At 34.8% G+C, this 55958-nt stretch overlaps 1 protein-coding gene across 2 annotated transcripts; it reads left to right on the forward strand.

Moving 5' to 3' along the window:
- The first annotated feature begins 7916 nt into the window (after positions 1–7916).
- LOC110032438 (vacuolar protein sorting-associated protein 28 homolog 1-like) lies at positions 7917–31588 on the forward strand. Of its 2 annotated transcripts, none has more exons than XM_020736077.1 (2): positions 7917–8793; positions 31479–31588. In XM_020736077.1, the coding sequence occupies exon 1, from the start codon at positions 8145–8147 to the stop codon at positions 8784–8786; it is 642 nt and encodes a 213-aa protein (XP_020591736.1). In that variant the 5' UTR covers positions 7917–8144; the 3' UTR covers positions 8787–8793; positions 31479–31588. The 2 variants fall into 2 exon arrangements, with proteins under 2 accessions (XP_020591736.1, XP_020591735.1); XM_020736076.1 differs by lacking the exon at positions 31479–31588 and adding an exon at positions 30551–30999.
- The last annotated feature ends 24370 nt before the right edge of the window (positions 31589–55958 follow it).

The raw sequence follows: 55958 nt of genomic DNA on the forward strand, positions 1-55958 counted from the left end.
TTTATTTCTCTAATCCTCATTTAGTCAATTTTTTATTTAGCTTAAGTCACCACTAAGCCCTTAAGACCTAGGTGAGTGTCTTAATTAGTTTTGAAAAGGGTTAAACTTTAGGTGTTCATGATTCATGATTTGGATTTTATTTGAAAATCAAAATAGGGGTATTAAATTGATTAGTTATTGACTTCAAAATTCATACCCCTAAGTCCAGGATCATTTAATCTTAATAAACTTTCAAACTTTAATAATTTAAAAATTTATTAATCTTAATTAAGAAAGGGAGATTGATTTCTACCAATTAACCCCTTTGTGTTTCAAACATCAAATAAATTGATTAGGATTAGAGGTTACCCATTCCCCTCCTTGAATTAAGCCTAAATGTTAATTAAGACAAAATTTCCAAAATTACACATTTGCCCCTAAGGATTTAACACCTCATAATTTGTCAAATTCAATTCAGGCTAAAGAGCTGTTCATTTGAGAGTTGGGAGAGGGTCAAATCAACTTTTGGTTGGATCATTGAGTGTGTAATGGGGAGAGGCTTGCCCGCACTACCCCAATCCTAACTATCATAGTCAGGTTAAAGAATATTGGTTAGAGGAACAGTGGAACTGCAGATTTCTAAACACTGTACTATCTAGGGAGCAGGTAAGGTTGGTGAAGGACACTAATTTTTCTCCTAATCAGAAAGATAAACTTATTACCAAACAAGCACCAAAACACAAACTCGCTGCATACATTTACCATAAATTTTTCCATTGGAATCAGGTGGCTTGGGGCAAAGTCATATGAGGAAAACTTCTAACACTTTTCATGTACTTTTTCTGTTGGAGACTTTAGTACTTTTATTCTATTTAAACCATTTTAGCTCCTTTTTGATGTATTTTTTGCTCATTTTTACTCTTGAACTCTTTTTCTTGCACCTGCAACCAAAAAGATAAAAATACCCTTCATTAAAGCATAATATCCTAAAAAATTGAGCATAGAATGTACATAAAAAAATAAGTAATTTTAAGGTGGACCAGCCACCAACACAACCCACAACAACCGCCCCTACCCAAAACCCATTACCATCATTGCCTTTAACCCACAAGTCCCACACAACCCACTGCACAAGCCAGAGCCACTACACAACCATAGCACCCCAACCCACATCACAACACAACAACATATGCACAGATAACCATCAAAACCCAAGGTCATCATACCACATTCACATATGCACTGAATTCACACAATCACAACAACCAACGACAAAGGCACCACACAAATACCACAACACACCCAACCACAAAAACCTAGAGCCACATCACAACACAACACCCCAACCCACATCACAACACTCCAACCCACATCACCCACATCAAACACAATACATAGCAACCACCCAACCCACATCAACCACCCCAACCCACGACCCACTAAGCACTACCACCATTGCCTTTAATCCACATGTACCACACAAACCACATCACAAGCCAGAGCCACCACACAACCCCATCACCCCAACCCACATCACACAACCACGTATGCACAGCTAACCACCAAAAACCAGGGACCACACCACAACCACGTATGCACTGAATTCAAACAAACCACCACAACCAATGATACACAACTACCACAACACAGCAAACCGCCAAAACTCAGAGTCACATTACATTTAAACGCCCCGACCCACATCATAACACTCCAAACCACATCACAGCACTCCAACCCAGACCACAACATAAGTTATAGCCACCACCCTAATACACATCAACCACCCCAACCAAAGCCCACCCCTGCCCACAAGTACCACACAACCCACAACACAAGACAGGGCCATCACACAACCATAACACCCTAAGCCACATAACAACACAATCACATATGGAAAGTCAATCATTAAAGCCTAAGGCCACCACACCACAACCACATATGGACTAAATTCACACAATCAGTGCAACCCATTGTAGAGGCGCCACACAACTACAACAACACACTAACCACCAAAACCCAAAGCTACATCATAGCAAAATACCACAAACCCACATCATAACACTCCAACCCACACCACATCACAAGTCATAGTCACCACTCGAATCTACAGTCCACTACCACCATCCCTACCCATTAGTACCACACAACCCACATCATAAGTCATAGCAACCATGCAACCATAACACCCTAAACTACATGAAAGCACAATGACATATGCACAAACAACCACCAAAACACAGGGTCACCAAACCATAACCACATATGCGCTAAATTTACACAACCCCCACAACCCATGATAGAAACATGATACCCTCTCGGTCCGGATGAACTTTCACTTTGAGGTCTCAAGAAAGTACACATATCGTATTAGTAATATCAAATTTTTAAGTCTAGAATATTAATCCCATGGGGAGTGAGGGGTTAATATCTTAAGACAAGTTCTAGTCTTCTAAAAATAGTTTTTAACTTGAAACTTAGATTAGGTTGAAGACCTACAAACTAATACTATAAAGTTGAAATCAATTGTAAATGTTAAATCCTACATAAGTCCTACTTAGCTTAATTAGATTGGTGATTATCAAGATAAAGAGTTACCCCCCTTGCAAAGAGATAAGTGGTGTGTAAGAATATAATACTTAGAATTGTAATTGTCGTAAGTGAAAAATAGAAGCAATTCTCTTCTTTACCCTCTCCCTAGTGCATAAAGAAGCTTGGTTAAATTGGTTTTAATTCCTTAAAACCCAATTTGAACCCATCAAAGATTATTTCCCTATCTATTTGCATTGCCCTATGGACTACTTTTCCTTCCCCCACTAGTTCAATGTGAATACCATAATTGTTCCTCTATAGCTCTCCCGAGTCATTATGGATCACATGTTTTAACTAACCATTTGACCATAATGAAAAGTAAATTAGGCATGAAAAAATATTTATCACATTAAAGATTTAAAACAAATTATAAAAGCATCCTACAATCATACACCACCTACTTATTCATCACAAGATAAAGGTAAAAAGGAAGTACATACAATGCATGAAGGAAACAATACAAGTCATCCTTTTAAACAAAGCAGATCCACTCGAATTGTGTTTACAAATAATACAAGATGAAATTGAACAAAATACTTAACTTTTCCCCTGCAAAATTGATGAAACTCCTTGACAAAGGATCTCCAAATACCTCCTGCAATGCTAAGTTTTTCCCTTACAATGACACACAAGTTCCTCACCAACTCTCAAGACAAGTAAAGAGAAACTGGCCTACTATAGCAAAATCCCTACCCTAGGCTTCACAAGAACTTCTCCCCAATATTCTAAAGAGTTTAACCCTTCCAAAGTCACCAACAATGCTCCATGGAAATGTCTATATGCGCCAAATAACTCTTCGAATCATGTGGAGAAAACTACAGGAACTTCCGTAGGCCGTGCTGGCGCCTAGGCACCACAAGGGTGGGGCCTAGGCGCCAAGCTCTCTGTCTGGTCAGATGGATTCTGGCGCCTAGGAGCACAAAGGCTGGTGCTTATGTGTCAGTTCTTTAATTTTTCCTTTAGCTGCTTTTCACCTTCACTTTGCTCCAATTATTCTCCAATTCGTTCTAGTTCCCTATGTGTTGTATGTGTAAGAAAAACATAAAAATACTCTTGTTTAAAGTGTAATTTTATCCATATACAAGTGCAAAAGAGAAAATAAATTAATCATGCTAGATTTTGACAATATGTGCATGCTTCATGTGTAATTACTTCAATTTCAATTCCAAACAATAATGCTAAAAAACTTGTCTCCTACTGCCTGTGTGTGCCTACACCCTTAATTCCCGACTGAGTACTATTTAACAAATAATTCTCTTTTTTCTCCATAATTCAATTTTACACACTAGGGATACAATGCAAGTACACGTATCTTTCAAGTAATATAGAGCTTTCTTTCAAAAACCCTGAGTATTTATCCCACAGGAAAGATGTTAATTCGTATTGAATTCAGTAAAAGTTTTAGTCTTCAATGACTCATCTTAGCCTGAAATTTCCAAAAGGTTTGATTTTCCTAAATTCACCACTTTACTCTAAAATTAAAGTTAACTAAATTAAATAAAAACATAAACTACGGAGGTTGGTTAAATTTTGGGAAGCTCTTATATAATCAAAATCATTTTCTTCTTGCAATGAAGATAATGACATAAACAGTAGAAGAATTTATAGAATTATGTATTAACTTTTGTGCTAACAAGGAACATATGTCTACCTACCATCTTCCGAGTGTATATATAAGCTTAATATTTTATTAGGTTTACACAACTTATAGAAATGCAAAGGTGGTTAAAAAGCTCTACAACTCATGGTCAGGAACCCATTCGCTTTCACAAATTGTCACCTAGAAGCTCCTAATAGAAACATATCATGAAATATCTTTACTTTAAAAGTTGCATCACCACCTCACAACTTCATCATAGCCAACCAGACAATGTGAGTGCACTCAAATTGTGAGCTTGATGGCTGCTAATTTAAATCTCTTGACTTGAGGAACATCCTCATGCTTAAAATTTGCTCAACTAACTATAGCCACTCGATCCACTCATTTGTTTCATGTGACTGTCAAAATTTGATAAATCTACCTTTACTCGTAGATCTTGGTTTCTCTGATATTTCAAGTCGAATCATCGAGGTATTAATTTTTCATCATTAACAATTGCCTAGTGAAAATGATTTACTTCCTTTTCTTGATTTGATGAGTCACTGTTGTGGATGTGGGTGATCTCACCAGTTTGTGTCTTCTCAAATGTGACAAATCTTTGTTGTAGTTGAAATTTTCATTGTGTATCCTTCATAGTAAGATCCTAGACACCTCATTGTAGACTTCTCCTAAGCGGCATTATGTCCTTTTCTCTCGATAAGGTTTTAGGCGGGTGTAGAATTGTAGATTTAAAATTGGTTAAAGTTTAATATTTTAGTGTTAGTGTTTAATATTTTAGTGTTAGTGTTATAGTGGAATTATAGTGAATGTAGAAAGTTGGATTTTGAAGATTTAGGGTTATGGCTATAAATTGAAGTATGAATGATATGAATTTTGGATTTAAGGAAAAAAAGATAAATCCCAATTTTTTTTTATTATTGGGCTTTTATACTAGATGATATCTTCTTAGAACTCCTAGAAGGTATTTTGGAATGATGTTTTACGAGATATAATTATGGACTAGTGAGATAATAAAAATATGTGAGATTGACGATGTTTGGAAAGGGATAGGCATTTGATAGTTGTCCTGATTAAAAATATGAGTCCAATATTGAATCAGTGAGATATAGGCGTCAAGACGGTTCCACCATAACATCCGCACAAGGATAAAGACAACACTCCGGAGAAAAAAATTCTGAGAAACATCTCTCAAATTCATAAACCAACAAAACTGAAATCTAAACAACCAATACACATAAAAATCCCCTAATAGAGTATACTGAATTAGGAACTAGAGAAATAAGAAAGAACTTGAAGAAAAGAACAAACTAGAAACTAGAGAAATAAGAAATAACTTGAGTGAAAAGAATATGGAAACAGTAAATTGTGAAATTTGGAACCCGGGAAAACTTCATGATAGGATTTGTTGAAAACCTAGGATTGGATTATAACATGTTCGTGGGATGCTCTCGCATCAATATCATTTGCCTTATATTTTGGACGTAGAAAATAACATAGTTTGAAAATACTTTTAAGTTTTTGGAAAACTTCATTGAACAAAATTATAGTTATAAAATAATTTTAAGACACTGTTACTTCTTGAAGTAAATGTCGACCTTCCCTTAATATCGTGAATTAAGTAAATCGTTCTAAATTATAATTTTATGCTTCTATTAAGTTGGTTTTTAATATAACAAAAATTCTTAACAAAATTTGACTACATGCTCCTTTTATTTGCTAAAAATTGGTTGTAGAAACTTTGTGGAGATCCAAAAATATCAAAATTGAAACTTGAATGTCAAACAAGTGCCAAGCTGCACATAACAATGTGCCTCTAGTAATTTTAATTATTAAGCAATTTTTATTTTCTTATTTTAGTTTTAACATTTAAAAAAATAAATTTTAGATTGTTAAATACATTTAATTTACCAAAAAATGTCATTTTTTACCAAAAAAACTTTAAATAATTCAAAAAATTTGTAAGCGTGATGTTGATTTAAACTACATATTGCTCTAAATGAACGAATATGGTGTTTATCTAAGATTAAATATGTTCACAATGTGTAAGAACATATATAGAATGCGAAGATAAAGAAGATAAGTCAAACCATCATCGATGATGATTTTTCTTTCTTTATGTTCCAAAGAAGTCAACAATACTTGATATGAATTGATAGAAGCACAAGCTAAATTTTGCTATGAGGTAAATAATTTAGGAAGCTCTTGAAGGAGAAAATAGGATACTACAAACTTGATTGTCTGAGAACATAATGACCTTATTAGAATTTGAAGTTAGAGCAAAGAATTTTAAAAACTTTGATTTGTAAGAGCTTGGAATTAGATGATATAAAGCTGGTGATCTTATAATTTTAAGGAAGTAAACAAATTAAAATTTTAATGCTTGAGGCAGGGTTGAACCGAAGCTTTTTAAGGAAACTTCGTTTGGTCCTTCATAAGGTTGTAGTCAATATTGAAGGCATTTCTCCAAGTGATGTATCTAACAATTTCAATTTTGTTTGAGTATACGTGTGATGATGAAAAAAAGCGATCCAACATCTAGTGCTAATTGCAATGGAGATATCGAAGTTAAAAGCATGAATTATGTATATATAACAATCATTATTTTTTGATTGATATTATGCCATGACAATACAAGCTTTATATTTCTAATAGTTTTGACCTTTATCTTTATTCTTATTGAGGAGTGTTATAAGAAAAAAAATTATATTTTAAAACTTTGGTCATCTTAAATTGTGATTATGAGATGTTGCATTAAATCAAAGCTTATAACAAATACATTAAAAGAAATTTACCTATAAATTTTAACTTATCTAATGTTATTTGTTATTGTTCATTGGTGACATTATCATGTGATAATAGTAGATGAAAAAAATTCCTTAGAAGTTGATTGTATTTAATTGAAATATATAAATGCCATCAAATTGAGATTGACTTGAAATCAACCAATTTTTTTGAAGCTATACAATTATACATACATATACACGTACACATTGAATGACATTTTATATTAATCAAATTAATTGTTATGAATCTTTAATGCGCATGAAATATGAAATAAAAGTTAGGAAAATCAACATACATACCATACAATTTTTTTTATTTACATATCTAACATATAAATGTTGATATTTATATTTATAACATTTTAGTGTCACAAACTACTCTTGAAAATGTGTATTTATCTTTTAAGAAGTCCACAATAATAGTATTTTCTTATGTGTTGAGGAATTTGAAATATCAATGTGTAAATATATAAGATGTGGTTGGCATGTGTAAATGACCATTTTAAGTTATACTAAAATGAGTTGATTAATTTTGCATTGATTTACCTACTTACCAATCAACTTTCTAGGTATTTACATATCTAAAACCTAAAATTATATATATAAAATTTAGGGATGCATATAGATATAGATATAATATATATATATATATATATATTTATATGGGTTTCCTCCCATGAAACACTTGGTTTAACATCGTCAGCCCGACCTACCATTTGTTTAGTTGGGTTGACTTAACATTAAAACTTCTTTAAATTGTGGTATTTGCCCTCCATAATAATGTTTCAATCGATGCCCATTAACTTTAAATATCTTTTCAGTGTTAGGATCTTTAATAACAATAGTTCCATATTGATGGACTTTAATTACTTTAAATGGTCTTAACCGTCTAGATTTTAATTTTTCTGGAAATAATATATATATATATATATATGTATGTTTGTGTGTGTATGTAAAAAATGAATTGTTGCTTCTAGATAAGTAAATAGATAACAATCGGGTGGTATGCAAGTAGATGCTTTTTTCGTTCCCTGCCCCCTTGCCACCTGTTGATCCGATCGGAGAAGTTCCAGCCCCCTTGCCCCAGTCGGAGAAGGTCCAGTCCCCTTGCCGTCCAGCCCCCTTGCTCCTGTTGATCCGATTGGAGAAGGTCCAGATCTTATCGGTATCGATCGTAGCCATCTATCGCAGCCATGGAAGTGAAAGTGAATTTGTGGAACGACAAAAGGGAGCGGGAGATGTACGAATCCTTCGCGGATCTCTACGGTATCATCAAGACGACGGAGAAACTCGAGAAGGCTTATGTTCGTGACCTAGTCTCCTCCTCCGACTATGAATCGGAATGCCTCAAGCTCATTGCTCAGTTCAAGACCCTCTCCTCATCCCTCCGCGACGCCGTTCCTTCCATCGAGCGCTTTGCAGAAGCCTACCGGATGGACTGCCCCGCCGCTCTCAACCGTCTCCTTGTCTCCGGTGTTCCGGCCACTGTCGAGCACCGCTCGTTCTCCTCTACAGCTAACGCCACCTCTGCTGCTGCAGTGGCCGAGTGCGTTCAGCACTTTATTACTGCGATGGATTCGCTCAAGCTGAATATGGTTGCGGTGGACCAGGTGCATCCTCTACTTGTTGATCTCTCCTCCTCGCTTGCGAAGCTTGGAACAGGAATTCTGCCCTCGGATTTTGAGGGGAAGGCAAAGATGAGGGAGTGGATAGCGAGACTAGCGAAAATGGGAGCGGCTGATGAGCTAACGGAGCAGCAGGCGAGACAGCTGCTCTTTGATCTGGAGTCATCTTACAGTGCATTCATGGCGGCACTTCCCAATGGCGGCTCGTGATTTTATCGTATGTTCTCTGTGCTCTTTGTGTTTGTTGAAGGTTTTTGGGATTATGTTTGATCCTTTTAGATGTGATCATGTCTCTCTTATGTATAAAGTATTATTGAACACCAGGTGTTTCACAATTAAAGAAAGTAGATTATTGGGTCATCTTGTGCTTTAAGTCTATATACTTGCTTGAACGTCTTGATCGAAGCGCTATATTTGCCTTCCAGGATATACCGATAAAAAAAAATAAGATAGATTACTTAGACAATTGAGCATATCTTGCTTTGCTTTCTAATATATTTTCTTCTTAATTTTAGTTATTTCAGTTGACTCTCCTTTACTCAGTAGATTGTACGACTTGAGTTTTAACAAGAAGTTTTTGAATCTGCTTGAAGTTAGTCTAATGAATATGCAAAATTAACATATAGCATGGTACCATGGACATCCACTGTTTAATTTTATTTGACTAATACTGTATTTATGCCGATAATCTCTGTTAGATAAAATAAATTGGTGAAACATATTGTCAAGGATACACATGGCTTGATGTAAAATCTAGTGACTCTTTTGTTTTAAAATGTTTTCTTATATTTTATGCTTTAAAGAAGAATTGTATAGCACATTTCTTAGGAAGCATTATCACCTGAAAGGACAATGTCTTTGAGAGGGATGTACTTACATACCACCAAAAACTACATATTTTACGAACATAATACCCCAAATTATAATGTAACAAAGCTATCACCCAAACTATAATATAACAAAACTAACATCTAAACTTCTCCGCTCATCAAATATACCACTCTGTAACTCTCTGGCTTGATTGGCCTTCTCCATGGCCATCACATGCAGTTCTCCCATTTCTTTCTTGCTTTCTGCCTTTTCCACCGAATTTGTAGAGCTCTAGAGTCTCGCCCCACTTCCTTCTTCACAACTCTGTTTTTTTCGCCTAGAGAAAGAACATTGCAACTCCTTGGGCAATGTTGTCTTTATTTGGAAGCCTGCCGTTCTTCCTCTGGCTGGCACACTTTGTGTCCCTTCTTTGCCTGGTTCTTTCGGTCAGTGTGCAACTTGGTAGAGCGGCATGACTTTCTTTGACTACTGAACTCTGTATTTTTCATTTATCTGTTTCTTTTTTTTTTCCTTGCAATTCCACTGTAACTCTTTTCTTAATTCGGGTCTCTCTTTTTTTTTTTTTTCTTGGCTCTCCTTTAGATTTGTAAATGGACAGGAATTGGGTGGTATGTATGTAAACCTTCCTTATAATTTAATTTGGTGATTTGGTTTCCAAAATAAAGTTCATGTCAGATGACAAACAAGCATGAAGGAGGATGGGCTGAAATGCTGCATAGAAGCAGCTCAAGATCCAAGTTGTCGTATTTGCTTTCAGCCAGGTGCTGATAACTTTTCTTGGATGCTAGAGATTGGAAAATTAACTCTTCTCCAAGGACTAGATGAGTTTTCAGCTAAGAATGAAACTTTTCAGAATTAGGGAGCTGGACCATATTAATGATTTTTGCCAATAATAAAAAAAAACTTATTGAAAATGTGAAAAATGCTGAGGAGGTATGCTGTGCCAAATTATGAAATAAGAGGAATCTCGTGGATTTGTTCTTTTAATAAGGTAATTTTAGTGTCTATCTCAATTGTATCATTCTCTGAGAAAGATTATTACGGAACTATCATAAATTTTAATGTTCTTTATTGTTGCAAGTCTAGCTATTTCATTCGCCGGAGGAAGAGATTTGATGTTTGGAGAGAAAATAACCTATAATATTCTAGGGTAAATTGATTTCGAAAGGCTGAAACAGTTATTAATGCCTTGTATCCAGTTCGAAACTTTCCATCCTTTGTGATCTCTAATTTATTCAGCATGGAAACAGGCAAACTACAAGCAACAATAATATGCTGCATGAAAACAATTCATCAAAATTTCCAATTTCTCAAATGCATGACTGTTGAGGAGCTCTAAACAATTATCCTCCTCCAGCCGTTGAATTTCAATGTTTCTTTTTAATATCCTTTGCAATCATTCATCCAACAAAATCTATACAAGTTGTTAGTAAAATCTTACTTTCAAAACTTCCATAAGCTAGTGGGGTGTGCCCTATTCCTCTTAAATGTTATCCAGAACAAGTAAGAACTTTTTGGGCAGCACGCTAAACTTTAGACTTCCATTAAGTGCTTCAAATGATTTCATATCAGGCTTCTCCATTTTAAGATATTCCAACATGTCTGCAATTACTTTTTTCACATTTAAGCTGTTGGGAATGCATTTTTTTTAATTTTATAAATTTTTTTAGCACTCTTGGATTTGTAGCTTCAACAAATACATGTCAAATAATTTTAGGAATTTTAAAAGCTAACTTTTTATCCCCCCACCAAATTAAAGCAGTCTTGTGCAAAAATAGATTGTGCTAATTCATGTGATAAATCATGCATTGTATACCCGAAAATTTAATTCGCCTCAAAGAATTTCTTTACCAAAATACCGAAGTAACTTGACTCCAGTATCTTCCATTGTCTCACCCGGGAGAGAATGTGACTGAATAAAACCTAATGCAATCCACATTTGGACTAAATCATCATTACTAAAGTTATGATCTTGAGGGAATATGCTATAAAACGCAAAACATATTTATAGAAGTTTCAGGAGCTCAATCTTAGGATGGGCATGATATTACCCAGCTCTTCACTTCCTATTTCAATATTTAGAACTCTAATCCATTGTCTCTCATTCAAGCTAGAATTCAGTACACTACCAATGGCATTTGCTGCCAATGAAAATCTTGAAAGCTTTTATAACTATCAAACAACCAATGCATGTTAATTGTTTACGATCATCAATGTTGTCTACATTAGCAAATGCTGATTGAGCTTCAGATAATATGCATAGAAAACCTGCTGATTAAAGCAGATTTCAGATTGATGACTGCTTAAAGATATATTCTCATGACCATCACTAAATGATAATATTTAGAACTTCCATGAGAACAGAAGCAATTTCAAGTACATTTTGGACTTCTTCCTGCGTAAATAAGGATAATAGGGGCATTTAGATATGTAAATACATAAGAATTGTGTGGTATGTATGTAAATTTACCTAACTAATATCATGAGAGGGTGAGGAAGGACATCAAAGGAATGATGAGGAGGAAATTTTCATAGGGCTTGGATATGTAGTTAAATATTTCTTGTGCAATCATCTGCTTCACATAATTGCCTTTTTAGTTGAGCATGTATTGCGAGTATGAGGACAAATTTATTTTGTTAACGTAGCTTCTCTTTCCATTTTCCTTTATTCATTATGTTCTTGCAATGACATGTCCACTTTTGCCATGTGGTGCTTAATTCCATGCTTTTCATATTTTTACAATTTCTTTAATGTTCAAAGCCATTAATAATTGTTAGAAGTTATTAGTATTTATTTATTTTCTTTTCGGATATTTTCTAGTTTATGTATTTCCTTGTTTATGACTTTTCTTTTATATCTGGGTAATTATTAGGAATTAATTTAATACTAGAGATTTGTATGTTATGCCTTCCCTATTTTATAACTCCTGTATTCTGTATTTATCCCCATTCTGATATCAATAAAATTATTTCACTGAATTCCTGGATGGTATTAGAGTGACGACATCTTACCCCAGCTGTTGGGACCTTACCTTAGCTGTCGAAACTTTCCCTGTTGACTCCTTTCTAAGGTCATCGAAACTATTTCCAGCAGCAGAATCACTCCCATGCAGGCCTTCCCGTAGCTGGTTTTTCACTCCCGCCGGCTGGACCTACCTCCTACCGGCTGGACTCCTTTCTAAGGCCACCGAAACTATTTCCAGCAGCAGAATCACTCCCATGCAGGCCTTCCTGTAGCTGGTTTTTCACTCCCGCCGACTGGAATCTCACAGGTCTTCTTGCCGTTGGACCTCCCTCATGCCGATCGAAGCTCCTTCTAGAACCGCCGGATCTCCCTTCTGCTAGCTAGAATCAAACCCTACGGGCCCTTTGTGTTGACAAATAAGTAAGGGATCACTTCCTTCTATCTTTGCATTCAAATCTCATCTTTGGCATAGTTGGAGCCATGAAAGATTCCTGCACCACCGAGTTTCCATTTGACGCCGTCCTCGAGTCCGCTGGAGGATCAACACTTACCTTAACCTCTTTGCAGGCCGGAGGACATGAAAACCAGGGGAATTTTCTGATTACCGCTTGCAAACTCAATGTCTCTAATTTCCTCTAATGGTCTCAAGCTGTTTCGCTGTTTGTCAAAGGTCGAGGTAAATTCAACCATCTCACATGTATGATTTGTGAACCTTTGAAGACAATGTAGCGTGGGAAGTGAAAAACTCCATGGTCATGTTATGTCTGATTAATTCCATAGAAATCTCGATTGGTTATTTGTATCTGTGTCTTTTATCTGCATGTGCCCTCTGGATTGCGTTCGCGACACCTACTCAGACGTAGGTAATTCTGGCCGAGAGTTCTCATTTTTTCTTAATTCAGGTGCCACAGATCATATGACCGAGAGTTTTCATTTTTTCTTGACGTATTCTATTTTCTCCGGGCATGATACAATTAAAATTGCCGATGACTCTTTTAATTTCATTGCTGGTAAAGGGTTTGTTGTACTTGCAGCCGAGTTGACTTTGGAATCTGTGTTACACATTTTCTTACTTAAGTGCAATCTCTTGTCAGCAGTAAGTTGACATATGATTTTGATTGCGTTGCTCATTTTTTTCCCTGATGTTTGAGTCCTTTAGGATCGTAGTTCGGGGAGGATGATTAGAACTGCTGAGCTGGTAGTCTGGCTCTATTTTTTTTTTAAATGGCATTGATGACACCAACACTCAGTCTCGTAGTTGTAGTTTCTATTTCTACTGCATGTCCTACGATGTTTTTACATTGTCGTTTAGTTCAGCCCAATTTTCATTATTTAAAACATTTGTACTATTTCATGTTTACTCATAAAAATCCATCTTTTTTTAACTGCGAAATTTGTCAGTTAGCTAAATATCAAGATGTGTTATATCCATCTCACTCGTACACTCCTCCTACTCCTTTTTTACTTATTTATAGTGATTTATGGGTATCCTCTCGAACTACGAGCTATAGCAATAAAAGATAGTTTTTTACTTTAATTGATGACCACACTCGGATGTCATGGGTTTATATTTTGAAAAAATAAATAAAGCTTCACTCATTTTTAAAAATTTTTCACTCCATTTTAACTTAATTCAAACAAATATTCAAGTCCTTCAGACGGACAATGGCCTTGAATAATTTAATTCTATATTGAAAGAATTTTTAGTGAGTAAGGGCATCCTCAATTATAGTTATTGTATAGATACCCCTCAACCAAACAGGGTAGCCGAGCGGAAAAATAGTCATCTTCTTGAAGTTGCTCGTTTAATTATGTTTCAAACCAATGCCCCTGAATGATTTTAGACTTATGCCATCCTCACTGCCACCTATCTCATCAATATAGTTCCCACAAAAGCCCATAACTTTTGGATCTCATTATCCATCTTGGTGTCATATTTTTCTACCAACCAGTCCTTCTCCACTTTAGACCCCAAAATATTTGGGTGCACAATTTTTGTTTAGAATATAGACCCAACTCGTAGTAAACTTGATGTGTCTTCCATGTCTATTTTGCCACCCAAAAAGGCTATTAGTGTTTGAATCCAACCACTAATAAAATCTATGTTCGTGTCAACGTCTTCTTTTTTGAAGTGTCCCCTTCTCTCCTAATGCTACCTCAAGTGAGGGGGAGCTTGATTTGTTGGACACTGTTCCTTTTCTAACCCACGACATCTGATGCACTTTCAACATTGATGGATTTGCCACCAGCTAGGCCAATAGCATCACCACCCTCTATCTGGGTATATACCCGTCATCCAAAATACGCTGTTAAAACTCGTCCCAATGCCTCTTTTGTCAAGTCCGTTGCTCTGCTTCAGGTCTTGGAATTCGCTCTGCCCGACATCCCTGAAAATATGCATTCTCTGCCTACTGGGGTCATGTTGACCTCAATTTCGAGGTCTTCCTTTCCCTTTCCTTAGATACCCTAGGATCTAACCTTAGGATGTTCTATTTTGACTCTCCTAAAGGACTAGATAGTGACCCGCATTATTTAGAAATTCAAGCCATTTATTGGCTCCCTGAAGTTTCATATGGACGGTTCTAAATTCTCAGCACTTGGTTGAGTTGATCAAAGCCAACGTATTGAAGCTCGTGTTGAGTTCCTAAAGGAATTTGAAAGATATTGGTGGACCCCATGACATGTTTGACGTTTGACTTGCCGCCACGGGCAATTTGCTTGACTTTGGTTATTGCTTAGGAAGGACAGATCATCATTTTGCTCGTTAATGACTCTAATCGGACCGAAATAACTTCATTTCTCATGTCGCGCGCGAGTTGGAGTTAAATTGGTGCAATCATTGGCGAACTTGTCCGGGTGACCCCGGATGACGAAATGGACCGCGTCGGTGCGTCTGGGACGGTAATTTTAACTGGGAAAGACATATATCTTGATAGAGTTCCAAGTTGGATTAAGTTGTGCATAAATTGATAAATTTTGAATACAATAATTTTTTTTTTCAGTAAATTTATTAAATCAAGAAGGAAGAAGTATAAACTCACGTTCACGGTTCATTTTCCCTAACTCATGCCTCTTTCACCCTCAAACCTTAACCGGCACCCTTTTCTCTGAAGCTTCTCCCCGGTCACCTTTCTCCTTTCCGAATATTCGCCGCCGGTTGTCTCACTGGCAGGATTTTCCCGCCTAAATGTATAAAATCACCTTCCTATTTCAAATCCCTAGCTGATTTTTTCGTTTTTAAATGTGTCTCCTCACCGTCGGTGAGTTGCTTAGTAAGGACCACTTCCCCTTTTCGACTATAAATACCCCCCTCTGCAGAGATTTAGGGCGCGAAAAAACTGCTGTGTGGATTTTGTCTTGCTCTGGAATTTGGGCCACGATCTCTTTATTGCTTTCGGCTGTCTAAGGTTTTGGACATTTGGAGGTAAGGATCTTTTCCCAAGCTCTTTTTTGGTTGATGGAATATGTTATTTTAGAAAGCTTTTCATTGCGATTAAGCTTTCTTTTTCTCCTCCTCTATTTTCACTGTTTTTTCTATGATGATTTATAAGAGAAACAAAATCTTGTCATGGGTTGAAAGACCTAATATGTTTCTATCCATATTATACGTGGTTCTCGAATATTAAAAATAGTTTTGTTTTTTTAAGAGAAAGTAAGATTCATGTGTATGTGATGAATGGCTGTCAAGATTGATTTGGTTTTCTTTTTATCTTGGTATATGGAATAAAGTAGGTTAAAGATCAATTCATATAGCCAGGTGATCTGAGTTTTATGTGCTTGTTTGATACACCTTTGCTTAGAAAATTAAACTTCAGATTTCTTCTTGTGGTTTTGTTATAAAGAAATTGAAAAAAAAAAGAGGAGAATAGAGAAGGATGAACCGAATAATTAAGTTTTCTTTATTCAGTCTATTTGAGTTTGGAAGTTGATATTCTTTATATTGGATTGGTTATTGCTGTATTTGGGAACTCTTAATGGTTTAACATGAAGAAATGGTTGAGATGGATCTTTTGATGCTCTTTATAATATCCTAAATATATGCTATAGGAAATAGATGGTTAGACTTCTGCAGTGTGCGGCTCGACTCTCCTTCCTTCTCTAGTTAGATTAGATGGTTCTTATATATTTAGACTTGGTTTCCCTTCAATACTCTATAACAAGTCAGGAATAAAAGAGAATTATAGGCTATAGGAGAGGTAGAGGGCTCGATCCTATTGCTTTATTATAGGATATTATGGTGCAGCCTTACGACCCTATGTTAATTCCTTTATCAATGATAAAACCTTTTTTCTCTTATCTTCTATTTTCTTTTCTGATTTTGTACAATATTTTATCCAAAAGATTTTTTTCAAGTATCATGAATTATGAGAAGTTCTTCTCAATGATTAAGGATTTTGGTATGTTCGATTCATACTATTTGTGATTAAGAGGAAGGAAGATTAACTTGTATATTGTGAATTGGAAACTTAAAGTTGTACCCTTGAATATGCTATTTAAGGCATGTATCATCACAAATATAAATATACAAATGATCGAGTGAAATACCTTCGAAGAGGTTTTTACTTATAGTCCATTCAGTTCTTGTGTGCTTACTTGCCCTTTCATAAATTTCATATACTCACTCGCTATTTCATAATCTTTACATGTTTATTTATACAGCATATAATTCTTACGCGATACTCATAATATAGTTATTATACGCCTGTATATTACTCTTAACGGTTTTCTTTATTTTAGATTTGGAGATCATTCCTTAACCTTTAATATTCAGATATATGTATATAAGTTTTTTTAGAATCTCAAATAAACTTGTATAGGGAAATAAATGTATGAAATAGAGTGATTCATCTCATCCTTATATTACACCAAAGTTTTATGAATAATTCAGGCTCTATTTAAAGAGCTGCGGTTTATACCATTTATGCAAACCCAGGCATGTTAGTATTTGTATCAACTTCTAAATGAATTTAGATTAATTTATACTCTGTTGCAGGCTTGTTATATATATACATATATCCGATTTGTAATTAACCATTTTATATGCTGAAGGGTTTGGTCTAAGTAATCTGTTTGCTACTCAGCTAATCTGCTATTACTATACTCCATAACATTAAATACTCTTCAGTCTATATGGAATCGAGTAATGATGATTATATACAATTTGCTTATTTGATAGTCTTAGTCTTGATTGAGCTGATTTCAGCAATTTATATTCAACTTATGGCCGTAACTAATATATCTTGATAAATTTTTATGATATTCTGAATTTTTTTTGTGGCATGCATAGTCTCCAAACTAAAATTGTACAGGTACATTTTTTTATATATATATGCTTGGATTTGCAATGTATATACATACTTATTTCACTCAGAATAAATATTTGTGCAAAATTTTGTAATTTCTCATATGTTTTTATTAATTTAAAATTAGACTTGAATTTATACATACAGATTTTTGTAATGAGTTTTATTCTTTTATTTAAAGTTTCATATGTACATACATACCACCCAATTCCTATGTATTTACAAATTTAACACCAAAATTTTGCTTTTGATTTCGTGCCAATTAAATCTTTCCTACCACATAAAAAAGTTATATACTCTGTTATTGTGATCTTTAAAAGAAAACGAAATGAAAGACGTGCATTTTTTTTTAAGACAAGGAGGCATATATTTCAAAATGAAGGTTTTAATGTTGGATGTATGAATAAAAAAAAAAAAAACTATGGTAAATATCTAATAATGTTGATTTTATGGTATCTATATGTGAAATTCGGGCTGTCTATTTTTCTTCATTAAAATGATGTGCACAACTCCAAAGAGTCTATTTTATCTTTAAAGGCTGGATTTGATGGTATGAGGATATGAGTATATTATTCGAAAATTGTATGCATAACATATAATGTTTATATGTCTATACTTAAAGTTGGACTTTTAAACTCAAAGGTGGCTGACTTGTATTGTGGAATTGTTTGGAAATCCATTACTTTTAAGTCTTATGATGTGAGGGTGGTTATAATTGTTGGGAGATGCATATGGATTGTCAGGTGGCTTATAAGTTGAAAATACGAGGGTAAAAAGGCAATGATGGAAAATACTATATTCATGCTTCTATGGCTGAAATCTAAATCAATATTCAATTATAAATGCCCTTTTAATCCTTTGAATCATTGTTAGTTTTATCCCTACCCTTAAGAAATTTGTGAGCCAATGATAGATATTACACAACAAACAATACACAACAGATACTACACATCACTACACATCATATACAATACACAACAAATGCTACACATCACTACACATCATATACTATACGCCAAATAGTGCACATCACCGCATATCATATACTATACACCAGATACTACACATCACCACATATCACATACTGTACACCAAATACTGCGCCAGATGCTACACATCACATATTATACACTAGATATTACGTGCCAGATATCACATATCAGATGTTACATATAAGCACACTGGGCGTTTCTTTTTAAAATCCAGATGCTACACATTGGTTCGTTCATCAACTAAGTGGTAGGGATTAAAACTGTTCAATTTTAGGATGATTTGCTGGTGACTTTTAATTGATATTAATATATAGACTTTGATTTCTTGGTTGTCTACAGCTGAGCCTATCCCAAATTAGATTCTTATACTCCATTCTGATTTTCCATATGCATATCAGTTAATCCTTTATGAAAATATACATGCTCAAGTTTCTACATTTAATTTGCAAACATCCGTTCCCTTTCTTTATACATACACATTTGTAATGAAAAAATTGCAATTTGTTTTGAAGCATCAACAAAATCAACCAGGTACACTTTAGTATTTTTCTTTCTTTACTGTATTCTATTGCATAGTCTTCTCTTCCTTTACCGTACCCCATTGCGTAGCCCATTTCTTGCCTCACTGCACTTTACTACACAACTATTTCTTTCTTTACTGCACTATCCTATACACATTTACCTGTACTCATATTTTAGTTACTACCCTTTTGGTACGTATATACAACACCCTAAGATAGTCCGCTCGAGGCACGATTTTTTCTCCCTTCCCTCCTTTCACATAACCAAAATAGACTTTTCTCATTTCAACTCTTTTCAAAATTTCATAATAAAATATTTTCAAAACTACAAATAATGTTTTCAAACTTCAATAAACCAATAACAAAATATATCCCCCCTTCTCCCCCTTCTTTCCCCGGGACTAGACGACGACACGGTTGAGTGACGTTTCATCTACGGTCAACCGTCAAGATGACAACAAAAATGGAAGGAAGAGCTTCAGCTGAAATCCGATAGACTTAAATAACACACACACAGGACGTCGAGGTTGTTCGTCTAGTACGACGCAAATCCTCACATTATCTTTTAGGACTTCGTGTGATTGTATATCATATGATATAAGTCCTAAACTTTTTAGGATTCCGATGTCGTCGTTCGGTACGACACAAACACTTCTATTTTCTCGGGCTATTTGCATACGATATGCAAACATAAGTCCTGAACATCTAAATAATTCACAGAACCGAAAGGTTAAATAATTTCTCCTTCAAAGAGTAAAGCCAAATCATAAGTTAGTTTGAGATGTCACTGAAGCTTCTTTAGTATCTTCAACTTCTCATACTTTTCGCTCCTTTGGATTTCAAAAATAATTATTCCACATTGAACCCTTCTCATTTGAATTTCCTATAAATAATCGTGAAAACCTAAACGTTGAATTTTTGAAGACGAAACCCTGATCTTAATTGGGAGTCCTCTTAGGTGACTTCGGTTGTCTAAGATGTAATTAATTATAGGGGCTTGACTCTATAGAGAATTAAGAACCCAAATTAATCTAAACCCTATATAATCTGTGTATTAAATAGAGAAATTTGTCGACCATAAATTTTACAGATCAAAATAGAGCCATAAACTTTCAAGTTTAAACAGTTAAACCTACCAATAAGTGATACGCTCATCCTTCAGGATGACATATCATTTATGGTATCGTACGCAACTATTTAAATAATTAGATATATGAGGTCTATCTGGTCTCATTATTTTTTTTTCAAAAATAAAAAAAAATACCATTTTCAAAATCAGAACTACATTATATATTAAATTTAAAATTTAAATATTATTTTCAAAGAAAAAAATAGCCGACAGGTCATTCCTAATCCGAGTGAAGATCTCAATTTCTTTATTGAGGTATGCAGACAAATACCATTAAAAACTCTGTATCTCATGGAGAAATGTCTCGTTCCACAACTATTCTCCAAACTTCAAAGCATTTGCTACTTCTGTGATGGATTGTGGTCTCCCATCCACTATAGAAGTGGTTTTTGCTGAATTGTCTTGGAAGGCTACTGTCATGGACGAGATGAATGTTCTCGACGAAACAATACATCATATGTGGTTGATCTTCCCCGGGGAAAGAAAGCAGCGGGGTGTCGGTGGATCTTCAACACCAAGTTTAACTCCGATGGTTACTTTAAACACAATAAGACACGATTGATTGCCAATTGATACTCTCAAAATTCTGGCATTGACTATGAAGAGACATTTGCTCTGGTTGCCAAACTCAATACCATTAATACCATTCGGGTTCTATTATCACTAGCTGTGAATCTAGATCGACCCTTACTGGAGCTGGACGTCAAGATTGCTTTTCTTGATGATGATTTTTATGTCTCTCCCCCCAGGATATGACTCAGTTTCTTTCTGTTGACAAGTGTGCCGATTACTAAAGTCCCTTTATGGACTGAAACAATCCTCATGGGTTTGATTCGACAAGTTCACATAGGTAGTGGTTGGTCATGGGACCTCACAGGCCCAATCTGACTATAAACTATTTTTTCGGCATTCATTCAGTGGTCGTATTGCCATCCTCATTATCTATGTTGATGACACTGTGTTCACAAATAATGATCTGTCAGCCTTGAAGTCACTCAAAGACATCATCGCTGCATTTTTTGAAATGAAAAGATTTGGGTTCTCTTCGGTACTTCTTAGGCATGTGTGATGGACCTATTGACTGAAACCAACCTTCTTTGCAGATCGGTTGTTGTACCAATGGACCCAAATGAGAAATAATTGGATGTTCGCGATGCTGTTTCAGTAAACAAAAACTACTACCAACGTCTCATGGGTAAGCTCATCTACCTCTCCTATACCCGCCCGGACTTTTTTCATTTCGTGGGTATCGTTAGTTATTTTATGCATGACCCTATGAGAATTATCTCATTGCAGTTCATTGAATCCTCCACTACTTAAAAGGAACGCCAAACTCAGGTTTGTTGTTCAGTCATCACAATTCCTACTCTTGTGGTTTATACAGAACCTGATTGGGTCGGGTCCATCCTTGATAGTTTATCTACCTCAGGTTGTTGCTCTTTTGTATGGGGGAGACTTGTCACTTGAAAAAGTAAAAAAAAATAGTCTGTGATTACTCGCAGTAGTGTTGAAGCCAAATTTCACTCAATGGCTTATGGGGTGTGTGAAACCTTTTGGTTGCGCATTATGCTCACTGAGTTACTTATGCTGGCCATTGCTCCTCTACAGCTTTTTTGTGACAATAAAGCCTCTATTAGCATTGCTCATAAATCAGTTCAACATGATCATACCATGTGAAGATTGACTGTCTCTTTATCATGGAAAAACTTTATTCCGGGGAGATCTGTCTTTTGTTTGTTCCATCTACTAACCAACTATCTGATATTCTCACAAAGAAACTTCTTTGCTCGCTGTTTGACGACTTCAAATCGAAGTTGAACATGATTGACATATATACTTCAACTTAAGGGGGAGTATTAGAAATTATTAATATTTTTTTCTTTTCTATCCTGATAATTCTTTGTTTATGTATTTTCTTGTTTATGACTTTCCTTTTACTCTAGGTTGTTATTAGGAATTAATTTAATCTTAGAGATTTATATCTACCGACGAATTATCTGATATTCTCACAAAGAAACTTAGTTGCTCGTTGTTTGACGACTTCAAATTGAAGTTGAGCATGATTGACATATATGCTTTAACTTAAGGGGGAACGTTAGAAATTATTAACATTTTTTTCTTTTATATCTTGATAATTCTTAGTTTATGTATTTTCTAGTTTATGACTTTCCTTTTACTCTAGGTAGTTATTAGGAATTAATTTAATCCTAGAGATTTATATGTTATGTCTTTCCTATTTTTTAACTCTTATATCCTGTATTTATATTCCTTTTGACATCAATAAAATCATTCCATTGAATTCCTACTATAATGTCGGTTTTGTTATCAGTGCAATTCAAGTTTAGGAGAGAAAAGCTAAGATCTTGTGGAGGATTTGATTGTGACAACTTAGGAAAATCTTGATTAGTTTATTCGCTTTCTATTCTATATTATTTTTTTTTTATTTCATAATTATTTCATTTCCTAATGTAGGTTAGGTATATTTGGTTAATTTATAAATTAGGAGAGATTGTTTTTCTTATATATATGTATCCTATGTATGAATAAGAGAATTAAGAGAGAATTATTCCTCTCCAATTCTCTACATAGTATCAGAGAAAACAAACAAATCCTTGCTCTTCTTCCAGCCGCCGGAGCCTCTCCAATAGCCATTGAGTAGAGTTATCAGAATTCCTCCAGCCAGTCTGTAGGTTTCCGCTATTGTAGCCGGACTCTCCTTGGCAGTAGCAGTGGCCTTCTCCAGGCTGGAATTTCCTCAGCTTTCTCCTTCCAGGCAGCCATAATTTTCTCATGCAGAGGAGGTAGCAGCAATAGATACCTCCAGGCCAATGAACCAGATCCTCGATGCTAGACCTACAACCCTCTGCAGAATTTCTTATATGAGGAGATCCTCCATATTCTCTTCCTACCAGATGCAAGATTGATGAAGCCTGGGCAGTTCTGGACATTTTACTGCTCCTGTTCTCCGCGAGCGACCCTTTCTTCCTGCAGGAGTCACTCCTCTGCAAGATTGAAAAAGTTTGGGCACTTTGACACAATTATTTTCTTTTTCTAGTGGAAATCTAGTTGATCTTAGCTTTTTCTCTCTAGCGCAAATCACATTCTTTGTCTGATGGAAATCATTTATCCCTATCCAACAAGCGGAAGCAACTAGAACTTGGTTCTTTTTTGTAGCTTGCACTTGTCCCTACATGTCGTACTCAACATCTTTGCACTTGTCTCTGCAAACCCTATGCCAGAGCTTCTTTTTGTAGTTGGTTCTCCGACTTCTGAAATTCTCTATGTTCTTCTTGGCTTGCTTCACGAAATTCTCTTCTCGCGTTGTTTCCTTGCAGGGCTGTAACAGTGGATCTTGTTACTCCTTGTCGATGTCTCCAGCCTTCCTGAAAAGTAGATTTTCTTCATCTTCTCTTGCAGCAGTGGTTAACTTCCAACCTGCAAACAACAACACTAAATATGCATAGGGTTTATGACCAAGTTGAAGATGAAGATGACTAGTTTTACTCCAGAGGTCAATTATGAACCATTCACCAAGGAACAACCTAAAATACTGAAATAACTCCTTGTAGGTAATTCAGTATAACCCACCAAGCTTGTGACTCACCAAGGTTATATATCCTTCTCCGATAATGGGCATATTTAGAAGTTGGATCATAGATTCAAGAAACTTTGATCATATAACTGAAGACATCAATACTCTAGTTAACTATCAAGAGACTTTTACATCTAGATAACCCAGACTTGTTGATGGATCAAACTAAAAAATTGCTGGAAATGGATGAAGGTCTCTCAAGATACTACTTTTTCCTCTGTTTTATATGTTCCATCATTGAATTGCAATTTAATTTCAATCAGTAAATTTACTCATCATATGAAATGTATAACTAAATTTATTGCACGCTTTTATGAATTTTAGGTGGTGGAGTCAGGGAGGTTGATGACAGTGTTGAAAATCATCAAAGCTTATACCTATTTAAGGGAAATCTCTCTCTAAACACAAATGATCTCACCTCTATTTTTATCTCAAATTTTTTAGTCTGTTGAGTTTATATCTATCGAAAACAGGTCATATTATGACATTGTTGTCCGGGTCATCCTAATTTTAATTATGTCGCAAAGTTGTATCCTCATTTGCGTATCATCAAAATTTTAGTTATTACCAATGTGAGATTTGTCAACTTGTCAAACACATTGAAAACGATTATCCATGACCTAGTATAAACCTTTACACTTTTTTCATCATCCACAAGGATATTTGTGGAACCTCATATGTGAAAAATCCTAAGTAGTCTAAGATTGTTTGTTATTTATTGACGATCACACTAGAACTACTTGGGTTTTTCTAATGTGGAAATCTGAAATTACTCAAATCATTCAAACCTTTCATAACATGATTCAAACTCAATTCCAATACAAAATTCATATCCTCAAAATCATCAATGCAAATGAATACTTCAATTCCATCATTGGTTCCTATCTTTTAAAAAATGAAATCTTCTACATCAGTTTATATCTTGATACCCCACAGCAAAACGCAATAGCTGAGGGAAAGAATAGACATTTCCTCAAGGTATTTCGTTTGCCTATGGTGTCTATCAAGTTCCAAAATATTTTTAGGGGGTAACATTTCTTATTGTAACATATCTTATCAATCGAATGTCTAACCGGGTACTTCAAAACATCTCTTCATGTTTTGATGGGTACTTATCCTCACATCAGAATTTTCTTTTCTACTATATCACTTAAAATTTTTGGGTGTGTATCCTTTGTTCACTCCATTCCCAATATCACACAAAACCTGATCTAAGATCGAACAATTGTATTTTTCTTGGGCATGCCACCAACAAAAAGGGTTTAAGTGCTACTTTAATCTTACAAGAAAACACTACAACTTTATGTATATCATGATTTATGAAAAGTAACCTACTATACCAAATTTAATGTTTTGGGGGAGAGTGCAAATAAACATCTATTTTGGTATGCACTTGATGACACCTATACAATCTCACCATCTACTCCACCCAACCCTCTTATTCTTATTGAGGATGTCCAATTAACACAACTTAAGGCCAAAACAAAGAATTTTTCGTGTTGCAAGGACAAAACTACTCAAACTAAAACCCGAGTATGCATTCACTTGAAATTTTAGATAAGGAGAAGTTTATTACTCATGAGTTATATTTGTCCTCTTCTGATGCTGGTGGCAAGAAAAGCTGCATTAGGTATCCAAATCAGGAGAGTGCAGCTTATGAGAAGCTATCCTCATCCTACAAAGCTCTTGTTTCTAATTTTGATAGTATGCGGATTCCTAAATACATTCATGAAGCTCTTGAAAATCTAGAATGGAGGAAAAAAGCTTTTCAAGAAGCTTAATGGTATATGGATTCTTACTAAACTCCCTTAGGATAAGATGTCGGTTGGGTGTAAATGGGTGTTTAACATCAAATACAAAGATGATGGGGATACTAAGAGATTCAAAGTTAAACTTGTTGCAAAATGGTTCACTCAAAACCAATGAGATCAACTATCACGAAAGCTTCACACCGGTTACCAAACATAACACTTTCAACATTCTCTTTTCAGTAGCAATTAACAATGTATGATGACTGCAACAACTTGAGATAAAAAATGTCTTCTTGAATGGGGATTTTGAAAAAGAATTATATATGGAGATATTACCAGGACTTAAGAATGATTACAACAAATATCTTGTATGCAAACTCAACAAGTTTCTCTCTGAGCTTAAGTAATCACCAACAGCGTGATTAGAAAAATTTGCCAAAACTATGAGATCTAATGGATACTCTCAAAGTCAAGCTGATTATGCTCTATTTCTAATACACACTCAGGAATGTAAGATTGTTGCATTGACAATCTATGTAGATGATATGATTCTTACGGGTAAGGATGAAAAAAGATTCTTAAGATTAAAGAAGTGTTTGTAACTGAGTTTGAAATAAAAAACTTAGGAATCATGAGTTATTTTGTATGTATGGAGATAACAATGTCCAAGAAAGACATTGTTATATTACAGAGGAAATACATCCTAGATCTACTAAAAGAAGCATGGATGATTGGATGTAAGCCTACTGATATTTCAATGTATACTAACCAAAAGTCAAAGAGGGGAGAAGAAAGTGTCTCTATGGATAAGGGAAGATATCAAAGATTGGTAAGAAAACTCATCTACCTATCATATACGAGATTAGATATTGCATACTCTGTCAGTATTGTGAGTCAATACATGAATTAACCAAACAAAAAATATTTGGAGGTGATGTACAAAATTTTGAGGTTTCTCAAAAAAACTTCTGGTTATGGATTAATCTTTGAGAAAATCAGAAACAGAGATGTGAATGCCTGTACTGATGCTTGTTGGGTTGAGGAATTCATTGATTGAAGGTCCACCAATGGTTATCGATTACTGCTCCTATGTATAGGGAAATTTGGTGACATGGAAGTAAGAAGCAGTTGTTGTTTTTGGTGACAGTCAAGCATCTATCAGTATTGCCAAGAATCCCTTGCATCATGACAGGACCAAGTATATTGAAGTTGATAGACACTTCTCTCTGAAAAGTTTAATAAGGGAATTATACAACTAAGCTACATCTCGACACTCCAATAAGTTGCTGATGTCTTCACTAAGGTTCTTTCTTTGAGCAGCTTCTCAGAGTTCAATACCAAGTTTGGTCTCTACAACATCTATGGCCCAACTTGAGGGGGAGTAGAAATCTAAGAAGATCTTGTGGAGGATTTGATTGAGACAGCTTAAGAAACCCTTGATTAATTTATAACTTTCCTATTCTATGTTATTTTTTTTTTCAAAATTATTTTCTTTCCTAATTTTGGTTAGATATATTTGGTAAGTTTGTAAGTTAGGAGAGATTGTTTTCTTTGTATATATGTACTCTGCATATGAATAAGAGAATTAAGAGAATTATTTCAAATAAGATCGCTGCAATGAGAACTCCATGTGTCATATAGTTATAAACTTCAATGGTGCTATCAATTCTCTATGATATCAAATATTATATATATATATATATAAGAAAAATTCAGTCAATGATATTCCTACCTCATCTATATATTTGCTTTTTATTCTCCTTCAATATGCAGTTATTATTTTGTCATATACTCTCTTAATCTAGTTTTAGTCTCTCTTGGTTATCCAACCTTTTAAACTTTGGTTGTTCCAGGAATTTAGGTTTCTCTTTTAGCATCTTGTTCACTCTAATCTATTATTCACATTGTGCCAACCTATGTGTAAACAGCCAACTAATCTTATCAGGCGGTTTCAAACAATTTAACCATTATTTAGCAGACCATATGCAATGATGTAAAAATTCATAGAACGGTGATGCATATAGGAACACTAGTGTATACAGCTCTAAGGTTCGATGGTTTTTATTTCCTTCATTTAAGCAGATCGATTTATTATAATGGTGCTTACTCTGACGTTCTATAATATGAATAGTTGGCACTTCACCATGGATAAGAGGTAAAAAAACAAATGTGATAATGTATGTTTTCAGTTGCAAAAAGTATTGTTTATAGCACATTTATGATCTATAACAATAAAAGAATGAGTTCAATCGAATTTGATGATAAATTATGCTAGTATAATGATTAATTAAAGGCAATGAAAAATAAAGAGCATGAGAAATTACGACCTCCAGCATTTCATTAATCCAACACTAAATTTGTTAAAAAAAATTAAGTAAGTGAAAATAAGGTTTAGTTTGCTTTTAGTAAATTATAGCAACATGATTCGAATGCTTTACTGCAAGTGCCAAAACCTTCTATTTAATATTTCTACCATATAGAACGTTTGAAGGAAGAAACGAATTGTCATAGAAAAACAAAAGGGATAAATCATAATAATTACAGACGAATAAAAAATAAATCATTCTCAAGAACTAAATGCTAACTTCAAAGTTCTGAATATGAGAGAACTATTCAGTCTTGTAAGTGCTTGTCAAGGCCTCACTTTTCTTCTTTCCTTTTATTTTTTATTTTTGTAGGAAATATGCAGTACATCCATACCACACAACTCCTATGTATTTCAATATCTAAACGCCTAAACTTCAACTTTTACATATATGCCATCTTACATCATGAAAAGGTGAATTTCACTTTTTTAAAGGTAACATGGCGATATTTTTGATGTGATATGAAAGATTTGGGTGGTATAAATGTAAAAATTAAAGTTTAGGTGTTACATGTGTAGATACATAAGAATTGGTTTTTGTGCATGTAAATGCCCCTTTATTGAAATACGACACTGATGTGAAGAAAGTGATCAAGTAAATACAAGTTAATCTGAGCTGAATTACATTACAAGCCAAACTCTTTTCTGATTCACTCATTGAAGCTTCTCAGTTTCATTATTCGTTCCACCAATTATGCAAAATTTAAAAAATGTCCCAAAGGGCCAAACTTCGTACTCTGTTTACAATTTTCTTCACATTTATAATATAAAATTGTGTAATTCTCACTCCCAACATTTAACTTTTCTAGAGTAACAACCATCCGTTCCTTCATATCTGTAAATTTGTTTAGTCTTACCTACACCACTAGTAACCAGCTTTCCCTTACATGCATAACTCCAAAATTCTGAGAAGTTAAGAATACAGAACTAAAGATGCGTATTTTGCATAGCTTCCATGATTATAAGCTATACTCTGTCTCAGCTCTTCAATCTTCCATTTCCTGCAAACTTCATCTTTTCAGTGAAATTAAAAGTCTGGAAGAAATTTGTGGTTATCTTTCCATAAGATGATTTCACCCATCCAGTTGAAGAGATCTTTCTGCTTGCACCCATGTAAAAATAGCCGTCAAATTTCTTAAACTATGAAACCAAAGAATGAGAAAGGAAGGCATTTTATAGTTAATCAAACCTCTTTTCTTCTTTTTTAAGAACTCTTGCCGTCCATCCAAAGATACAAATTTGTGTCAATAAACCAATCATTTAGAGTATCAGTGACAACAAATCTGAGCAATCCCATCTAAAATTTTTCCAAAAAATGGCATGATTTCACTATCGTAAGAAGGGTGATCGAAGAACCGATGCCTGAAATTGGTCTCCAAAGAAGTGGATTTATTCCTCCTATGGAAATTACAAGTTACATTAAATGGCGGCATGCCACCAACCACCTTTTTTCCCATGTATAATATTGTTGCTATTTTTTTATCATAACTCAAGCCCATTCCATGAAAGCTTGTGGGACTTAGAGAAAGACAGGTTGCTGCTTCAGAGCAGTGGTAGCTGCTTGCGGAGTGCAGGCCGGAGCAGGGCTCGCTGATTGAAGATTGAAGGCCGGAGCAGGACTGCCCGGGGTTCGCTGCTTGCAGTGCCAGTGCGGGGCTGGCTGCTTGCAGATGGCAGCGCTGGGCTGGCTGCTTGTGGAGTGAAGGATGGAGCGTGGTTGGCTGCTTGCAGAGAGAAGGATGGAGTGGGGATGTGAAGGAGGACTGGGGCGAGAGCTATACAGATTCAGTGGAAAAATGCAAGAAGCAGGGAAGAAATGAGAAGTGCTTGTGACGGTCCTGGAGATGGCGTATCATGCGGGATAGTTTCGGAGTTGTATATTTGATGAGCGGTGTTTAGGTTGGTAGCATTGTTATATTAAAATATGGAGAGTAAAGGGGCATTTACATGCATACAACATCAAACTTCAAAATTTTACGTATCAAACACCCTCAACTTCAAATTTACATGCCTTGTATCCAAAACTCTTTAATACACCAAAACTACTGCCATCCATTTCCAAGGGCAATCCGTCCTCTCCCTCTCTCCCGCGACAGACTCTGTCTCCCCCCTCGATTCTCCCATGTCGTCTGCCCGAACTCCTCCAGTTAAGCAATTTTTTCAGTCCCAGACATCTCCCATTATTGGCAAGGCGCGAATTTCTCCCTTGCGCGCGATTGAACTCTCCTTGTATTCCTGCCTATCCAGCACATGAAACCCCCTTTTAGTGAGCTCAGGTCTTTTTGGGTCACTGACGTTGTCTCCCCACCGCACAAAACACGCTTCACCCTAGTCGTCTGTGGAGCACATGTTTGGGATGAACCTTGTTAATCTTATTTCCCTGATTTTATGTTAATATTGTCTTTGTTTTGAATAGGATTTCCTGATTTTCCCTATTTATTCGTGTTTTCAGTTCTGCTTTCTTGTTTTCAGCTTTTGTGGAAAACAATTTTTCTGTTATTGTTACTGCTCTCTGTTATTTTCAGGCTCTGGTTGGCACAATATTAGAGGCATTTCTCAAGTCAGTATTTCTTTACCAGCAGTTGAGAGTAAGCATAGCAGTGGTTTATAGAATGAGCGAGAAAACGGGGAAGAGAAGCAATGATTGCAAGCAACCCCAAATTATCATTTAAATCTTTTGTGGTATCAATGATCCATATTTAATCTTGTTTTCATATTGTTTATTTTTTCTTATTGTTGTTTTAGTCTCTCAACTTTCTTTGTTCTTTAAGTTAATGTCATAGGTGTCCTTATAAGAGTGTTGTATTTATGCATTGAGCCTTGTCTGATATAAGGGTGAAGAAATGTGAAGAAAGCATTCTTTGCATTGAGACTGCCTGTACATGCAAGACAAGCCTTAAAAGCTATATATAAGCTTGTATTGATTTCTAGTTGACATAGATTTATCTGTAAGTTTTCCAAAAAAATTCTTCTGCGGTTGATCTTACATCTCCGTTCTTGCTTATTATTTAATTCCTGTCATCGCCATATATATATATTATATCTGTGTGTAGCCATGTCTAGGTGTCTTTGCATTTCACTGGGAATTGACATATGGGAACTTCTTTAAGTTCGTCACTGGAATTGTTAGTAATATTATGGCATGAAATTAGCTGAATTGTAAGTAATATCATGATTGATGTTGGAGCAATTTCTCGTGCAAAAACTCTAGTATGTATTAGCCGCATGATTTTAATCTACTGCATTGGCTTATTACCTTTCATAGATGGCCTTATTTATTTATTTATTTTTGTTCATGTTTGATATAAAATTAGTCACTTGGCATTTTGAGATTAGTATGGATGTAAGTGCTTGAGGATTTACGGTTTTGACACCTTATGCAACGTTTAACAGGAATGAGTGGAGACTAATAATTCTTAAAATTACCTTTTTCTCTTGGTGTTAATTGGTCAGTTGAGGATTTTTATAGCAATTAAGGATATTGCTAAGGTGAAAGCCTGTGCCCCCTTGTTGAACAGCTGGAGCACGATCATACCACCAAGTGACAGGATTGCACTTCGAGATGGGACAAAAACTTTGACAATTTGTTTCAGATATTTTTTTCAACATTTTGTTGTTTGTGTTTTGATTGAATTGTTATTGGTGAACTGAGAATCGTTATGTTGTTTGTGTATGATGATACCTTGTGAATGATGCAATTCAGATTAATATAATTATGTTCTTTTTGTTTGCGAACTATCAGTTAAAAGCACATTTTTGACTGATGTAATTCAGATTAATTCATTTATGTTCTCTTCTTTCTTTTAGCTGGTTCTAACAAGAATATAGTAGTGATGCAACAACTGTCATTTTGGAATGGATTCTGGCAAGAATCATTTTGCATCCTGAAATCTATGTCAGAGTTCAGAAATAGAAGCTGCTGTAAGGATCTGAAAACTTGTTACTAATTCAATCATCCCAAACCTCATCTACATTCAGGAAGGAGAGTTTGTCCAGGCAAAGCTAAAGGCTTCCTTATATGTTAGATTGACTCCTTTTGGTTCAGGAAGGAAAGTTTGTTCTGAGCTTCAAGTGGTGGCCATCAATGGAAGGGTTGAATGATACGCCTCGGCACCAAAATCAGCAAACAAACTACTGCGAAATTACAATAAATAGTGGAGAAAGCACAAATAAGGGCTGCTCTTAGAAAAGTCAAATGAAAACAAACAAGATACAAGGTTGATGTACTATTCGAGAGGTAGAACTTCTATCTCAAACTCTAGATGTCGTTATGAACACCACAAGAAGAAAGAAAACAATAGCCACAACAAAACATGCATTAAAAAATGGAAGCCCTAAGTAACCTTGCATTGTTACCCATGAGTGTATCAGATACCTTGCTTCCGTCCACTGGAACCATGCTAAAGCCTTTCCTTCAAAGCATAATCTTGCTAACATGAGCTTCTCTTCCTTAGTCAACCTGTTGATCGTAAAGTATCGCTCCATCCGATACACCCATCCATGTGCATCATCCCCATCAATGATTGCCATCTTCAGTTTCTTGACCCTTGCATCTCCACCCCAACCTCTTTTCCCTCCGGTATTTTCCCTCATATGTCTAGGGTGGAACTCCCTCCTTCAGTCATAGGCATATCCCACTCCTGAATCCCTCCTTCGTTCATTGTGCTCTTATGTGCCCCTTACACCATCCCTCTAATTTTCGACCCATCCCCCTCCATCGGAAATCTTCACTTTCCCTCCTCTCAGAGTTCTAGGGGGACGATCTTGTAGGTAGATGAGGACTTCTTCATTGTGTTCTCGCTCGATCATCTTCCCTTTTGACCTAACCAAGGATTCCTTGATCAAGCGTTGGTTAGAATTGGCTGCTGGAGCGATTAGCAAGGCCTTGACTTGCTTCTCCATAAGCTTTTTCATCATCTCTCGCATTTCTCCTATGTTTTCAAATCCATCATCCATTCGACTTTCAATGGAAGAAAACATGCCCTCCTTGTTGGCGAACCTCTTTTCCATTCTTGATTTGATTTGCCCTATCTCACCTTCTAGCACATCAACTTTCTTTGTTGCCATCCCACCACGATCTATGCTCTGATATCAATTTGATACTGCTCGATACCAAAATCAGCAAACAAACCATAATGAAATCGCAATAGATAGATGGAAAAAACACAAATAGGGGCTGCTCTTACAACAATCAAAGGAAGAAAAGCAAGATACAAGACTGATCTACTATTTGAGAGGTAAATCGTCTCTATTAAACCCTAGACGTCGCTAGGAATACCACAAGAAGAAAAAAAACAATAACCACAACAAAACATGCATAAAAAAAAATCAAATCCTAGGTTCTCCCCTTAATATAATCCATTCACAGCATTTCAAAAACTTTTGTTCCTAACTTTCCCTCTAAATTTTCTTAATTTCTCCTCCTTGCACAGGTGATTATGACTCTAGTGGACCCCACCCCTCCATTTCCTTCTTTTGCGGCTCTCCTAGTTTGCTCTGCTCCTATCTGTCGCCAAGATCGACCCATATGTCGGGCGGTTATGCTATCTTCAGCCGGTCCTTGGACCGGCACACCTTCAGCCGGCCAAGGAGGATCGGCTCCTCTATAGGCGTAACAGTGAACTTGCTTTAAAAATATATTTTATAAATGATATGCGGAAAATAATGTAAATCAAACCAACACATGGTATTAAATATTAACTTTGGATGGATAGACATCCAGTTTGATTATCGTGAGCTTATTCATAACAACCGATATAATTACAAATTTTTTTTTTCAATGATTTTCTTTTTCTTGTCTTATTCATGCTCTCGAAAATGGTCAAATTAAAATGCTTTCACTCTACTAAAGATCAAATTAAATGCTTAAAAATTTCAAGAGCTTCTAAATTTTGAACAAGCCAATTGTTTTGATTTAGAAGTAATTTAATTGAGACAGTAGAATATACAAGTTGATTTGCATTAACAACTTATACTGAAGAATGTCATGAAAGCTCATTTTAAAGTAATCATGTAGAATCATTGTGAAAAAGAATTTCTTTTTGTTAAATCAAGAGTATGAATTTCGTTCAGCTGTATTATCTGCCCAACCAAGAAGTTCTAAAGTTCCTCGGTTGAGGCGTACAAGAAATGCTTGCTAAGATTTTTTTTTCTTATGATTGAAATTCAAGCAAAATCTACTGATACTAAGATCTATAATTACATTAACAATACAGAAAAGATGTATTATCATTACAGAATCATTTCATACATATTATCTTCATCAGGGAGAAAATCATAGCAATTACAATTAAAATCAAAGTTATTATAAGCTTCTTCTGCATTGAGACCATCTGAAGCTGCTCTTTTATGCTATCCTCAGAGTTGTGATTGAGCCTCTATTACATATATTATATCAACGATCTCATCAAACTAAATAAGGTAATTGCAATCATTCATTGTTTAATTATGAGGACATCTCATAAGTCTTCTTCAACTATTTTTTCCGTTATAGCATATGAATGCTATGTACGTAAATCCACATAAGTAAAATATATAGTTTTGGATGGTATGTATGCAAATCCCCCATTTTTTAATTAACATTCTGGTGCGGAACTTGAAATGAAATTATGATGTTTTTAATGAAATATTGCATGATTTAGTACACTTCACTTCAATTTTAGATACTCCCTGTTTACTTTTTTTTTCCTAAGGACCTCAATTAATTTAAGTGGTGTTGTGGATAATTTTTCTAAAGTGTCCATCATCCTCTTGTAAAGTTTTCTTATCAATTTCTTAATAGATGAATCTCCGACATAACCTTCATTGATTGTGTGAATGAAGTTGTGTCTATGCAAAATATGGTGCTTTCAGTAGGAGGCGTCAAAAAAGCTTTTTGTTCATGAACAATTTTAGTTCGGTTTGTTAAATAGCTCGTGTTTGAATCGTTTGTTAAGTAAGCGAGGCGAATACCAAAAAAAAAAAAATTAAGCTTGAATTATAAATGACCTGAACACAAACAACATTTTGTTTGATCGTGTAAAACTCATTTTAACTCGGAAAAATAAAATTCTAAAATAATTACATTAATATTATTTAAAAAAATTTTATCTATATATATAATATTTATTTATATTTATTTAAATAATTTATTTATTTAATAAAATTTAAATTAGATTGGATAAAATGTATTATAAAAATAGTCATTAATTTAGGGCTATGATAATATTATTACCATATTGTTAAAAATAATTATATCATACCCTTATGTTATAATCCTCACTCCATCGCTCGCACTTGATCTCCTAACCCTAATCGTGATTCATTTTGCTACTTCTTGCTTGTTGTGGGCATCGAGCTTGTTTAGCCTCTAGGGTTTGCTGCTGGTTTGAGATTGTTCTTCTCTACCTCTTGTAGCTCTCGGTTCAATCACTTGAGTGTGCGTCTATCTCCGTCTCTAGAGCCTTGATCGCTTATGGATATCTTTCTCTTTGCCACTCTCATTTTCTCCGGATTTGTTTCCTTTAAAATTTTACCTTTCTTATAATTGAATGAGAATTCGGTACTGTCGTTTGAGTGATGACTATATATGCTTCTAATAAGTAATGAAGCAAACCAGATGACGTATAGATGGATTGGTCACTGGTGTGAGCAAATGATGATGAGTTTCTTCTTTTTGGTTTCTATCTTGTGAATATGTGATATTGCATCAGTAGTTTTCTCCAACATTTGTCTTTTGTTATTTTTTTGTAAGATTTTATGCTATGAATTTATATTTTAAAAATTCAAAGAGTGCATTGATTTCTATGTTCGAGCTAGTACAAGAGCTGAGTTCAAGCCGATGCGAGCCATTCAAGCAAACAAATGAACAAGCATGATTGGAGCTGATCATGAGCAATATTGAGTAATATTGAGCCAAACACGAATAGACTCATTACAAGCCTAATTCAAACTTAAGCTGGTTTTGAGTAAGGCATTAATGTAAAGGAGCCAAACATGAACAAAACCTTAGCTCGATTATGTTTGGCTCATTTACACCCCAAGTTTTCCTAAAATTAAAGATCCTATTGAGTTAGCTAAACTAAACTTCAGGTAAAAAACTACACTAAAATAAATGAAAAGAAGCCATGCTAACCTTCTTGATTGGCGATTAGTTGGGTTTTCATGGACCCTTCAAATATTTGCACATGCTTGACTTTTTCAACACTAGTTTTCTCATTGTAAATTGTAAATAAATTGAATATGTTTGAGAACTTATTGATCAGTTTTAGCTATGTTTCATCACATATTTAATATTATTTGCTTTGGTTTGATGAAAATGTCACATGCTTACAATTGTTCCCCTACAATATGTCTCCTGATTTTATTGTTTGACCTTTGTGTTTCTTTAGTTTACTGAAGTATGCTTGATCCTCTTATATGTGAGCATGTCTCTTTTATGTATAAAAACACAGTAAACATTATGTTTTAGTGCTAATGATAGAAGTTTGTTGGGTCCTCTTTTGCTTTGAGTTTACATATCGGCTTGACTGTCTTGATGTAAGGCTGGTATTTTCTTTTCAGGTATATCTATTTACGAATTAAGATTGTTTAGAAAATTGAGCATATCTATGCGTTTTAAGATCATTTCTTCTTAATTTTACTTATTTTAGTGGATAGTCCTTATTCATTATGATTGACTTGAATTTCAACGAAAATATTTGGTTCTGGTAGAAGTTACACTATTGAGTATGCAAAATTGAAATATAATATGCAACCATGGACATCTACTCATTAATTCATTTAAATAATAATAATAATTATCTCAGCCAGTAATGTATAATTATTACAATAAGATCAAACATATTATTGGGATGCATATTATGTAAAGTCTGTTGAGTTCTTGTGCTTTCCAATGTTTCCGTATACATCATATGCTTTGAAGAAGGGCTAGTAATTATATTCTTTAAAAGAACTAACATTCTAGTGTATAACTTGAAATTAAATCATGTAAGTTTTGTATTTCTCACTGAATTTTGATTAGATTTTCTCTGACTAAATTATTTTTCCAGTGACCACAACTAATGTGAATAATGTTATAGCTAATTGGTTTAAGACAACTGTCCATCTTTGTATCACAAATAGAGTTAGCAAACTGAACTTAAGGGAATGAGTGTAAGTAATGCTTTCAAACTAAGTCATGACGATTCTTTTTTTTGATAGCAAAAAATATATTTGAGTTCTACGGCTTGCAAGATTACTAGATACAATCATTCAAGTTAATGAATTCATTTAGTAGTAAAAAAAGAATTATTTATAAAGATTCAATTTTGAATTTATCCTATTTGATGCTTTTGAATTCATTATTATGGCGCATGCATTAATTGTAAGACCTTATAATAATATGAAAACGATTTGTGGTATTACATAAAATTTCATCCATTCAACCATACTTTTAGAGGCACTATATAGGAGAGCTCCAATGCTTCATTCGAAAAAGTAAGCCAAAAATTTGAGTAACTCATAATTATTTTGCTCTTTCACTTAATAAAATGTATTTAGTTTTTGATCCTCTTCCTCCATTACAAAAGGTAGCATGTCACAGCTCCTTTCATAATCTTCTACAACAACTTTTTTTTTTTTTCATGGATCTCATGCTTTCTTGTATGAATTCTAGTATTTATACTGAATAAAGTGTATTATGATTTTATTCTATTAGTTTATATTATTACCGCCCTTTAATTTAATGTATTAATTATGGATGTATTGAATTACCTTATTTATATATTTAAATATAAATATTAAGGCTCACTAAATGTTAAGCTAATTTATTAATTCAATATTTCTTGTAAATGTTCTTCATATACATCGTTTAATTTGGAGAGTATTTAGAAGAAGAAAATAAACTTCTTCTTAGTGATTAACTGGATTGTCAATGTTAATTGATGTACAGCTTCTGTAACTATTGCTCCTTTCTTTTTTGTATATAAAAAACTTTGTGCAGGTAGTTCTTGATGAGTGCAAACTATGCCTGCATTGTAACTTTTGTGATGCTTACTTTGATTTGGTTGGCTGTGCAAACATAGGATATACTTTCTGTTTAGCCAATTTCTAGAGATTTCAAAGCAGAAGAATTTTAGAAGTCTCGATGCAGATAAGAACTCGAAACATATCTGATTGGTATTTGGGTACTTCCTTATAATATCAAAAACTATGTCCTTTAGTTTCGAAGATGTAAAAATTTCTTCTAGTTGGTTGAGTTATACCATATGATATTCTATAGTGAGTGAGTATCAGTAGCCATTTTGCATGTCAGCTTGGGATCGATGCAATAGTTATGTAGCAATTGATTGAATGCTATGGTTTTTAACTTCTTAAATTCTTTTGAAATTTCTCAAGCAAATGTTTATTTGATAAAGCCTTTTTCTTAAGTACAAATTTTATTTTAGTTTCTATTTACTTGGTTTCTTATCCTTAGAACTGAAAGGCTTAGCAGTGAAGTTACAAGTTGCTACATATATGAAAACATTTTGATTCCAAAATCTGAGTGTAGCGTTAATTTTTAGCCATTTTCCTGTATTCTCTCTGTCGTCAACTATCTCTTGGAAAAATGTTGGGGCAGCACTGATTAAATTTAGTCACAATAGGTTTCAAAGCCTTTAGATTTGTTTTTAAATAATTATAAATTTAGACTTTATGTATTGAACTAATCTCAAAACAAACTTAAAGAATTATATAAAATTATTCAAAATGATGCATAGGCTCTTCAAAAAATTTAGTTAATTCACATGGGTAGTTGAGCAATTCTTTTACTGAATAAACGATACTAAAAAATTATGTACTTTTCTTTTTGGATAAATAGTCAAATTGTGGAGAGATGTCACGGTTTTATTGGTAAGCAATGGACTTTGCATTTCTAAAAAAAATGAGAGGTAGAATGCAATTTTGTAATAAAGGCTAGTATTACAAAAAATGAATAAAGGAAACAGTAGCAGCTTAAAAAAATGCTCAAAGAGAGCATAAAAGAATGACAAGAAAATATATGATACTTAAGCCATAGCTGAACAGCTTTGTCCAAAGACAAACGACTAAATTAAACTAGCTCATTTTTATCCCCTAAAATTCGAGACTTAGGTTATAAAGAATCCTTCAGCAAGTAGTTGAACAACTATTCTTAGGTAGAAGAGCCCCCAACCAAACTAAGCAATGCATAATAATTTAAAAGTCCTCTAATTTATTAGCATGTGTCTAATTTGATAAATAATATGAGGTGCAAGATTTTCTATTATGATCATCTTCACATATTGAAGTTTGATATTCTCTTCAGTCAGATATTTGAAATGTGGACTAGCATAATTAATAAAAATAATTTTTGAATAATATGATTAGAGCTACGAGTTGCTTTACAACCCATCACTTGAGCAAGCAAAGCTTCAATTAGAAAAAAATTCTATTAGTTTGGATAAGCCATATTGAGTAGCAGAATTAAACAATGAATTATTTTTATTCTTTTGTATAGAATTGCTTTAAATACAAGATGGGGAATATTTAATCCCATGCTTTCTATGATTCGGAGTTGTTTTAAAATCATTCAAAGATGTTTTCTATGCGATAACAGAATTTGAGAGTGTGATGTATAAACCAAACAAAATTCTTCTAGCAAATGTTAAGCAAGTTAGACTATATGCATTTTTGGCAATAAAAACAGTAAAATTATTGTATGCACTAGATAAATTTATCATTCCTCTAATATAGGGAGATCTTATGTCAATGTTCCATTTATTTATAAAAAGCAAAGTGTAAGTTTCAACATCCATCGAAAATACGAATATGTAAGATAGGGGGAGGAAAAATAAAAATAGAGAAGTTAGCTTGTGCAAAAATTTTTTAATTGAAGAGCACTCCACACAAGTCATAAAATAATGAAATAAGCTAATCTTCTGCACTCAAATTGATAGTAATGGGTTTGATGCTATTCAAAAGTAGGAGAAGCGATCAAGTGATACCCAAAATTATTGCAAGTAGAGAGAGATGCTTAGATTCCCACAAAATGAGATTTGCTTACAACTGTTATAAAAATGCCAAATGTTTTTCATTTTGCATAACATATTGAAATCAATAGATGACACAATGTCAAATACATCTTTTTCTTTTAATCTGATGAAAAAATCTCGCGATAGAATATATATCTTTATAACAGTATCATTTTCTGGTAGGAATCAAGAGAAAACCATATTACTTTTCTTAATAGCAGCTTTAGGGGCATATGATGATCTAATCTAATAACATAGCTACAATGGGATGTTTTGACGAGTTCTATTCTTTAATGAAAGGATAAAGGTTTTTTTTTTTTTATTTAGGTTGCAGTTCATTTATTTACTTTATCAAAGAGTGGCTATGTCTTTCAAGATTAATTTAGAGTTGAAGATAAGAAACCCATTATATTAAAGGTAATGTACCAAAATTGTGGTTAAAATACTTATTGAGGAAGGTTAGAAGATTAACATTTTTAGTGATTTTTTTTTTCTATATTAAGATTGAGCTTAATAGAATCCATAATAGTCTGGAGAGCATTATGAAGTCCATTAATAGTATCGTAGTCATCTTTATTGAAAATTTAAAGCTATTAGCAAATGCAAAGTGGCTTGATTATGCTTTCTTATTTATGGTGTTATAGTGAATGAGACGACGGGGGAGGACCAGAAGAACTTTTGAGGCAGGTGTGTGGGCTAAGATCTTGAGTAAGGTCATTGGCATGTATTTTATAGGGAATTTTAATAACATTGGGATTTTTATAAGGAACTCTAGAGTTAAAAAACTTCTATGCTTCTAATAATAATATCTACTACAATTTTATGTCATGTGGGTGCTTGGAAATTTCATGAATTCAACTTATATTATTTGGGTAATTAAGGTATTCATTGGTAGGACAAAATGAGGGTTTCTAATCATATGAAATTGCTTGGGAGTGCTTGATTCCATTTATGTTCAAGGATATGGAACTAGGTTAAGGGAAGGGAGTACTGATAAAAACATAGACCTTAATGAAAGTAAGTCGGTAGTAGTTAATTTATCAATATGAAGGGAGTGTCAAATTTGCTATACTTTTTGGAAATGCTATCAAGATTCAGTAGCAAAGAGGAGTCTAGGACAACTTGTATTTTATTAAATCTATCCTTAGCTTCTAGGATCATATCTTGATAATGAATTACTTATGATTAATCAATCAAGGGCCACTGTGCCAAGCATCTTCAAAACTATCCACAAATGAAGGGCCATTTACATGCTTCTTACCATCTCTAAGGATTTTATAAGGAGATCATTATATGAAGTCAAAATGCTCAAGAAAAGCAAATATATGTATGAGAGGGGTGGGGGGGGGAATGGTTCTAGCGATAAAAAATAGAAAAATCAATGAATGTTCAATATATTCTATATTTATCTCCATCCTGTTGAACATGCATCTCTTTGTGCAATTGATGATGTAGGTGAATTTCGGAGCCACCTAAGTCTAGAGTTTATTTTGTAGATTTTTTCTCTATTTTAGGGAGTTTTTACTCTCAAATTTGCCTTTTTTGCTAAAGAATAACACCCTAATTGTACTATATTTCCATGCTTTGATATGTTTGTTGAACACCTCACTCTTGACTTTTGAGATTATGATTTTTTAAAAATTAATTTAAAGCTTTTAATCTGCAAAGTTTCTTTTGAACATTATAGTCAACCAGCTAGGAATGGCCTTTCTCTAGCATGGGAAAGAACTTATGATCTGCTTTTAAAATTATTTGATGAATGTTTAGACTCTATACAGCTCAAAAATCCATTGTTATCTCCATATTTTGTCATGGAGCCATGGAGCATCCATTTATTTTCAAGGCAAAAGGAAGGGAGGGAAGGAGTTGGAATAGTAGGGAGGGACGGAGAGAGGGAGCGAGAGAGAGTGGCTCGAGTGGCTCGACTGTTTCAAGGGAATTCCATAAACTTATAACATGCAGCTTAGGTATGTTTATGATTTGTAATAATCTTTTTATTTTTCCAGTATAACATACATTTTATTTTACATGTATGCAAAATGGGCTTTATGTACATCTTAAACCTTCAAAAACACAATCTTTAACATCACATTGCTTTTCATAAGAATCTTCTATCAGGAACTAGATCTTTGGGCGATACATCTAGTAAACTGCTTGGATTTTAATTGCATAACATTTGACCTCAAACTTTCTTCATGAACCTGTTCCGAAAAGAACCATATAAGTTTAATGGAAAAATGAGGGAGAGAATGTGAGCTATAAGGCAGAAAATAAATGATATAAAAAGTATGTTTATTTACTTGCAATGTTGAGACTAGCCCCATTAATTCAATACACTCCTGTAGGAGGAGCTTTTCTTTTGCCACCACTTGAAAAAGTTCTGCTGCTAATGGAGCTGTGCTTTGAGTCTGTCAAGCAATGTAAGGTTCAAATAACCGAATGATTACAATCTCTATGGATATTTTATAAATGTGATCTTTTCTGAGCAAGGAAGTTTATAGAGCAGTAGAAAATAATAATTTATTATTATATTTGAATCCTGACCCTGGAATGGCATTTTGCTATATTTCCATTGATTGCAGTTGCCACATTTGTTGCTTGCCTTAGTAAAATTGAGAGCAACTGGGGATCGACCTGGTAACAGATGGTAAGCAGTGTGCCACTCATTACATACTGATTAAACATAGAGAAATTTACATGCATTGCTCACCATTTTTATGTATGTACATATCTCACACCTAAATTTTCATATATATATATATATATATATATATCACTTTATCCTTATGTAGCCATATAGATAGATAGATAGATAGATAGATATAGATATATAGCATTTTGGTGCTGTAAAACAATGCATGAAAGGATGAATTTCACTTTTCAAAAGTGATAATGTTGTTGATTTGGATGTCATATTAAAGATTTGAGTACTGTTTTGTAAATATGAAACTTTAGGTGTGAGATATACATTTTAATTATTATATCTTTTTGCTAGTGTCCATCTTAAGCTATGCAAGTTACCTTGGCATGTTCAGTGATAGGTAGCCTACACACAACCGCCTGCAAAGAGTCTTTGGTTGATGATAGTGCTGCCGAGTACTGCCTCTCCATTGTTCCCCATGTCTCCAATGCTTTTGTCTGAATGCTCACATGAGATACATGCCACAAAAAATCACAATGAGGAAATTTATGACATAAGCGTGACAATGAAAGAATTTCATCAATCATAAATATTTTCAGAATTAAGGTGTGTTTTGATATATAGAAAAAATCAAAGTTAAGGTAGGGTCCATAATTGTTAGATTTGTTTAGAATTAAGTGTAACACAAATTCTGCTTATATGAAGTAAATCAAATTGGTTTTAGTTCTACCCAAAACATAAATTTAATTAGAACATCCTTATATTTTTTTTTGTTGTGTTTTTGCTAGTTCATTATTCATGTATATCTTGATACAACTCTTCAAATTAATTATGAATTATGAAATGCATAATTTCAACATGAATCACAATGTTGGTTCTAATCTTATTGTTTTCGCATGAACATGTTGCCCTACTCTCATTGACCTATTTGTGTTGTTTTAGATAATGATTTGCCAGTTAATTTTTGTTGGATTGTGTTTATTTGATGCGTGTTAATACATCTAACTTTCTCAAAAGGTTCAATTTATATTCTAAGATAGTTGGAACTCATCTTGAACAATATGAATTCTTTCCGATGGACATGAATTTGCTCAAATTAGCGTAAACTTATGCAGGCCGATGAACTTGCTCTATTGGTGAACTCGCTGAATTAGGGATGAACATGCTAGTCAAAAAAAAGTATTTGCCAAAACGTAAGCTTACTTGTCTAATATTAGGCATATTCATTCAAACTCGGGAGCTATTTGCTAAGTTAGCGACCCAATAAAAGAAGATTATTGTTTGCTGATTTCATCTGTCTATTCGACATTAGTATAATTAGCTACAGGATAAATAGTCCACATGCCTCATATATGTTGATGGGGTGTCTAACAATCAATGGGTTGCTATTGAAATGGTTCTAAAGAGTTCAACTATAATCTTATTAGCTAATTCAATAAGAATTTCTAATTAGATCACTAATAATTAAGCTAAATATGAGACATTGATTATCATTTTGTGATCTGCTACTTGAGTTGTAGCAAAATATTTGGTAATTTATTTAAATTCACCGTTTAACCAAATAAGCATGCAATATGAAATAAAATAGAAAACTTTACTAAAATATCTATCTGAAGCTAAGATTGATATTAGAAAATTTGAATATTTTTAAGTTGGACAGGTTTTAAGTTATAAAAACAGACATACTTTAAAAAATTGAAAAATCAGATAGAGGATGAACTTTAGAATTATCTTGATCAATTATTGAAGAAGTACAAGTTATGTATATCAATAACTAGATCACATTGAGCTGGGTAGATAGAATACCAAAAGTTAAGAATCATCATTGCCATTATTATTGATTCACAAAGATTTAAATTAACTTTGCCATTATTATTGATTCACAAAGATTTAAATTAAAGCCTTCTATTATTTTATAGCAATGCATTATTCAAGAAAATTGATGACTTTTATATGAGGTGTGTGCGAGGAAATGACATTGTTGACATTCTCTAGAAAATTTGTTTCATAGAATACGACGTCTATTTAGCCGAAAGAAATTTTAGCAAATAAAATCTTAGTGATACTTTTGGCTAACTATTGTAATGAACTAGAAGTTTTTTAAATTGATATCTATAGTATTAGAAATTCTACCTAATGCAAATCAAGTTGTCTCATATGCTGCAGCCTATTTATAGTTTTTGACCATTTGTAACTTGCAAAATGGACTTAATTGCTTTTTTCTCCCATGAGAAGGATAAAGGGAGTGGATTGAAGTGAATGTATTGATAGATTTACTACAAGATTTTATGCATTTTCATCTATCTAAAATTAATATTTGTTGTAATAAGCTCCCAATCATAACCATTATTGATAATAGGACAAATGATCTTTTATCAAGGCTAATAGATTTGCTCAAATCAACTTCAGTTTGTCATCTGAAAAAAATAAGGTGGGTTGAAGTTGCCAACAAAGATTTTAATTTCTGAACAAAATTGAAGTTGCTAGAGAAAAGTAGGTTGAAGTTTTGCTTTTGAGTTCTCTAAGCTATGAGGATTACTCTATCAATGCATGGACAAACTCTAATTTTATTTTTTTGTTCTGCTAAAGCTGTATTATTTATTGAACACAATTTGCATATTCAAATGGCCGTAGTCTCCTTTAATTTTGAAGGAGAGTTCAATGGGTGATGTTTAAATCAAGGAATAAAGATTATACTCGACTTGCATGAAAAATTAGAATTCAGCTATTTGTGAAACAAGAGGTGAAGAGAAAACTAATAAAATATTGCAGCTTAAAGACTAGCAAAAAAAATCCATATTAAAAAACTTGTTCCTAAAAAAAATAGGTCTCATAGCCCGACAATTTGTGCTAAAAAAGTTGGGTTTCACGTGAGAGGAGCCTTATATATCCTTAAAGAAAATGTCAGACATCAAACATATCAACATAAAACTTATGCGATGAAAAAAGTTATAAAGATATGGAGCAATATGATATGATGTTATTTCTCATTAATAAAATCTCTTTCTTTCTTATAACTTTTTAATTATAAAATATATTTTTATCATAAATGAAAAAATATATTTGGCCACAATTGTTTAAATTTGTTTGAAATCTTATGATATGATGTTATTTTTTTAAAAGCCAACCAATTTTAAACTTTTTTTTTTGTGAAATCTTATGTCAATATTAGAAAAAATTTATTTCCAATTGTCTATACAAATTCTGTTTAAAAAAATGCAAACTAAGTTGAGTTTGGAGTCGGAGTGATTTGGATTTTACAAATTCTGTGTAAAAATTATAAAGATCACTCCCTACAGAAGAACACAAAAAGGACCCCCAATAGGCAAAAAAATTATGCTTAACAAAGTCACATTTCTTTCATACTTTTTAGTACAAGTTATTATTTGTAAGAGATATCTTATACATAAGAATATAAAAAAATCAAAATTTTGTAAAATTTATCAAGTTGATGGAAAATTAATGATTTAAGCATTATTTTCAAAAATCGTTACAATGACTCAAATTTAAGATACGACCCAATAAAAGTAAGGCATCAATCTAAATTGTTTAAAATATATTGGACTTGGTAGTGTCCCACTTAAGTACCTTAGGTTCACACTAAGGAAATAACAACAACTGACACAACACTCACTCAACTAGAAGTGTATACCATAGGTGGAGGTTGATGGTGATGTGAGGGGAAAGAGGGTGAAGGTGCGGCGGCTGTAGATGATAGTGAAGTTTAGCAACTGGGTGCAACTTGGAAGGTGGCGACTGGGTTCAGCTAAAGGTGAGGAAATTGGGTTCACAGAGAAGGTGATGATTGGATGTGGTTGGGTGTAGCAGGGGAGTGGGCAACAATGTTGAGTAAGAAAGTGTGCGGCTTCTGGAAGTAGGGAGGTGCGGTGAGAACGGGCTGATCGGTAGACAAGGATGGAGAAAACAACTAAATGTCAATTTTCCAATGGTCTACAAACAAGGATGGTAATGGTGACAGTGAAGGGAGGGTTCTACAATAAGGAAAAGTTAAGAATAATTACTATTTTATGAGAGAGACACAACCATAACAACACTAAACCCATGGATGATAACCACCTCCTCGGAATGAGATAGAGTCGAAGCACCACTTGCTCTTGGACACAACCCTAGGAGGGAAAATAGGGGATGTTGATGGTTTTCCTAATAGAAACACAATCAAAACTATTATCAAACGTTAACTCATCCTTATAATACTAGGGCAACTATGGGTGGTGTCCTCTTGTTTAGGTGATAATCCTACTGCTAGAAAGGACCGACTGACCCATAAAGTCCTCATATTTGAACCAGTTCACGTGGGGCTTGAATTGGCCCGACAACATGCAATGACATCTTTTTGCATAAGCGCAGAATATGCCCCTACCCCAAGTTAGTCTTCTAAGGATGGTGGAGCTTCAACCTCTTTTTTCATAGCTTCTGTCTGCACTTTGAAGTGTCAATGCTACCATAACCTCCATGGGCTAAAGGACTTTCAAATGTGATCTGAGAAGCACCTTGGTTCCATTAGTGACTGCACTATCTCCTAGAACACATGAAGAGTTTTCTATACTTGAGAGCATACATCCATATTGGTCTAACCTTCTCGGAGCACACCATTGAACTGAATTGGGACTTAGTGTCAAGTATATTCTATCAAATCCTCCAAAAGTAACCTAATGTTGGCTTAATCTGGTATAGAGTGAAAGCAAATTGAATCTTCCCGAACGGTGGCAACCATGGTGGTAAGCTATTAGTCAGGATGTCCTGAAACTCTTTGTACTGACTTCCATATGTTTGAAACCGACTCTTCTATCCTGTTGTCATCTGTCATCACCAAAACTAATTCCACTAACTCTTCTCTACTAGCAACGACACTTGTAATCTCAAACTCCAGAAGATGGTAGAAGGACAATGTGCCTGCCATCCTTGATGTAGTAGGTGTTCATTTCATGCAGAGTCTTGTGATTAAATTTCCATAGTGTCCCCCAAAAAAGATGACATGCATCTTTTGGCACCATGTCACAACATACTTAATCTTGCAACTGATGCCCAACAAAAGCTTCAGAAGTCACCTCCTGTCAATGTTGAATCTATTATTTTCCTACTAAGAATGCCTCTAAGTCATGAGGCTTAGTTTGTTCACCATTTGTGTATACATCATATTCCTGTTTCTACCTTCATCTATGATGAGGTTGTATATCTTTCTCTTCACATTGTAATGATACACCTAAAATATATAGTTTTTTTATACACATTTTAATAACTATTTTTGTGATATTACGTTTTAATGAAAGATATTTGTGTATTTTTCTTGCAGGTAAAATCAAATAGATGAAAAATACTAAAAGGAGTGAAAAAGGGTCAAATTTGGAGCAAAAATGAAGAAAGTGCAAAAATGAATTGAGGCGCCTAAGCGCTGGAGGCTCCACGCCTAAGCGCCAGGTACCCAGTGCTTAAGCTCCAGAAGTAGTTACTTGATGAATTATTTAATTTGAGCAAATTTTTATAGAGGTGTTTGAAGCAACCCTTGATAAAAACATGGGAAATAGCCCAGGACACGAAAATTCATTCAATTGGCTTTTGAGGAGGCAACTTCTAAAAGATTTATTGAATGCAGACTTCTTTTTGAAGAGACACCAAAGCACCCCTTGGAATTTTATAAGAAAAGACTTAGATTTTCCAAGAGAGGAGGCCAGCCATCTATCAAACTTTATAGCCCATCGCCGCCGCCTCCGGCCACCTTTAATTTATTTTATTCTATTTTGACACCTTTATTTAATTTTATTTTATTTTGAGTGATTGTTTGTATTGTGAGAGAAGGAGGAGAATTCAATTGAACTTCAAGACATTTGGTGGAGAGAATTTGAGATAAGTGTTTATTTTTGTGTCTACACTTGGTTTTAATTTAGATTTCTTGTTTGTGTGCATGATTTCTACTTTTAAACTCATGTGTGGTTGCGTTTTCTCCATGAATTCTGAATAGTTTTCTTTATCTTTTTCCTTAAAATGATAAGTGATTAAATATCTAAAGGAAGTTGTGTGAAGTATTAGACTTCAATGGAATTTCTGTTCTATCTCTTCAATTATAAATTCATGATCTGTGTCTAACAAGTGTGTCCTCGATGACATGATTAAGGTTTAGAGTTTGAGGGCGAAAATGGTTGTATGTGTAATGTAGGATGGCAAAGAAATATTTGGGTGGCTGGTTTGGAAAAGTCATAAGGTGTTGGGTGAAGATAGGGTTTGCTGGTGGTGGATGCTAAAAACTTTTGAATAGGACTAGAGTTAGGCTAGCTTTGATACAAGATGATACCAACATTAACTCAAATAATAATAAACAAACATATATTATTATTGAAAAAATAATATAAGTTACAATGGACACATGGAAAGAGAAATAACAATTAACCCAACACTCACTAAACTAAGAGTGTATACCAAAGTTGGAGGAGAATGGTGATGCGTGGAGAAAGAGTAGTGTGAAGGTGGTTGCGGCGAATGTAAAGGACAGGGAAAGCTGGCAGTTGGTTACATCCAAGAAACTGGTGGCTAGGTATAGGAGGTGTTGTAGTGAAGTGGGCGACTGGGCTTAGTAGGAACATCGACGGTTGCCGGAAGTAAGTAGGTGAGGTGGGAATGGAGTAGTTGGTAGGTAGCTGGAGGGAAAACAACTACATGCTAGTTTTGTGTTGGTCTGTAATAAGGATGGTGATGGAAAAAAATGATGGGGCGATTTCACAAGAAGGGAAGTTGAGGAAAAATATTGCTTCGGGAGAGAGATACAACCGGAGCAAAACTCGACTCCTGAAATATAACCATCGCCTTAAAATGAGATACAGTCGGAGCATCACTCATCCTTGAATAACAGGGGACTCCAATGGCTTTCTTGACAAAAACACAATCAAAATTGCTCTCAAACATGAAAAATACATACTTACAATATAAGGGTAACTAGGGATGTGTCTTTGGTTAGGAAACAATCTTATGGCCATAATGAATTGATCTGCCCGTAAAGTCCTCTTGATTGAACTCATTCATGTAGGGCTGCTGAACTAACCCAAGCACATGTTACTGTCGTGTCCCACATAGGCATGAGATGCACCCCACCCCACACAGGTTGATTAGCACTAGGAAATTGTGGTTTGACTCTAATTTAGAAACTAAAATCATTGGTGAAGTTGAAGGAGTATCTACTTTGATAGGAGAATGAGGAGGTGAGCTAGCTTTAGAAGAATTGCCTGTTGCTTATGTGGTGAGTTCATTCATAGATATTGCATAAAAATTTCAATATAAAAATTCCAAAGGTTTTCAAAAAATAATAAGGAAATTCTTGCAAGCTTTTTTTTTAAGGGGACTTCTCCTTTTTTTATTTATCTTTTTAACTACCTTCTTCAAAAATTCCATAACTTCTAGACCATTTGATATTAAATAGGAAGAAAGATGAGAGAGAGAGAGAGAGAATGTGTGTGTTTTGCCAACTCAGAGTTTGTTTGGGGCAGCTGTGCCAGGAGGCATGGTGCAGAAGCTGCTACGGGGGAACTGTGTGTTTGTTTATTTTGAACTGTTGTGCAACAGCTGTGCTGCAGCTGTTTATGAACGAATGATCTTTATGCCTTTGCTGTATAGTGTTGTTTATAACATAATGAATTCTGCTTTCACATTTTGGACTTAAAAATATATATTTAGTTTGAATGTTACCAAATAAAAATCAGGACCTCATAAAACAGTAACACGACAACCAAAATTATAAAAAAATATCGTTAAAATAATAATTTATATTATCATAGTATTACTTTAAAGTGCAGCTGATTATTGTCACGAGATAATTCCTTCTCCAACAAAACTCTCCATTTTTAGTCACTATCGGTGATGGAATCCTCGAACCGATCTACCCGCCTAAAGAAGCCACACTTCATTGTTTTATTCCTCATACACTAGTAAAATTGTCTCACATAGTTATGTGCTCGTTGTGAAGTAAATAGAGAAGAGTTCCTCAGACATCTCTTTCTTTCAAACTCGAAGTATTCCTTCAATGACACTGCATAAGGATGAGTGTCCTTTGCTAAACATTTCTTTCCTATCCCTAGCAATATTGCTAGCTCTTTCAAAATTAGTGATGTGGTAATTGATACTAAAAAATGGTTTGAGAAACCTTATCTGTAAGAGATATCCAACTTCTACCAAATAATATTTATCTAATAAAAATATAATAATTAGTATTGTAGTAAAAGTACCTTTTCATTTATTCATATTCAAGCAAACCCAAGGGTGAGTGCAAAAAGTTATATTTCTTAGTTCTTGTGATAAATTTGAATATGCAACTGTTATGTGCATTATCTTTGCATCTGACCATAACAAAAGTGAAGTGTACGTTAAAGTCACATTTAACTAAGAAATTTTGTGTTAGTGAACCACATCACCCAATAAATGTGATCTTTTTACTATTCGACACACGTGCATCCAAATGTGTTTCATCAATCACTTTAATACAATCTTAAAAATTTTAATAAAGTTATTTGAAGTATTTGGTTTAATTAAATTCAGGAAAGCATAAATACATTAATTTACCATAAAATATGTCATATAACGTTGGTTCTGTAAAATATGAATGTAGGACATTTGGAATGTTGTGTCTTCGGGTTTGACAATTTCTGATGATAAACTAACCAGAGCATTTTACCCAATTAAAAAATATCCATTGATCATTTCAGATGATCGTTTGAATTGCTCCATGGCTCATCTCATAGATTCGTTATGTGATAAAATGTAGACATATTATCAACACAACACCATCCCCACTCCCATATACACAAACCAACACCACTACAACAACGCTATCACAACCGCCACAACCAACGTAACTCATCACCAATAGGCCACCACCATCACACCATCAACACACAACTATCACCACTCTCATCTACATACATGAACACCACAGATACCACCAAAATCACAAAAAAAAGCAAATTCAATACCACCAACAGAACACAACTAACAAACCACCACCACATCTGTGGAAGTCAACTAGACACCATGATCAACCTTCCAAAGGGCAACCCGCAAAGAACAAAGACCAATAGACCATGACCTACAAATGCAACATGGCAACCCACAATAAAAAATGGAGCGACAAATATAATAGGGTAACCCACAGAGACAAACAAAACTAGAATAGAATGAGCAACCCAACCTCCAAATGTCACAACAAAAAGAAAATTCTAAGTCTAACCCCTTTGAATCAGAAACCAAATAGAGCAAAGTGTCATAAATAGTGAAGAGCAAGCCATTGAACTAACACACTTATATGCAATTCCATTCCATTCCTTCTAGAGGCCACAAACCACAATAAGTAATAAGCAAACCAAAGCCACAATAAGCAAGCCAAATTCCATTCTTTCCAGAGGACAGAAACTACAATAAGGAAGTGGAAAACCCCAAATATAAAAGGAATCAGAAACTGAAAAGAGCAAAAAAGTACAAATAACAAATGAACAGAGACCGCACAGAGCAATGAACCTTAAATAGCATCCTTCCAACTTAAAGCAAAGCCACAAGTCGCAAAGAGCAGACCACACAGGGCAAATCTAAAACCGAAAGAGCATTCAAAATATCCAAAAGTCTATAGGGTAGAGGATACCGTAGAGGACAGGGAGCAAAGGAACCAACAGAGTTGGAGATTAGAGAGAAGCGAGAGAGGAGAAGAGAAAAATTCCGTGCCACTACAACTAAAGATCAGAGATAAGCAAGAGATTAGAAAGGATCTAGGGCAGAAATGCGAGAGAGGTTTCAAACCGCGGGGCACGCGAGAGACCGCACAGAGCAAAAAAGTACAAATAACAAATGAGCAGAGACCGCATAGAGCAATGAACCTTAAATAGCATCCTTCCAACTTAGAGCAAAGCCACAAGTCGCAAAGAGCAGGCCACACAGGGCAAATCTTAAACCGAAAGGAGCATTCAAAATATCCAAAAGTCTGTAGGGTAGAGGATACCGTAGAGGACAGGGAGCAAAGGAACCAATAGAGTTGGAGATTAGAGAGAAGCGAGAGCGAAGAAGGGAAGAATTCCGTGCCACTACAACTAAAGATCAGAGAGAAACAAGAGAGTAGAAAGGAGCTAGGGCAGAAATGCGAGAGAGGAGCGGGGCATGCGAGAGAGGTTTCAAACTGCAGGGCACGCGAGAGAGGGCAATTAGGGTATATGTCGTGAAAAAAATGCAAACCGCGGGGTCGAACCCGCGACCCACATTTAGGATAAATTATCATAATGAGTCGTTGTACAACAAATTTCAAATAGCCGTAATGGTGTTTTCCCACCACTCCACAGCAAATAAGCTGCCCTGAACACACCATTAGTTTCTAAGGATGACTTGAACCATAAACTAATAAGAAGAGGCTAATTTCTCTCTGAGAAGGCAACTGTGAAGTTATTGTATTATTCTTTTAGAAGAAAATATAACTATCATTATTATTCTTTTAATTTTTTATTATTACAATCTAGGAATACAAAAGAAGTGATGATTTACATGAACATCTAAATATTTTGAAGGTTCAATGACATGAACGTCAAAATCTAATCCTACACATTAAAAATTTGGCATATTCGCCCAAATTCAAGAATTATATGCCAAACCGTTGAATCATCAAAATAAATTGATGACTTTTTCTGAGCAAGTAGGCTACAAATTCGAGTACTTTGCTCCAATAAAATTAAGCTAAATAAATATATTTTAGAACAAGCGATGATGAGATTTTGTTATGTATTTTCTTTTATTCATGTAACTCAATACTTAATTTTTGCTCAAAGGCGACCCAAATTTATAAGGTGATCACCAGAAGAGTCAGTTTTAGTGAAATTCTGTAAATTGTCATCGTAAATATTCTCTTTATTTCTCGTATGTTCTCCTCTTTTTTGTTATTCATGCTAGTAAAATTTTGTTGCCACTCATGTAAAATTTTTAATTTAATAATTAATTTTCAGCCATCAAAATTTCCTAAAGAAGATATAAGAAACCTTATTTATGCATCTTTAATCTAATGAATCCTATTAATAATTTAAAGGGAAATGCGCAGATGACAGACCTATCTTTTTTTTTACTTCATAAGAGAGAAAATTCCTACCAACCTGGTAGCAGACGACCGTGTTCAGCTTAACTTTGAGCTTCTCTTTTTCCAAGTGCACCCTCTTTTGAGCTACCGAGTCACGAAAATCCGACAACCCAAGCCAAGCGTTCACCAACGTACTCTGCAGTCAACCAAATATACAACTAAGCTTTTTCTATTTCATTTTCTTTAAAATTTTTCTAGAGTTAGATAGATTAAAGCAATTTCTTATTAAATGTAAAATATATATAAAAAAAAATCTCTAAATTTAAAAAGAATTTATATTTCACCAGCTAAATTATTTGTCTGTATTTCGTTTGCAATATAAATACCACCAAATCTTTCATATCCCAAAATATACACAATTTTAATTTTTTTTAAGAAGTGCACAAGAAAGGTGGCAGATATGTAAATACCTAACAATTGAGTGGCATGTATGTAAATCTTCCCTATTTTTTAACTTATTTTCCCGAAATTATATATAAAATGTATATTATTCTAAGAAAATATGTTCTAGTAAAGCAAGCTTGACAAATGGAGACCATCTCCGCAAAGCCCGCATACCTCCGCGTTGTCACACTTGATCTTGTTGACGACCAACGTCCCTGCATTAACGAATCTCCACTGAGTCAAATAGTTATGCAATATTCTCAGCTTATACTGCATCTCCCCCTCCACCACCGCAGCCGTCGCCCCATAAACTCTCGCCGCCACCATCGCCTCTTTTCCCGGCGATGCCCCGCCCTTCACCGTCGTCGCTCTCTCCCTTCCCGGAGATCCGGCCCCTGCTGTTGCTACTGGCTTCTTCACCGATTCACTACCTGAACCCTGAAAGGACTTCCTCCTAAACAAATTATTAAGCCCCTGAGTGATAAAACTCCCAACTCCGGCGTTAATTTAAAGGGAAATGCGCAGAGGATAGACCTATCTTTTTTTTTACTTCTTAAGAGAGAAAATTCCTGCTAACCTGGTAGCAGACGATCGTGTTCAACTTAACTTTGAGCTTCTCTTTTTCCAAGTGCACCCTCTTCTGAGCTACCGAGTCACGAAAATCCGACAACCCAACCCAAGCGTTCACCAACGTACTCTGCAGTCAACCAAATATACAACTAAGTTTTTTCTATTTCATTTCCTTTAAAATTTTTCTAGAGTCAGAGAGATTAAAGCAATTTCTTATTAAATGTAAAATATATAAAAAAAAAATCTATAAATTTAAAAAGAGTTTATATTTCACCAGCCGAAATTATATATAAAATGTATATTATTCTAAGAAAAAATGTTCTAGTAAAGCAAGCTTGACAAATGGAGACCATCTCCGCAAAGCCCGCATACCTCCGCGTTGTCACACTTGATCTTGTTGACGACCAACGTCCCTGCATTAACGAATCTCCACTGAGTCAAATAGTTATGCAATATTCTCAGCTTATACTGCATCTCCCCCTCCACCACCGCAGCCGTCGCCCCATAAACTCTCGCCGCCACCATCGCCTCTTTTCCCGGCGATGCCCCGCCCTTCACCGTCGTCGCTCTCTCCCTTCCCGGAGATCCGGCCCCTGCTGTTGCTACTGGCTTCTTCACCGATTCACTACCTGAACCCTGAAAGGACTTCCTCCTAAACAAATTATTAAGCCCCTGAGTGATAAAACTCCCAACTCCGGCGTTCTTACCCTTCAACGGCGACCCCGGCCTCCACGCCGGTGTCTCCGGTTTTTTCACCCGCGAGAATTTTGCTGTGTTCTCGCTCTGTTCTGATTCTGTACTACTGAAATCAACTCCAAAATCCGATCTTTTCCTCGCCTCGCTGAAGGAGAATCGACCGGAGTGCATGGGAGCAGAGGATGCCGGCGGATGTCCGATGAAGGCGGAGGGAGAAGGCGGAGTACCGGGCTTCTTCAAGGAACGTTCGACGTGGAGCTTCCCTATTTGATACCGCAGCGATCTGCTTCCCCTGTCTCCTTTTGAAATCGCGGCGGATTGGTCTGAGTAGGAGGATATGCGCTGCCGGGATGAGAAAGTGCTGACATTGTAAGTGATTGGTGCGTCGTCACGGCGTTCGGAGGAGAGGTCAGCTTCGGCGTCGGCGGCGGAGATGAGTTTCTTCGAAGCGGGCCAGAGTGCGCGGGCCTGGATATCGTCGGATGAGTGTTGTTTGCTTAGTCTGCGGGGGGTGTCGGCGGCGGGTTTTTTATTGGGTAGAGGAG

Source organism: Phalaenopsis equestris, unplaced genomic scaffold (genome assembly GCF_001263595.1).
Source record: "Phalaenopsis equestris unplaced genomic scaffold, ASM126359v1 Scaffold000940, whole genome shotgun sequence".
Taxonomy (NCBI): domain Eukaryota; kingdom Viridiplantae; phylum Streptophyta; class Magnoliopsida; order Asparagales; family Orchidaceae; genus Phalaenopsis; species Phalaenopsis equestris.

Excerpts from the sequence above, each read along its gene's own strand:
- LOC110032438 (XM_020736077.1), top strand. The coding sequence starts at position 8,145 with ATGGAAGTGAAAGTGAATTTGTGGAACGACAAAAGGGAGCGGGAGATG.